The sequence below is a fragment of the Pleurodeles waltl genome, chromosome 6 (genome assembly GCF_031143425.1).
Source record: "Pleurodeles waltl isolate 20211129_DDA chromosome 6, aPleWal1.hap1.20221129, whole genome shotgun sequence".
Taxonomy (NCBI): Eukaryota; Metazoa; Chordata; class Amphibia; order Caudata; family Salamandridae; genus Pleurodeles; species Pleurodeles waltl.
Window position 1 is genome coordinate 599,214,555 of NC_090445.1, and position 72,089 is coordinate 599,286,643.

The 72,089-nt window shown below is 47.7% G+C and overlaps 1 protein-coding gene across 1 annotated transcript; it reads left to right on the forward strand.

Annotated features, from left to right (window-relative positions):
• Window positions 1-2,604: 2,604 nt before the first annotated feature.
• LOC138301997 (promotilin-like) lies at window positions 2,605-14,503 on the forward strand. Its single transcript, XM_069242425.1, has 4 exons — window positions 2,605-2,822; window positions 5,705-5,809; window positions 10,294-10,402; window positions 14,399-14,503. The coding sequence occupies exons 1-4, from the start codon at window positions 2,706-2,708 to the stop codon at window positions 14,404-14,406; spliced, it is 339 nt and encodes a 112-aa protein (XP_069098526.1). The 5' UTR covers window positions 2,605-2,705; the 3' UTR covers window positions 14,407-14,503.
• The last annotated feature ends 57,586 nt before the right edge of the window (window positions 14,504-72,089 follow it).

The window sequence follows — 72,089 nt, forward strand, 5'->3', positions numbered from 1 at the left end:
TGAATTTTAGGTAAAAACTAAATGCAGGGGATTTTCGGAAACTTAACTTTTAAATAAAGATACTTGTCTTGATCAATGAGGCAATTGGTACGCCATGTATCCAACAAATCCCAATAGATGGCCTGATATTCAATAGTGGGATTAGCACGTAATTTCTCATTGTGCTCCCTGTTGGATAGTTGGCGATATGCTAAACAAAGTATATATATTTAAATTTATATATATATATACATGTATATATATATATAAAAATTCTAAGCAACTAATAAACCATAAAAAAAGAAAAAGAAAAACTTACCTTAAAATTAGTTGTTCAGGTAATTGTTATTCAAGCACAATTGTTGTTTAGACAGTAGTTGTTCAGTAAATAGTTGTAGAGACTTTTTAGTTGTTTAGCAGTAGTGGTTCAGGCAAGTAGTCGTTTAGACCTCGTTGTTCAGGATGTTTCCCCTTTAGAATACAGTGGGAGAATTGTGTAAGATGCTAAAAGTCAATAGCCTTCATTTTGAAACAATGAACACATAAAGATTTTTTGATTATACTAATAATGAACATCAGGAATAACCACCATTACATTATAGAAGGAATCAAATGTACAGTGTGGAACAAGTGGGAAATGGAATACGCCTGAATGGTACACTTTCAGTAGTGCATCCAGAGGGAGACACTTACCAGTACTAGGATAGTGCTTGAGTAATTAAATAAAGGAATCCAAGGACCAGTGGGGCTCCTACACACATAGAACAACTTTAACTATTGGAGTAATCTCAACAAAATACATGAAATATAAAGGATTAACAATAAGTGCTTAAGAGCCCCTAGAGGTTTTGAATTTACAAGTTGATAAGTAGACATGAATATTGCACATGTAATATATTTGTGTATATCTAAGCATAAATACCTAAATATAGAACTGATTTTTACTTGGAGCTTAGTTTGTCCTGTTGACATTTGAAATCATGACTTGCGAGCCATGCCTGTAGCCTGCAGATGTTAGATTGTTTTTGGAGTTTTCTATTTTGTTTATTAACCATGATACTTACTGGGTTTTGTTACTTATGAATTTGCATATATTGGTTGAATGAATATGTTCGCAATTGAAACAAATTTGCTACGAAATGTAGAAATGGATTTACTAGTGTGTTTTAGTTCTGCCACATTTCAATGTGAAACAGCATCTTAAACAAGATGGATGCCACCTCTGTCACTCACTTCTGGTTCACCCTTGCACGTATCCTCTCCACAAAGGCTTTGCAGACCACAGTCAAGCTGACATGGAATGGTTTATTTCTACCTTTATAATTGCATTGCTTTCAGGACATTTAACATTTTCAAAGCCCTTCTGCTGTGGTCTCAAGGGTTCAATCAGCAATTGAAAGTCATGTCAAATGTTTCATATTTGTTAGCCCGTCTCGAGTTGAGATTAGCATAGAGGGTATTCAATAATAACATGCAGAATTGGGATAGTGCTTCACTGTTAAGGTAATGACTTGTATTTTAGTCATGTTCTGATTTGCTGAGGAAAATACCTTTGCTCACACCATGATGATTTTCTGGTTTCTCTAATTTTCTTTACAGGATTTATGTATGAGAGCCCCTGATTTTGGGAGTGAACCAGAGACTGTTGAGCTTTCATTGATGCTACTAGCAATGCTGCCTGACTTTGCTGCTCATTTGAGGCTTAATATATTTTTTGATATTTCATAATCTGCGTCACTCAGTATCTGAGAGCTTTCAAAGCATTGACTATGAACCACTTATTTTTAACTTTCCATTGATCTAAAAATCTCAATTGTTGAGTCATTTTAGATTGTTTACTTTGCTGAATGATGTTGAGGAGTTGCCTTGACGTGCAGGAGAACTGCAGAAAGTAAAGAAATTTGAAATGCATACATTTCGGGCTGGGGTTTTTGCTCCCACACAGCAAGCATTCGCAGATCGCACATGTACATACATATATTGACACGAATTATGTACACGGGTATTACACAGGTACATACATTGCAAAACTGCACCTCTCTCTCACACCACTTCATCCATAATACTGCTAAACACTGTTTCCAATAACTGCTCCTCGGTGGTCCTCACACACACGTCATGTAAATATGTTCTACGTGGGAGTAAACCAAGACCATAAACATTCAACCAAACACCCTACACGGTGTATGTATCATGCTACCCATGCAGGCAAGCACTTCAGCGCATTACATGGGGCAGTAAGCGCTACATAAATATTACAGTACAATCCATGTGCATTCGCATTGCACATAACAGACCGACCTCTGGCCTACGTGTGTGCATATAGCAAGCACACACTGAGAAGAACAGCGCGTGCACGTGCACCTGCACTGAATGCTGCTAAATGAACGATTTCCATTTTGAAGAATCCAATAACCCTTAACATTCTGTGGTGATTGAGCTCTAGATGCAATAAAGCGAGGGCTGCTGTCCCAGCTACCTCGAGCCCCAGGTATCCAGGCCACCTATGAGGGAGGGAGCAGAAGAGGGCCTTAGCTAGCAAAGGACAGGGGCAATAAATCACCCACCGAACCTCGGGTATAAAAGGGCTAGAGAGAGAAGGCGAACACAGCAAGGCTGAGGAGACCCACTGGCAGAGAACGGGCATAGAGACAGAGCGAGAGAGGAGAAGGGAAGAGAGAAGGGCAGACACTCAGCGTCCTACTGTCCGGCACTCCAGAGTCGTCATGGTCTCCCAGAAAGTGATGGCTGCCCTGTTAGCAGCCTACGTGGTCGTCATGCTGGCCGAGCAGGCCCAGGGCTTCCTCCCAATCTTCAGCCCCAGCGATGCTAGGAGAATGCAGGTTAGCACAGCGCTTCCAGGCCCAGCGCTGACCAGAAAAAGCGGGCGGCCTGCTACCCGCCTAGGACAGGTCTGCAAACAATGGGTTTAGGGTCTGTGCACAGAGAGTGTGTTAACAGCGGGGGCCGGGAGTTTATGTAGCAAGTATCGCGTTGTTAGTTATCATGTATATTGTACACCACTTGTTGACGAGTTACTCTCCTATGGGCGGCATTATAAAGAGAGATAGAGGGAGTGTTTGAGTGGTTGGGGAAAATATAATGAGGAGGGGAGGTGAGTTGCCTCTGCAAGGGTACCTGTGAGGCCTCTGCTAGAGTTCCGATAATGGGTTTACATTTTATTATAAAACAATTACTTATTTAGAGCTATGGGCGCCATAAGTTAACAGATGTTATAATTACTCAATGTTATGGCAGTCAGTTTAGTGGCCTCAGAAGGATGGATGAGCGAATCAGCCTATCTAGATTCCTACTCGTGATCTGCAGATCATAGTTCCACTCTCTGAGCCATGATCCGGCTGGTACCACATGAGGCCTGGAGACGATCCTATTCGAAACAGCTGACATATACTCACGGTAAGGTAATGGAGAGAGTGTCGGGGTGAACTTGGCCTCTTATGACGAAGAGGGCGCACATTTCACTCTGTGCGATCTGGAGGTGCCGTGAAGGGCCATTAAAGCCCCCCTCCCCAGAATATAAATGGAGTGGAAGTGGGCAGCATGCAACCCCCGCGGTGTGAACCTCGCATAGAAGGTAATCGGACAAAGCGAATAATCCGGGTTTTTCTCTTCAAAGACAGGGTGGTAAATTCATGGCAGCCACTTTTCATTAGGACCAGTAGTAGGGCAGTCAGTAGCAGAACTCAACAACGACTGGGGCAGGATAAGATGAGTGATATCAGGCTTGTAAGTTCGAGCTAAGGTGTCCCTAAAGACAAGGCGCTGACAGACTGCATGGGCTCTAAATTTCTGTTCATCCATCTGTGAGGGGGCTGCATCTTCTCAAGGTGGTGTCTGTTTGCACCGTAGTGTACAACAGCCAAAAATAAGCATAAAATGTGTTCTCCAAAGGATCTTCATGTCTTCTATCTCCAGTAGAAGAATTAACCCACTGGGGCCGACAACTGTTTGTATACCTCGATTAGCAGGGAGTTCTCTACTCCTCTGGGTGTGATGCTCTCAACCCCACACTCAGTACAAGAGCTAACAAATGCCTGTGAAGATCTTAGTTCCTGCACCTAGCAAGCAATGCTGTCTTTCCGCCTGCTTGTAAACTAATGACCTATATTTCTGATTAGTCTGTAATTCACAAAAGAGTTCAGGAATAGGCCAGTGACAGTCAATTCTTTTGCGAATTCCATGTACAATCATTCCGAAACATTTTTGCACGTAAAATATATATTTTGAACATTTAGCACACATAACAGCAGAGCAGCAGTGCCATTGCCTTTTAAATCATAGTTCTGAATTTTCCACAGAAGCAGCTTTTCTCCATGGAGAAAGACCTTTCCTGTATCCTCACCTATTCTGAGGGTGTTCTCTTCCCATCCGCTACTTTAATTTACTCCTGCCCATGACAGGAGTGACCATATGCAAGGTGAGAATGGGTTATGGAAAAGCATGCAACAAGCTATCTTGTTTGCTTATGTACTCACTTTCCAAGGCTTTCCTACCTTGGAAAGTCCTCTCCACATCTCTTGAGAACATTTACTCACCTATGAAGTAGGGTCTCTATATCTCTTTTTATGCGCAAATCCACATTTTGAGAACACTAAATGTGCATTTAATCAGGTAAATCAAGCCTTTTGCATAACAAACTGAACTAGCCGTGCAAATAGCTTTGTGAACTAGCCCTATGCGCTTAGCAAGAAAGGCTCTTTTTCTTCAGATGTGATGCCCACTTTCACTTCTCAGGCTGAACAAGGAAGGCCGTCTTCTCCTGATTGTAATGTTCATCCATTCTCTTCCCAGTAAGGAATGCTAGCTACATACCTCAAGGTTTGGTCCTTATCAGTTGTGTATGTGCCCTGTAAGGACCACTCTCTTTTCCCGTATGGACAGTTACATCTCTTGTCCCCAAAAAGGAAATTTATCTTTCTGTGGGATGGTCGTAGGTCATGTTTACTTATTATTATATATGTGGTTATTTTCAGTTTCATATAGCACAAATCAGACCCGGATGGGCACTAAAGCGCTTTACAATAGTAAGGTGTTGCATGCAAGGGAATGCAATTGAGGTGTTGGTTGGTTGTCAGTGGGCATTTACCAAAGTTTGGGCTATTGAGTGTTCCTGACGATTTTTCGGAGTATGGTTATAGTCTTGAAAAGAGGTAAAGATTTCTTCAATCAAGGTAGCATAAACTGCTTGGCGAGGTGAAGGCAGACTTCTTTCTTGAAAATCGTTTGCGGTGGGAGTAGTTTGTTCCTGTGGCAAGTGGGGTGGAGTTCCATATCTTAGGGGCACTTCCTGGGAAGGTTTGGCATATTGTGCAGGGTTTTCTGAATAAAGGGGTTTCCAGACCTAAAGAGTTGGTGCTTATGAGTAGACATGATTCGCCTGGTTTTGTGGTACAGGTAAATTTGGGTTCCATGCTGAATGGCTTTGTGGATTCTAGCTTGAAGAAGTTTCTGGTTTTGACTGGAAGACAACTGAGTTTGTCCAGTATGGGAGTATTGCAGTCATGTCTGTTGGATTCTGATACCAGTTGTATCAGGACCCATGTGACCAGCAAAGGGAACTTTTTTGATCAAGTGAATGTCTAACGTGTAAGTAAGGGGCACTATATTCATCTGAGTATTATGATCATATTAAGCATATTCTCTTTGTTTACATATGATGGTCCTGACAAAGCTGTGTCTGTCTCTGCACAATGAATCTTTACAGGCGAAGGAAAAAAACAGGGCTATGAAGAAGTCACTGCGATCTGAAGATGGGGAACTTGCAGATATCAGCAGCTATGACAATTTGGAGGAAGATGAAATTATCAAGGTAAATGAGATCTACCGGCCACCTTCCAACTCACTCTAAACATGCCAAACCCAAGGCTTCCCCATGTACCATGATATGAATTGCTGCATGTGTCAGTTTATAACACTTAGGGGCTCATTTACAAGCCCCTTGCTGTACTGTAGAGTCATTTTTTTAACAGCCCAAAAGAGTCCCCTACCCCGCGCTGTATTTAGAAACTGGCCCAATGTCACCATTACACCAGTTTGTAAACCCTTGTGCCACATTACACCTGCACCAGGTATAATATATGCAAGGGAGGCATCACCCCGCTGGGAGGCCGAAAAAAATGGTGCAGTGAAATCAAAGAGATTTAATTGTGCCATTCTAGTGTCATTTTTTGAACTGACACTAGGCTCTTTTCAGTGGGCCACCCGAGCTCTGCTGGTCTAGCTTCAAAAAATTTGACGCTAGTCCAGCAAAGTGCGACAACAGCATCAAACATTTTGACACAGTTGTGCTAACGAGTGCCACGGTGCACTGTATTATAAATACAGTGCTACCAAGGTGTCCTTAGGGGGCACAGGGCTACGCCAGGAAACTGCCACATCAGAGCCAATGTGCCAGTTCCTAAAGGCCCTCAGTGTCTCACTTTAGGGAGCAGTTCTGATTTCACCAAGATCTCAAGCTACCCCAGCCTCTGTCTTCTTATTGGTTCAATTTATCACATGTGTTAAACAATACTTGAATATGAATTTGAACCGTGCAACCATTTAATGTGTTTGGGGGTGACATCCTTCTTCAGCAGCACAGGTGCATTTGGGATCTTCAATGAGCAGACTCAAGTAGCTACTCACATATCAATAAAATATTTGTGAACACTGCTGGAAATCTGTTCTGCACCACCAAATGCCTAGGAGGCTGTACACCATGGGAGTGCTACGGCTTTTGGAAATTCTTCTTAGTCAGCTAAAAATGGTTTATATTTCTTTTAGGATGTTGAACTATATAGAAGCATGGGAAAATTATACCATCTGCAATAAAACACCTACTGAAACTGATAGATGTAGTTGAGCCTCAATAATGGTTGTGCAATCCTCATCTGGACAGAATAACTATTCTGAGGTCAAAAGGAAGTGAAGTCGTTTTTAAGGTTGCTGCAGGGACAACTTCCTGGGGTACAGGGAGATGGGCTCATTGGAAAGAAGTGTCCATGCTTAATACCGTACCACACACACCTGTGTATAAACACACCCCATCAAAGATCTTCTTGCTACACACCAGTGTTGGTGGATTCTCTTTTGAAAAATGCCTCATGTCAGCCTCTTGCACATACTGTATAAACATATGAACTCCAGAACAACCTCAAAAGTGGAATTTTACTCGCATCTAATTTGTGAGAAGAGATGATGGGTAAAGGAAATAAAAGAATCAGACTAGTTCCATGCAGATGTCACTGCACATGTTATAGCTAGAAATATTTGCTTGGTGCATACATTAGTCAATGGGCAATTGAGTCACCCAGAGAGTAGCCACTCAGCCTTCAGGTGGAGCATGTATCATCTCCTAGAAGAACCTGCTGGCGTCAAGACAAGGCATTGAGAGCCTGGGTTTCTCCTATAAAGAGAAAATGTTGTCGATCTTCAGTAATAACAATAATAAGCTCGGTCTCAGATCTCACTATTGCACCAACATGACGGTGGTCCATGTCTCACTTCTTTCTCCCTTCAACACATCATCAGCAGCAGTAGAACAGCGCAGCACCAAAGTATTAAGCATTTCATTCCATAGCCAAAAGTGTCTCTAAATGTGCAAGAGTAGCATCTGTGTTAAAAGTGTGGACCATCATGGCAGTTTGCCACAGATGTTGCCTCTTTTCCACAGATGTTGCACTGAGATCCCTGAGAGGGCGACTTACTGGCATTTACATGGGTTTCTTAAAAATCAGGGCTCTGGTATATTATACATTTCACAATATTAGCTTAGCACACTCAACAATATACTCAATTTCCAATGTTTGTGACTGGAAAAAATGTGACCCCATTAAACTCACAAGCAAATGTGTGCAGTATGAGGAGAGTTGGCAGGGCAAATGGTGCACACAAGATCCTGAAGATCTCAAGTAGGGACTAGTACTTCACCAGGTAAGAGGTAAAACTAGCTGTGCAACTGGAGAAATCCCAAACCTGCACTGTTAATGCAGAGACTTGTCAGAGCATGGCTGGGATACAGTGTCTTGATAGGAAGCATGGGGCCATTCTATGCTTTTGACACTCCCTGGCAAACAAGGTTTCTGTCCAGTATCCAAATATATAGCCATACTTTATGGCAAATACACCTGTGATTACTTTGGTATCTCGCTGTGGAAAGCAAGTTGTCACTTGCTCACCAAATCAGAAGACTAGCTGCATTCCATGAGTTCAATATACTGTCTGTCAAATGTCCTCAGACATTTAGAACAGGCACTATGCTTTGTGTGTAGCAGAGTGAGGGTGAAGTGGAAGGTTAATGATTCTGGCTGGAGACCCTGTACACGTTCGTATTTTCAACCCTTATTATTTCCTGTGTTATCTGTTGATGTTGAACTTGAGGAGGACTCGTGCATGTTGGCCAAGATTTGGTTGTCTTGTTCATGACCGGCATGATGAAGCACTTAAGGATCCTATGAGAACAATCAATACCTAGGACCAGAATACTTTATCATTTGAGTGTCCACCACTGGAAGCTGATTTGAGATCACACAACTGTTCTTCAAAGCCATACGTTTGGGCCCTGTGTGTATTTTCTAAAGATACCTAAAATCAGAGCAGAAATTCATAAGAAGATGAGAAATGTTATTTGTGCAGTCAGATTCCCATGTTAGGAATTTAAAGTCTTCTTACTGTCAGATGGTAAGTCTTCACACACCCTTGTGGAGAGTGGAACCCCTTGATTTTACATTTCAACATGGGTGTACATTCATTAAAATGTCAGGGGTAGGAGAAGTAAAATCATACATCCTTTGACCTCCATGGCACCACAGGAAGTTACATCAAATTACCTTTGACTGAGAACATTTGCAGGGAGTTATGTCACATGGCCTAAACCATGATGACATTGCAATGGTGAAGTCCCACAATAACTGCATGATAACATAATAACACAACCCAGAAAAATGTCTGTTTGAGATACCATCTCTTTTTGATTGATTTGGGTGGTCACATGATTTACCAGGGGTACATCATTTATTTCTCTTTGTATTACATAAATAATTAGGAGTCTGTTTGAGCTGAGGATATAGATCTACAAAGTACACAGCAGCACTGGGAACCTAAATTAATTACAGTGGTTCCCTTATTTCATACTTCAACATTAAATGTATTGATAAATCCTAGAGATACGGGAAATGAGAGTTTGAAAGAGCATCAGAAATATAGGGATTTAAAAAGCAATAGTAATCAGCTCCACCTATAGTAATTGTTATGAACCATATCCTGAATATGAAAATGGCACTGGTTTGAATAATTTCTTATTGTTAATACATTTTGGCTCTGATTATAAGTGGATTATAAGTGGATCAGGTACCCCTGTGAAGACACGTTTGCACAAGGATCAGAATTCTGAATTGTGCTAATTACTGGGTGCAATAATCTCTTCAAATGTCAGCAGGTCAAATCTGCTGGCATTTAGCAGGGGAGGGATTAGTACAGTATTGACCATAAAGTGCAAGTTTTTGTGCAGTAAGAATCAAAATCCTTATTTTACTACCCGAAATCATCAAATAGATGCAATTTATTTCACCCCAAAATGTCCCAACCCAAGGGAGTTATATTTTATCAATCGCAATAAATTTCATTTTACCTCGACAGAATTTGTAATCAGGGCCTTAGATGTATGTGCATTTAGAAGGCATTATCACTTCTGCGAAGCACAGAGGCAAAGATTTCATTCAAAGGTGTCATTATTCATGTTTTCACAATAAGCAACACTGGTAACACCTTGTTTAAAATTTTCAGTTTTTATTTCATTATTTTATTTAATCAGAATAGTGCATTTCACACTGCGGAATTCATTTAATTTACGGAATTGAAGGGTTATGTCACCGTCCCACCTATTTTGCTACCTCCGATGTGAGTGAGGGGACTCAACGGCAGTGCCAGGGTTTGCAAGGAGCAATCGTCCATGCTTTTCACTTTAATTCATTTTCTCTAGTACTGTTGTGTTCCTTTTACAACCTTACATATAGAGTCAGAGAAAGACCCTGGCGGTGACACCTGTTCATAGAAATTACTGAACAAAACACTAAATTAAGAAAATGAATCAATTGGAACAAAGTAATAATGATTCAACCAAATGATAAAAGGTGCCCTTCATGCCACCTTCCTACTGTATGTACGGAGGAACGGTAGATTGCACCATTATGTGTGTATATTGTAATTCTGTTTTTCTGTGCTGCACCCCAAGCTTTACCAATGTCCTTCATGCAGTCCCTTCTTATTTGAAGGCTGCCGCTTGAACCCTGTTTACTTTTTCTGCACCTCCCACAGCTGAAGGCTCCAGTGGAATTTGGGATGAGGCTCAGTGCCAGGCAGATGGAGAAATACCGGGTGGCTCTGGAAGGTCTGCTGCAGGGCATGCTGCCGGAACCCCGGAACGGTAAGGATGTGACTTTGTGACCAGGGGGTTCCAACAACAGACTCATTACCAGGAGTGAGAAGTGCTACTTTCCTTGTCATTTGCAGCTTGACATAAAGTCATGGCATGTGTTCTTGGTGGCATAGATTTGCTGGCAAGGTGCTGAGGGGTGTGTTTTTCGTTTGGCGGCATCGTATTGACAACAGGAGACGAAAGATAGGTGCTTGCTGGCATACTGCTAATAAATTGGAGAAAAAGGATGGGTTTTACGTCGCACACTGTTGATGAAGGTGTTTATGGTTTGTTCATTGGGGACACAGTGTTCAGTCAAACCACAAACCGAATGTATTTGGGGGAGGGGAGGGTACTAACTATCTATTTCAGACAGTTGCTTCTGCGGACCAGATGGAGCAGATAGATGGACAGGGCTCACACTAGCATCAGTGCCTTAAGCCTCATATCCTACAATATGCTTCTGCCCTTGCATAATTCTGGCAACTCGTTCACATGTCTAGATGGGCATGTGGAGGGAGGGAGAGATGCGGGCTACTGGAGGCTCCCCATCTATCTGTTTTCCTACGATATACAGGGAGTGCAGAATTATTAGGCAAATGAGTATTTTGACCACATCATCCTCTTTATGCATGTTGTCTTACTCCAAGCTGTATAGGCTCGAAAGCCTACTACCAATTAAGCATATTAGGTGATGTGCATCTCTGTAATGAGAAGGGGTGTGGTCTAATGACATGTGTATAACTTCACACGCAATCTATCGTCACTTAAAACCTTCTGTGTTTTTTTACTATAAGCAGTTTAGTTCTATTCACACTTTTTATCTTGTGCCTCGAGATACCGCTTTTCTCTTGCTAAATGCGGTTTCGTCACCACATGTTTTCTATGGTACATCTAGATTTTATGTGGTCAGTTTTCAAAATCGGCACAAAACACATGAAAACAAGCAGTAGAGGACGTTATCTGAATCACTCTTGATTTATTTCACTCTTCCCTCTTTCTGCTTTTATACACCTTTAACTACTTGGTTAATTCAATTACTAATAAACGCTTTTACATTTTGTCTTATGTACGAATCTGTAAATCAGGGTCCTTCAGTGGTCACAAAACAAAGACTAGTTAGTGGTTGGAAGCGTTCTGTAAATTCTGCAGTACCATCCACATACACTTTAAGTTAGGGTGTGACAAAACACTTGAAATGACAATAGAATGGTAGGAATTGCTAGAGCAGGGATCTCCATAAAGTTATCGGTTTACAAGTAGGATTTTACCATTCATCTGGAGAGAATTTGCTGCTGTATTACTCTGGGCCAATGGATCTTTGTCATTAGTTGAGATTATACCGTAGCTGCACATCAAGTTAAATTGTTATCACAATGTCAATTGCATTTACAGTCAATGATGAGACCTGGTGTGAGGTTAAACTTTTATTATTAAAATCTTTTTATTATTTCAATCATTAGTGTTTGGTCAGTGATCAAAAGTAAGCAATCAATATATTGCATAAAGCGCATTCCATAAAAGAAAGAATCCCTATTCTAAGAAGAATGATGATAGTTAAATGGTGTCAGTCTCAGTTGCCCATAAGGAGTTCTGTTTAGACAGACATGAAAAAGCGTAAAGCTTAGCATCAAAACTCAGCTGAAATTCAATAAGAAATCAAAGCAGAACCTCCCATAAAGAGAGGTTCAAGAAAATCATTAGTGTCTCAGCATGAGCAGCATAGATTAAGGAAATGGCTGTGGTCATATGGCAAGTGGTAAGTGGAATGAGGTAACCTACTCTAGAAGCACGCGCTATTATAAACATAATAATCTAAGCTATTGTAACATGTTGCTTCTTCTTTCTTCAGTCAGCCAATCAGCTTTCCGATGCCCAAAATGGGAACAAGATCACTCTGTCTTCTCACCAGGAATACAACAGTCCACAGACACCAATGTCGATTGAAACATTTTGATCAAATTCATAGTTTATTCTCAAAAGCTTTCACAACACTCATTTGCCTTTAGAAAACTGCATCTTCATGTTTAAGCTTCTATATTACCCCACTAAAAGACAAGTTTCTTATTTATTAGTTAAAGATGTTCTTTGAGTACGTAGAAATATTTACTGAGTTCGACAAAAAAAAATTATGCAACTATTATTCATTATAAAAAATATGTCTATGGGAAGGTCAGAAAAAATAACATTTCACATTCTTAAGCCAGGTCAGCTTGTCAGTAATTGCTGCTTCAACTACTCAAGCCTAATATGTGTAAATATGGTTGCTTTCTACAAGTTTTTCATTTAAAAGCACTAATTTTCTTTAAAACTTACGTGTTAATTCTGCACATTATTGCATTATTTTTGTCAACATTTAAAACGTGTTTGCAGAATTGAACGGTATATCTTTATGTACAAGTGGTGATAAGTAATTGGTAGTGGTCAGGCAAGCGGTTGTAGGTGGAGGTCTTTTTAGTGCTGTGGTGTTACACAGTGGGTAGGTCCTGGAGGTTGATGAAGGATTGTTGGGACATCATTAAGTGGTGTAAGTGGAGATTCAGGCTGGTAGTGCTGCAAGCCCAAGAAGGTAACAGTAGTAAGTGGAATGTAATTTCACAGGTGATGCAAGTGTGGAAGTGGTAGCGATTTGACAACAGACTGGTGATAGGTGGAGGCACTTGTAGTTTAGGAGTACTGCAGGATTCAGAAGTGTTAAATTGAGAAGTCAATACATGTCGGTGAAGGGTGTGCATTGTTAGGGACCCTGCAATATTGGGTGTGGGTAGGCTTTTAAGGCACTGGTGACAAGTGGAAGACTGTATAGTGTTAGAGATTCTGCAAGGTGGGATATTTTAGGGGTCGTGCATGGATCTGTGGTATGTAGAGGCTGCATGGGGTGGAATGCCCTAGCATTGGAGAAAGGTATATAGTGATAGACAGATGTCTAGTGCTACAGGTGGAGTGTGGGGGGGTGGCGTAAGCAATCCAGAAAGAAATAGTGGTAGTCAGAGGGCTGGGTAGCATTAGGGGCTGCAGGGGGAAGTGAAACAGCTGATAAAATGCATGGCGGCTTATAGAGCAAATGCATGGCGGCTTATAGAGCAAAGGCGTCTTGCCAGATCATATAAATAATATTATGATAGTTGGTTGGGCCATATAAAAATCTTACATTAATATGTTTAAAGAAACTACTGCCAAAAGCATTCAGAGGTAAGCAGCAAATAGTCGGAAGAATGGAACTCTTCTTGCGAGATAGCATTATAATCTTAATAAAAATAATAACAATATAAGAAATAATAATACCAGTATCAATACAATTTAATATTATTTTTGTTAATAAGAATTTTACTTCTACTTTTCTTCATTTAAAGCAGTATTTCACTGAAATCTCAAGGTACTGTCAAAACTGTAAAATTGTAAGTCAAAAATAACTTTTGTGAATGATTGAAATTATAGAATTCTTTGTTTGGGTAGCTTAGGGTTCATGGGCTAGATTTGGCGTTGATTACTATTATTTTCATGCATAATATAGAGTTCAGGATAAGACTTACCCAGCCATATCTGTCAGAAGTTCTATCTTCCTGCCCACAATAGGAGCTATAAATGTACAGGGGCAGACATGGCTGCTTATTCCTCCAGTCAAACTGAACGTAGAACATTTAGCATTGCATCTTGGAGTGCAGTAAGGATCAGTAGAGGATACAGAGGATGGTATGTTAGGGCGTGTCTGCTATTACAAACACTTGGCCTTACCTGTGTAGAATGAGAGGGAATGAGAAGGAAAACCTCAACAAGCAACAGTGCTGTAATCAAACACTGCAAATTGAAGAATCTGAAGCAGTTAAATGAGGATTCTCAACAGACACGAAATGAACAAATCTTTTGGGGAACCAAGATCCTTTCTGGTTAAAAGTTCCCATAAAATATTCCTTGGATCCCTGCAAAACAACCTAGGGCTCTGGTAAAAGAGTTAAGTTAGCACGCATTGATGTGCATCTAATTTCAGTTTTCTCTTCATTTCAGTGGACTGATGCTCAAACACCAAGAAGAAGACGTCCAAGCAGCTTCCCCCTTTCTTTCCTAATCCTGATGCATATCTAAACTTGAGGACACTGCAGAAAACCGGGAAATAAATTTTCTGATGCAACGTGTTGATATTATGTGATCTAATAAAGTAATTCAGAAAGGAGTGGAGGGTAATCTTGATTTACAGTTGTGCTCTTCACTCTAGTGCGAGGGAAACGATGAGTCAAATGAGGTCTATGTGAACCACCGCTGCACATTTTGAGATATTATTTATGTATTCATTCATTGTTTTGGAGTTTTTAAAAGTTACATGTACTTCCTCTCTACTTTGACTCCGATCAAATTCTTAAACATTAGGTGGGCTTGAGAACATAAATAATTCTAACAGTCTCTTAAATTGAAACAATAGTTACAAAGTCTGATCAACTGTACGTGGGCATTCCAGTGCGCAGTCACTGAAAACATGGTCTTGGACATCTAGGAAGGCAGCTCTGCAAGTTAGTTTGTCGTGCAACTCTTCATTCATTCCACAATTAAGAACAAGCACCTGTGTAAGAGGCTTAAAATATTGAATTTGACTTGTGCTTAAATGGGGAAAAAGCAGAAGGGTTTGACAGCTTACCATAATGCTAAATTTACTTTCTCTATTAAACAAGCCTTGACAAAGTCAATTGGAACCACCATTAAGAAGTTTCGGCGTTGTCAATGTTTTTAGCCATGCTGTACAATATCCCAGAAGCTGTGCAGCATTGCTAAATAAATTGACACAGCCACTTTTTTCAAAAATAATTTATTTGAAGAGCGGGTGAGGATGGCAGATGGAGGACATAGTTGGAGGGAGCAATGCATTGGGGAAGAGAAGCAACAGAGAGGAAGTTGGCCAGGGAAGTAGCTCAGAGGGTGGTCAGGACAGAAGCAACACGAAGGGTGGGCTGGGTAGGAGAAGAAACGGGTGATAGGGATTGAGGGAGCAGGTGGGGGAAGCCATCTGGAGGGTTGGGTACGGAAGAAACATAGAGGTCGGAGTGGGAACACAAATCAATGAGTGTAAGGGCAATGGAGAGCAGACAGGGAAGAGGCCCATATACAAAAAAGCAATGGGCAAAGAATACAAGAGCGCATGCAAAATGAAGGAGGCGTGGAGAAGCACACAGGTGAGAGAGAGCAATACAGAGGGCAGGGGGAGAGAAGCACATAAGGGAGACATGTTGGAAACACATGCACTTTTGTAGAGTGCTGAACCAAAAAGAAAAAAAGTGAGGTTTGAACAGTATACAGTGAAAGCAAGGAAGCCAGCCAAGCAAAACAAATGGTAAAGAGGCTTTGCTCCACAAGAGGGGCAAACACAAGATTGACAAGATGGGACGCGAATATGTAGCCGGTCGATCAGTTTGGCAGGAAAGCCAACCAATGGTAAGCAATGATGCAGAGATATGTGGTGGCTGGGTGATAGATGACACACACAAAGCACAGTAAAAACCGTCTAGTCAAAAACATATCTCATAAAGTCCCAGCATTACAGCAGGTGCTTTAGGAGAGAGGGTTATCTACACAAACACCTTGCATTTAGACAAAGTCCAAGATTCCCAAGATATCTCCAAGCAATGCAACGTAGAGGAAATCAAACACAGTTGTATTGCATCTTCTTATGAGTTTTGTTCACACTCAAGTCAATCCCTGTTTCTAAAACTCTAGCCAGTACTTGTGTCGTCATATTTCAAGTTTTCACAGCTTCGTCAGGGCAAGAGTAAATACATAAAATCAAAATATAATAATTATTGATGAAGTATTTTTTCCGCTGTCAGTAAATTATAACCCATTGCCAGTGTTGCAATCCATTGCAGTCCAAACAATCAAGAAAAACTGCATGGAAAGGAGCAGGGGAATTTACAATTGCTGAGGAACCCAAAATTCTAAGAGTGCACAATTTGTCTCAGTATATGCTAGCAGAATTGTATTTTGCAAGGTACAGTGAATCAATCATCATAGTCAACAAGTTGGTCTCCTTATTTGCTGTAAAGCGAAGAGATTCCCATTATTCTTGGATCACTTACCAACATATAATTGTATGAGACTTATGCATGTACCAAAATTAAATTGAGTGTCCGTGAAGACCATTAACCAAAAGCATACTTTCTGTCCGTATGGTGAAATAAACCTTGACCAACCTCAAACTAAAGCACACTCACCAGTTTGGACATAATACGTCATTCAGTGATATATCATATTATCGGCATAGAATAAGTTCTTTCAAGAATCGAAAATGACCAGAGATGTACGTGCACATGTTTTATGATAAGGAGGTACTTTCAGTGCCACATTAGGGCTATCAAATTTACCATTCACATAAAATTAAGGTACGTTTTCTGCCATCATCGATAATTGAGATAAAATGCAAAAGAAGTTCTAAAAAAAAGTGCGAAAAGTCATTATGCAGGCCCACCGTAACTGTTGTCAGGTAATCCAGGCTAGCTTTCCCACTAAATATAAGAACTATACATGGAATCCAAAACAAAATAACTCACCAGAGAATACTCCGACAACATTTACAGCATAACTGCCTCACCTCGCACAAGTTTGTGTACTGGCGTTCCAAAGCAGCCCTATTTTAAAACAGTCTAGATAGTGAAAACAGAAACCAAAAATCCAAAGAGGACTAAGGCAAATCCCTCTTAAGTTCATACCAGATCGAGAAGTAGCCATCTTTGAATGCCAAAGCCCAAGATGTTAACCTGCAAGTCTCAATAAAAACAGTGTTGGATGTTTGTTTCAAATCATATAAAAGACAAAATCAATAGTAAAATACAATCCAGATTTTCCTAGTGTTACGAAGGAAAGTCTTAATTTTATTAAAGACATGGAGGCGAGTATTATGCCTTCTCAACTTGCTTAATTTGAAGTAGCAGCAGTCAAGAGGAAAAAAGAACTACAAGACCTAGTAGGCCAAAAGTCAATGGCCAATGGAAACAGAACAGTAGTTGAGCATAACCACAAATTAGGACACACGGTAACCTATAACACTTGTCCTGACTGCAAACAGTCATCTTATGCAAGAGGTCATGAAGAGAACTAAAATAGCGGTAAAATTAGAAAAATTAAAAAGACAGCGAACAACGGGGTAAACATCTCTTGGGTAACATCCAATAACTGGGGTCCAAAAGGTTTAACATAACCACAAATCAGAATACACAGTAACCTATAACGCTTACCTGACCGCTAACTGTCCTCTTATGCGAGAGGTCATGTAGAGGAATAAAATAACAGTAAAATTAGAAAAATTGATAAGACAGACAACAACGGGGAAAACATCTTTTGGGTAAGGTCCAATAACTGGGGTCCAGAAGGCAGAGTTTCTGAAGAGATAAAGTGGCGCCAGGAAAGTCATGGAGCGGAGGAGTCAACTGTAATCATTGAAACAGAAGATGTAGCAGGCAAATCATGTGACTGTAGATGTTGATGCACTGGTAAGTGTAGGGTGGGAAAAACATTATCAATAAAATCCTCTGTGTTTTTAATAAAATTAAGACTTTCCTTCATAACACTAGGAAAATCTAGATTTTATGGCAAGTCATGGAGACTCCTATTATGCTTGCTCAAAGCATATTTATTACCACCGAAGAAGCAGTATGTACAGGTTTGGAATAAAAGGTATGAAAAGTATAATCGTTCAACCAATCAACAGACCCTAAATGTCCTCCAGATGAGAACCCGCCCAAAACCTTTTAATGCCAGACAAGGACATGACCCATTTAACCCACATAGCCAGGGAAGGAAAAGAGAATGGTTAGTGTGGCTTTTTGAAGGAATTGAGGGTTGAGAATCAGAGGATGATCTGAGATTACTGGTTCATTGTTCATACACTTTCAAACAATTGTCTACCCATAATTGGGAATGATCAGGAAAAAAAACAAAAAAACACAGAAGTTAAACTGCTTTTCGTGCGTTTTCGTATATTGAACAGGACTCCCGTAGGAGTAAAGTGGCGAGAGGAAATACCTAGAGCCTTGACATCAGAAATACACTTAATGGAAATCAGACATAACAACATAGTTAATTTGGCAGACAGCATTTTTAGTGAAAGGGACAGATCATCTGGCCAACAGTTAGGTACGCATCCTGTAAATCTAGATGAACCATTCAATCGTTTTGTAACAAAGAATCCCTTAGATAGATGATGGTCTACATCTTGAAATAACGATAGACTACAAATTGATTGAACTGCTTGCAGTTGATGACTGGCCTCATCATTTTGTTCTTTTCCTGAACTAAAAAGAGAGAACTCAGAAATCCCTTTGGATGGAGGTAGGATTCCTGAATAGCCTTCTTCTGAGGGAGGGAAATTACTTCTTGAGTTACTGTGTTGAGAAAAATGCAGGGGTTCCAGGACTTAAGATTGTAAAGTCATGGAGAACCTTGAACTGAATCCAGCACCCTGGGATCTGCAGTGATGGATTGCCAACTGTGGAATTTTAGCCGACCCCAATTGAACGAGGCAATGAAGGAGGACTTACCTAAATGATTAGGTTAATGGATGCTCCTTTGGCCTCTGCTTCGGAGACCCCTACTCCTCTAGGGATAGAACTTGGGTCTGAAGTCTTTGACATAGTAGGTATAGAAGCCTCTGAAGTATTAACCTCTGGAGTCACAGCCAGCAAAGCGGTTCCTTCCTCTTCTGGCCCTGGCAAAAATCTGATAGGCAAAAACCTTTTTTTTAAAGATTGTTAGGCTTTATCACTGGTGGTTACATATATACTTAAGTCTTTTTTTAAAGAATCCCCAAACAAGAGACCATCAGCCTTGACTCCAGGATACAATGTAGCCAGGTTAGCAGACTTGGGGTCCAATTTTAGAAGGAAGGAGACCCCTCCTTCTGTCGTGTGTAATGAAGGAATTTGTGTTACTTAGAAACAGAACATTCTTTGGATCCACATGCACAGCTCTTTGGCATCGCTAGAGGAATTGTCCAACTGAGCTGATTCCGCTAAATCAAACATACGGGATAATGGATCTACCAAGCCATGTCAACCTTCGCCCTGGGGTTCTATCCAAATTTAGAAAATAATGTTAACATATTGCGATAGATGACTGGGGTAGCAGTAATGTTTAATGGTAAAAATGGTCTGGGGCATTCTGATTTAAGTTTTGCTCTGGTTTGATTAGGTGCAACCTGCTAGAAATCTATTCCCCACATGCTCTGCTGGGTACCACTTAGTGGAGTTTGGGTGAAGTATGAACTTGGGATCGAACATGGGATTTCCCAGAGAACCTAAGTTGGAGGTGGAAGCAAGAGGATCAGATTTTGAGGATGAAATCTTCTTTTTCTTAGATTTGGGCCAAGCCAAAACTCTGATTCATTATTGTCATTATCATTGTCTGTATTGAGATAATAGGAATCATCATTTCATTCTTGAATATTGGAAATTACTGTTTTTGTCGTGGTATTGACTAGGATTGAATCATGTATCCCCTCTGGAGACAGAGGCCTTGGAGGAACTTTGTCCTTGATCGTATGTAAGGAAGTCTCACCAACCATAGGTGCACTACAGAGTTTAATGGTGGACCTTGTTTTCCTTTTGGTAAGGGAATCTTTGGGCACAATAGACACTGATGTAATAAAAATTTTACATTTCCTGCTTTCCCCCGCAGAATGGGCCAAAACATTTTTTTACATTAAATTAATAACTGTGCTTCCAATATTTTTTGTTATTTTTGAAATTGAAGAATCCACTGCCTGCTGTACTGATGAATGAACAAAGTCATCCAAATTATTGAAAAAAAGCAATGCATTGCCCTCATCTTGATCAAAAAAACTGATTCCGCTTGCTCCATTTGTAAGGAAAAATGACAGTGAAGTATGAGGAAAAATAATTGGCAAGAAAAGGATTACATTTTCTTGAAAATGAAAGCAGAGTAAACACTTCCAACTGAGAAGGGGCTTAACTTGAGGAGAATTGAGGGAGGAGTGTCTGAGGGGATAGACCATACCTCATGGGTGGCACTCGAGAGAGCTGAGGAACGAGCAGAGAAAGCCTGACATGCTCTGAGATGAGTAGGCCTAAACTGAGAACCTCTGCGGGCACAAATCAGTGGAAAGATATTTAATTTCAGCACTAACTGTGAGGAAAGAGTGAGAAGGATGCGCTTCAAGGAATGCAACCATTGGACTACACCAACCTTGTGCATAGGTGAGTCCAACGTCACAAATATGCGACTCGCTACAACCAGTCAAAGGATATTAAACATGTGCTGCAGCAAAGCTCACTCTGAAAGGCAACAATACCATTACAATAGAAAGCACGCTATGAATTATATATAAATGACAATATATAGTTACTTACCTTGACTGCAAGCAGAAAGAAAATAGGGTTGTTCACAATCAGGATAAGTGTTTAGGTTATGGTATATCCTGATTGGTGGTTACGTCAAATTACTGTTCTATTCCCATTGGCGATTGTCTCTTGGCCTACTGGTACTTGTAGTTCTTTTTTCCTCTTGGCTGCTACTATTCAAAATAAAGCACGTTAAGAAGGCATAATAGGAGCCATAACATTGAAATTCAAAGAACACAAGTTCATGTCATCCAGATGGGCGGAATTTTGTAGTTAAGCCATGTTAGAGTAGTTACAATGTTTAATCAGAAATCAACAAAGGATCAAGACATATCTTGTCCATTCCAGGACAAACAGAGGGGCAGCCAAGTTTAAGTAAGTACTGAAGGCTCAAAGTATCCTCTCAGTGTAATCAGACTACGAGAGAGAAAGCAATGAGCTCAAAGTATACCAAAACATTATTGCATGAACAGAGGTTGTTAATCAAGTCAGTCATTCCATATGGCTGGTAATTAAAACAGGACATAATATTGGTGATCACTACTCAATCCATGTCTATGTTATATTTGAACCTTGTAACATAGTGACAGATAAGATTATATTAATGTTTCACATCACCATAAATCATTGCTATCAAATTAGGAACACAATTCAAAATAAGCAAATCCAAATCAAATTGTTTAACCACAATAAATTCATCATACCAAAGAGAAAAAATACAGGCCGAAATAAGTCTAAGTTAAGAGCCAAGCCAGTAAACTCCTGATTAGATTTCAATGAACATCAATTGAGCATAGAAAGTAAAAAATAAAAAAAAACTGAAGCACTTCAAAAAGGATATTGAAACTCTGCTGTAGCCCACTGTGCTAGTGACAAGTGTGTGGGTGGCTGTCTTCCTCAAGTCAGAGGGGATCCAATTGAAAATCTTTCAAAGGAGTCAGAGGGTGTGGAAGCATGCCGACGAGACGGCGTTGACTTGGTGGGTAATGAATAGTGAAGAGTCCCGCATGATGCCCAGATCGCATGCGTGGTCATTGGGAGTGGGGGCGTTTTCCAGTGCAGTGGCCACCAGGAGTCATTCCAAGCAGAAGGGGTGGAGCCGAATATGAAGATCTCTGTCTTGTCCAAGTTGGGTTTGAGGTAGTTGGCTTCCATCCAGACAGCGACTGATCTCATCCCTGTTGTTGAAGTTTCTCTTGGCCTTCACAGGATCATCAGACAGGGAGAGGATCAGTTGGGTATCGTCGGCGTAGGAGTCTATGTTTAGCCCATGTTGTTTGATGATCATGGCTAGTGGGGCCAAGTAGATGTTGAAAAGCGTGGGCTGAGTCATGATACTTGGGGCACACAAGCATGTGTCTGGGTTCTGATGTGAACGGCGGTAGTCTGATACTCTGTGTTTTTCCAGTGAGGAAGGACCTGACCCATTCCAGTGCTTTATCTCAGATGCCGGCATCGTGTAGTCTGGCGCAGAGGGTGGTGTGGGAGACAGTGACAAATGCAGCAGAGAGGTTGAGGAGGATGAGTGTGGACATGCCTCCGTGGTCTAGTATGGCGCGTATGTCATCGGTGGCTGCTAGAAGGGCTGTTTCAGTGCTGTGGTTGCTTCTGAATCTGGATTGGGGTGGGTCTAGGATTTGGTGTGTCTCAAGGAATTTGGTGAGTTACTGGTTGACTGCCTTTTCCGTTACTTTGGCTGGGAAAGAGAGAAGAGATATGGGTCTGTAGTTTTTCAGCTCGCTTGGGTTGGCGCTGGGTTTCTTAAGCAGCAGGTTGATCTCAGCATCTCGCCAAAATGGCGGCCCGCAGGTTGAAGAAGGCGGTCACGCCGAAACGCGTTCCTGCTTTGTTTAAATAAACCCCTGAAACCATTGTGGAGTGCTGGAGCCTTAATGATCTGTTAAGGATTCATGTTCTAAGTAAAGACGAGGTGGCGTGCGTCCCATTCCAGCACCATTGGCGATTAGGTGCAGAGAGAGAAACGCTGAACGAAGTGTTTATATATATATATATATATATATATATATATATACAAATTCGAAACAACTAATAAAACCATTAAAAAAAAGAAAAACTTACCTTAAAATTCGGCGTTCAGGCAATTGTTATTCAGGCAAAATCGTTGTTTAGACAGTAGTTGTTCAGTACTTCGTTGTAGAGACTTTTTAGTTGTTTAGCAGTAGTGGTTTAGACAAGTAGTTGTTTATGACCTAGTTGTTCAGGATGTTTCCCCATAAAAAATCCTCACTTGAAGCCTTCAACGGATTGAAGAAATACAAGAATCAGAACCAAACTGTAGAATTCTTCAGGAGCAAAGGGTCAGCATCTTCAAACAAATGGATTGAGAAAACAGCTGAAGCAATACAGCTTTATTGTGATGCAGTCTCTAACCAAACTGAAGCCTTTATATAACAAAAGATCTTGGAAATAAAATGAAATCAAACATCACATGAGAGGAACCATAATGTATTCGTAAAATCTGAAAAAAAACAAAGGAAAAGACAGTCACAAAAGAGAACGCAAATCTGAACTGGAGTAGATCCAGAGGAGCTTTAAAATGCAGCTGCAAACTCCATATATACACTCCAAGACATCATGTGGGTATTGCTGAACACGTGGTCATTGTTGGACCTGGAGGAGGAAACCTGCTGAATATTGATGTATATATGCACATAGGGTGGGAGAGGCCCACATATGGATGATACAAGAAGAGCAGGATACCCAAATCATGTGGGGTAGAATAGGACTGGCAATCTTTTTCACTCTCTACCCCTTCACCTATCTTCCACTTCCTTCTGAGCTAGGGACTAAATTTCACAGATCTGCCCTTATTTAAAGTAAGTTCCCATTGCTTACCTTCCGATCATCCAGTCCATCCTATGTCTTCCATTTGTCCAGCCCCATGATACGCTCCATTGATGCATTTCATAACTACAGGAGAATTAAATTCCAGTAATTGATCGATTTCTAATTTGTTTGTTACAACTATACATGCTGACGAGTGAATCGGTCGTTATCAACAAGACATATACTAGTACCAATAAAAAAGGGTCCTTTTTTCCTGAAGCCATGCGCTCCATTTCCTGGATTACCGTCCGCAATGAATACGAGTTCGGAGTAACCAATCGGTGTGGTGGCTAGTTTATTTAAGTAGTGCTCAGCGACGCAGAATTGGAGACGAAGACGCGTCAGACTCAAGCCATGCCCAGTTGTATCTCGCGGGCTTGACCTGAAAGTACCCGTTACCGTGACCCTGAATGACACCGGAGGGCATGGGCGTCCATGTGTTTTTGGGGGCGGGGACGGGGCGGTGGTGGGCGCTTGTCCTTTCCTGGATTTAGGTACAGCCTGGTGTGCAGGCTCACAGTGCAGACGCTGCCTGCACTAGTGCGGCCGCGGCCCCCGTTAAAATGATGCCTGCTGTGTGAATGAAGATTCTAACCCTTCTCTACTTTATGCACAACACCTAGACCAATCAGGATGTAATCCATCCCGCCAATTAAATATTTGTGATCTCTGAATTGCCCTCATTAGAAGCATCGAAAAGGAGACTGAGGGCTGAAAAATGGACATCTATTTCACAGCCACCTGAGGGTCGCTGAAGAGGCAGGGACCCCATCTGCTGCACTTAGCATGGGAAGGCGTTTTCAAGTTGGCACATTTAGCTATTAAAGCCTGCCCACCATATACCTACCAAACCATTGTGAATATATTAAATGCTGAAAGAACTGGCCAGTACGTGGATACTGGCTGACAACAGCAAAAATATTACAGCTGAGTTTATACAGGGCTGCACATCGGCGAAACTGCAAGTGCAAATCCTAAGGACAGTGTTTTTTATGTAAGAGTGTTCCCTCGAGCTTTCCAGAGCCAGGGTATCCCATAACGAAACTACTGTCTCCAAACCTATCAAATTAAAACCTGTCAAAATGGTCACCAAAAACAACCTCCTTGACCCAAACCGACATCCAAAATGATTCAGAGCCATCCTTACGGGCACTGCAAGGAAGCTCCCCCTTACCCACTTGACTGATCAGAACTGGGTAAGAAATGTGCAACCTGTGGGAAACTAACCCATTTTGCAAAGGTGTGTCCAGTGAAGCTGCCCAGAAAGATGAGTGTTAACGCAGTTATATTGGCACTATCAGACAATGACAATGTGGAGGAAGAAACAGCTCATATTGTATATTTAATAAACCAAAGACAACCCCTGAAGCGCAATCGACCAAGCTGCAAAGTGGTGGCGGGGGCTAGTCAGTGCAAGCTCTCTTCATATTGCTCGAGGCACTGTTGACACAGCAATGCATCAGTAAGTGTGAGCTCTAGTGTCTGAGGCGGTGAAGAGGTGATGTTGACAAAAGAGCACTACCGTTATGAAGTTTTGGACAAGCCCTTCTCTCCGCTGCAGTCTTGAGGGGGCTGTTTGTAGTGACTTTAGGGACGCAGCTTGCATGAGATCTCAAATCAGACAGCAGTCAGAAAATGGAGAGAACGTGGGCAGGAGGCAGGCCTGGGGAACTGAGTCTGCACTCACTAGATTACTGACAATGACAGTCCCCAGACGTGCACTTCTATAAAGTAAGTCTCTGGGCAGTTATATCCACATTTGAGGGAAGGGCAAGGATGGTGGAATTACAGTTTGTGGACTCGGTATTGACTTGATCGTTTACGATTAGCCTTTCATGATGGGCAGCCACACATACACTGTAAATTTCAAAAACATAATTCACATTCACATTTATTCATTATATATAATAATAACGATATATAATAATTAGTCCCATCGTAGTGCGCGCTCTTACACAGCTGGTGCCGGCGTCCGGGATGGACCAACCCCGAAAAATAATTCCCATCAAGATAGAATGCTGCACTCCAGGAGAGTGTCTTGCTATAATTCAATTTATCAAATAGAAAATACAAATGCTGCCGAATACAACCACCGACGCGTTTCAACAAACATGTCTTGCGCCTGGTTATGTGAGTCCATCATTTCTTTCAACTATACATAAATGATGAACACTTTGCCCATTATGAGGCATTGTGGGATCTGAAATTCAAACATATTACTAAAAACATTTCATTAAAAAACACTTAGGCGGTCATTACAACATTGGCGGTAAAAGCCGCTTACCGCTGTGCAGAAAACCACCCACACACCACCGCGGCCGCGGAAATACGCCACAGCCATTATGACCCACAACACGGAATCTGCCAATATTCAGACACCCACATAAGTCTGCAACACCAAACGTCAGTGATAAACTGGCGAAAACAAAACCTCCACCGTCACGCCAACAGAAATACGCCCACACCATCACGACCCACGAATCCTCGCGGCGGTCTTTCAACCGCAGTATTCCATTGGCGTTACACACCGCCGTGCTCAAAATACACACACATCTCTAAAACACAGCCACATTGGACAAATCGAAATACACACACCTGATACACATACACACACCACTCCCACACACCCAATACAATATAAAACACACACCCACATCACCCACAAACCCCTATGACCACAATTACTGAGAGAAGGCCAGAGAGAGAGACCACCATCAACAATACTAGCATCCACAGGCACACAACAACATCACCCACATAACTTCTACGCACCTCACACTACACACCACTACATATCAGCACACTTATCACCCCACACACCACCCCACACATCACCTACACCACCCCATGGCACGGCAAAGACACCCCAGGTTCTCGGAGGAGGAGCTCAGGGTCATGGTGGAGGAAATCGTCCGGGTAGAGCCACAGCTATTCGAAGCACAGGTGCAGCACACCTCCATTGCAAGGAAGATGGAGCTATGGCGAAGAATGGTGGACAGGGTCAACGCAGTGGGACAGCACCCAAGAAATCGGGAGGACATCAGGAAGAGGTGGAACGACCTACGGGGGAAGGTGTGTTCCGTGGTCTCAAGACACCACCTTGCGGTTCAGTGGACTGGCGGCGGACCCCCACCTCCTCCCCCACAACTAACAACATGGGAGGAGCAGGTCTTGGCGATTCTGCTTCCTGAGGGCCTCGCAGGAGTAGGTGGAGGAATGGACTCTGGTAAGTCAAATCTTAACTATTACATCCCCCACCCTACCTGCATGCCAGCACATACCCCCACCCTCACCCTCACCCCATCACTCTAACTCCTTACAAATGTCCCAACATTCACAAACCACACATCCTAACACTAAGCCCTGCATGCAACAACAAAGCATGGACACCCATCACTAAAGCATGGCCACTGCACATACCCATACACCCCCCTAAAGCATCATCACACAAGGTCCCACACAGGAATGCAAGCACTGGGGTACACGGTCACCCACCCATTGCACACCATGGCACACACAGATGTAAAAAACATCCTTTTATACCCCTGCAGGACCCCTACCCAACGTCACCGGACAGGAGGGTCCACACATGTCCACACCACCAACAGAAGAGGCCCCCAGTGATGACAGCACCTCTGTCCAACTGGATCTAGATGACCAGCCCGGCGCATCGGGGACCTCGGGACAGTCGGTTCCCCTCACACTGGCACAGGCCACCACAGAGCTTTCCCCCTCTGGAAATACCAGCACAGCACCCACCCAGTGGGCCCATACCCCCGTTCCAGGACACGTCAATCAGCAGTGTGTCCACCACTACAGGGAACACAGGCTAACCCACCACCCCAACAACAAAAGGGATCTGGGGGCAGTGGTAGTGGGCACACGGTCCAGGGGACGGAGGCCCAGGAACACAGGGGAACTGGGGGGGCTGCTTTGCGACAGGGGAAGGACAGGCCAAGGGAACCCACTTTCCACGAGGCCCTCTCCGACATCATGCAAGCCTACCACCACTCCCAGGAGACGATGGCAAAGGTACTGGCCAAGATTCAGGAGACCCAGCGTCTGCAGGAGGAACAGCATTTGGGGTTCAGGGAGGAACTCAGAGCCATCAATTCCACGCTGGGCACCATCGTAGGGGTGCTGAAGGAAGTACTCAACACCAGGAGGGACACTGTGGCACTACAAGGGGCCCCTGACACTAGCCTGGACGATGAACTGCCCACCACCTCCGCCGGCGCTAGTGGACAGAAGGCACCGCCACAGGACCACCACACCAGCACCCCACCCCCTGCAGAGGGAGAACCACCTCGCAAACGGTCCCTGAGATCCAGGACAAAGACGGAGAACGATGCCAAGACCCCCGCCAAGAAATGAGACCACCTGAATGTCATCCTTCTGTCCCACTTTGTCACCCTGTCCATCCTTAAACTGCCCCAGCTCCACTTCCTATGCCCATTTGGGCAATGCACCTGTGAGACTAATAGACTGGACTCTGCCACGGACATTCCTCCGCCATCCCCCCTCACCATTTTGCTACCCCCTCCAATATTGAGCACTAAAATAAACACCCTTAAAGCACAAAACAATCTGGAGTCAGTCTGTGATTTCGAAATAGTGTATTAGCAATTACTGTGGCAAAAAGCTCTTTCATTTGTAATGTCAACATAACTATGTCACACAGCTCTAGTCCATGAGGAATCAAAGCAGATGTCACACATTGGGACCCACTTCTGTGAAATCGTAAGGGAAAGTGAAAACTCAGTGACCATACACTGGGTGAAAACGACAGACAGCAGAGAGGTAGTAGTGTTTAAGTACATGTAGTAGGCAGGTTTGTATTCTTACCTCTGTCTCACTGGAAATATTGCGGGATCACTGAGTCCCTGTTGTCCATGTCTTCTTCTTCTGCTTCCTCGTCTTCACTGTCCACAGGCTCCACAGCTGCAACAACACCGCCATCTGGACCATCCTCCTGCAGAAAAGGCACCTGTCATCGCAAGCCAAGTTGTGAAGCATGCAGCAGGCCACGATGATCTGGCACACATTCTTTGGTGAGTAGAATAGGGATCCACCTGTCATATGGAGGCACCTGAATCTGGCTTTCAGGAGGCCGAAGGTCCGTTCGATCACCCTCCTAATTTGCCCATAGGCCTCATTGTAGTGTTCCTCTGCCCTTGTCCTGGGATTCCTCACTGGGGTCAGTAGCCATGACAGGTTGGGGTAACCAGAGTCACCTGCAAATGGCGAGGGACAACTGTTAGACACACACTAACCTGTAGGGATATCCCCAGACTAAGACAACCATTCCTACTGTCTTGCTTCCAGGTGCTCACCTAATAGCTGCACACAGTGCCTCTGGAGTTGACCCATCACATAAGGGATGCTGCTATTCCGCAGGATGTAGGCGTCATGCACTGAGCCAGGGAACTTGGCATTCACATGGGAGATGTACTGGTCTGCCAAATATACCATCTGTACATTCATCGAATGATAACTCTTCAAGTTTCTGTACACCTGTTCACTCCTGTGGGGGGGGGACCAAAGCCACATGGGTCCCATCAATGGCACCTATGATGTTGGGGATATGTCCCAGAGCATAGAAATCACCTTTCACTGTAGGCAAATCCTGAGGGAAAACGATGTAGCTCTGCATGTGTTTCAGCAGGGCAGACAACACTCTGGACAACATGTTGGAAAACATAGGCTGGGATATCCCTGATACAATGGCCACTGTTGTTTGAAATGACCCACTTGCAAGGAAATGGAGCACCGACAGCACCTGCACTTGAGGGGGGATTCCTGTGGGATGGCGGATAGCTGACATCAGGTCTGGCTCCAGCGGGGTACACAGTTCCTGGATTGTGGCACGGTCAAACCTGTAGATGATGATCACATGTCTTTCCTCCATTGTCAACAGGTCCACCAATGGTCGGTACACCGGAGGATGCCGCCATCTCTTCACATGTCCCAGCGGACGGTGCCTATGAAGGACAACAGCGAGCACAGAGTCAGACAACTCAGAGGTACGTACCCACAGCTTACACAGAACACGAATTATAATCCAAAAAGTGGCCTGTATGTGTGTTGAGTCTAGGCCTAGGTATGTGTGACGCAGTTAAAAATTAAGCCATGTGGGCCCCTGAAATGGCGGCTGCCTGACCTGTAAAGTGGGACAATAAGATGTGAGGTAACTGCACTGGCGTTGTACACTGTCGCGGTAGGCAGTCGAAGACCGCGGCGCAATGCTGCATTGGTTAACGTGGAACCCTATGGGTCCCAGGAGCCAATGACGATGTACGCCGGTGATGACGGTACGCACCGCCGCGTACGTCACCGCCATTTTCTATCTGTTCAATCACTCGATACCTGATCTTCGACATGTGAGGACCTACACTGCAAGAGCTGCTGTGACCTCGGTCTGGAAGAGACAATGGCTCGAGTGTCTGGGGAAAGGGCCCCTGCCTTCACATCGGAGGAGTTGGAGAAACTCGTGGAAGGGGTCCTCCCCCAGTACACGCTACTCTACGGTCCTCCAGACAAACAGGTAAGTACTCTGGGATCATGCTGTATGGGCTATGCCTGTGTAGAGAGGGGTGGATATAAGAAGGAAGGGGGTCGAGTGCGGCGTGCATTAAACGATGGTGAGTGCATGTGCCACATGCCAAGGGTAGGGATGGGGGCCAATAACTGTGACAGTGCAGTTGGTAATACGTTTCTCTTCCCCCTGTACAAATCATGTAGGTCAGCACCCACCAGAAAAAAGATATTTGGCGTGACCCTGAGGGTCTACCACAGATGGAGCACCCGCTGCCGGAAAAGATGGGAGGACATTCGCCGCTGGAGCAAGAAGACAGCGGAGGCTCAGCTGGGGATGGCCTCCCAACGTGGGAGGGGTGCCCATCGCACCATGAGCCCCCTGATGTTCAGGATCCTGGTGGTGGTGTACCCGGAGTTGGATGGGCGCTTGAGGGCATCACAGCAGCCACAAGGGGGTGAGTACACTCTCATCCTGCTGTTTTAGCACGCAGTGGAGGTGTCTGGGTGGGGGAGGTGGGCTGTGGGTTTCCCTAGGCCAGGGCGACTTTAGTAGGCAAGGTCCCTCCGTAAGGCAGGCCATGTGGAACCCCACCCCACCTCTGTAGAGTGCCAAGTACACCTAGTCATGCCCCTGTGTCATCCATGTGTGCAGATGTCATCCATAGCCTAGTAGGCCATTTACCTGAATTGAAAAGTGGAGCCCAAGAGCGCGGCGTAGTGCAGAGGGCTTCTGTGTCTGTCGTGTCCACCAACGGTAGCGGTAATGCATGCACTCAACATGTCTTTCTTCTGTTGTTCCCCCCCTTTTTGTGGTCTCCCTGTTCTTGTGTGCATTAGCATCATCAGGTGGAGGAGCAGTGGCAACAGAGCACGAGGGAGCTGCATCCCACAGGGCCCTGGAGGGCGAAACTACGGACTCGGAGTTCATCAGTGGGACGGAGGGCAAGGGGAGCTCCACGGCGGGGACAGCAGCTGACACCAGCGACACAGACTTGTCCTCTGATGGGAGCTCCTTTGTGGTGGTGGCAACATCTGTGCCCCCCGCATCTACAGGTACAGCCGCCACCCCCCTACCAGCACCGCCCTCCCAGCAGCCCCTCAGCCTTTGCCCTGTGCCCGCTCACCCAGGAGGGTGGGCATCACCTCGCCCCAGGCACCTCAGGCCCTGCCCCAGTCACCCCTGCTGCCCTCAGTGAGGAGGCCATTGACCTCCTCAGGTCCCTCACTGTTGGGCAGTCTGCCATTCTGAATGCCATCCAGGGTGTAGAAAGGCAGTTGCAACAAACAAATGCATTCGTGGAGGGCATTCATTCTGGTCAGGCGGCCCTTCAGTGAGCTTTTCAGACTCTGGTCTCAGCACTGATGGCAGCCATTGTCCCTGTCTCTAGCCTCTCCCCTCCAACTTCCTCCACCCAGACCCAATCCCCTGTACCCCAGCCTATCCCAAGCACACCTTCAGACCAGCATGCACACACGTCAACACACAAGGGAAGCTCAGGCAGACATAAGCACCACACATCCCACAGGCACTCACCAAGCATCACACACATGCAGACACACCAACATCCACTGCCTCCACTGTGTCCCCCTCCTCCTCGTCTCCCTCCTCCCTCCCAGTCTCGTCTCTACTCACACCTATATGCACTACATCAACAGCCACTACTGCCATCACCAGCACACACACCACCACACCCCGCTCACCTGCAGTCACCACTTCCACTACCATTCACACGTCCCCTGTGTCCTCTCCCAGTGCATCTGTGACGCTCCCTCCCAAGATACACAAACGCAGGCACACACCCACCCAACAGCCATCCACCTCACGACAGCCTACAGCGCATGCACCTTCACCCAAAGTCAGCAAACGAACACCTCCTACAACTACAACCTCTTCCTCCACTCCCAAACCCCCTCCAGCTACCCGTCCCAGTGTCTCCCAAAAACTTTTCCTGTCCAACCTTGACCTCTTTCCCACACCTCCCCCACCCCGTCTGTCTTCTAGGTCCCGAACTAGCACCTCAGCCACAACATCTCCGGGACCAGTGGTGCCTGTAGTCACCGGAATATGGAGTGCACCGGCCACCAGGGCAGCCAGTGTGGCTCGGAGCCACAGCACAGACAGTCCCCCACCTGTGAAGCATCAAAGGTTGGCCAGTGCCCAGCGGGAGAGGGGGAAGACTCCAGCCACCAAAGCTGCTCCCAGGGGTCCCGGTGGGAGTGTGGAGTCAGCTGCGACACCTTCCAAGGTGGGAAAGGGACACAAGAAACCAGGAAAGTCTGGGAAGAGCAGTACGGCGGAGGAGACCGCCATCATCCCCGCTGCCCAGGAGGCCACAGCTGTCATCCCCGCTGCCCAGGAGGCCACCGCCATCATCCCCGCTGGGCCAGAGAGGACCACCAGCACAAGCCCCGCTGGGGTAGAGAGGACCGCCAGCACAAGCCCCGCTGGGCTAGAGAGGACCACCAGCAGCTGAGTCACTGTAAAGGAGCCCACCGCTCCAAGCACCGCTGAACAGGGCACCGCCGCTCCAAGCACCACTGAACAGAACACCGCCGCCTCAAGCACCGCTGAACAGGGCACCGCCGCTCCAAGCACCGCTGAACAGGGCACCGCCGCCTCAAGCACCGCTTAACAGGGCACCGCTGCCTCAAGCACCGGTGAACAGGGCACTGCTGCCTCAAGCACCGCTGAACAGGGCACCGCCGCTCCAAGCACCGCTGAACAGGGCACCGCCGCCTCAAGCACCGCTGAACAAGGCACCGCCGCCTCAAGCACCGCTGGCCCGTAAGCGCCAAGGGCACTGACGCTACTGAGTCCGTCACGGGCAGGATGAAGCACTCTGGGCACAAAGCCCCCTCCAGAACCAGTGGAGACTGCTATCCACTTGAGAGACTGTGGCCTTGCACTCCCCAGGATGGAACAGTGGGCAACCCATCCACTGTAGAGACTTGAGAGACTGTGGCTTTGCACTCCCCAGGATGGAACAGTGGGCAACCCACCCACTGTCGAGACTTGAGAGACTGTGGCCTTGCACTCCCCAGGATTGAACAGTGGGCATGTGGCCCTCTCGTGGATTTGGCGTCGTGCACTCAACCGGCTGAGGTGCCCCCCCTTTCCCTCCCCCTGAGGTGCCTGTTTTCTTGCTCTCTGATGCCCCTGCAGTGTTCTCTCTGTCATGGTCGGGGATCTTGTGTGGGCCTCGCCCATACCGTGTGGGCCCAGTGTTCCACAGACTTAATTGGAGTACTACCTGGACTACTATGCTTGGTGTATATTTTGTTTATGGTGTATATATATTTTTTTTTTTGCCTACTTGATTTTAATATATTACAATGGTTCCACAAATTTCCTTTTGTCTTTGCATTCTTCTGGGGGGGTTGGAGGGTGACTATCATGTATTAATATGTATTAGTGTGTGTGCTGTAGTGGGTGAGGGTGGGGGTGTTGCGTGTGTGTGTCCCTGTTTTTTCCCTCCCCCTCCCCTGTGTCGTAGGTGCAGTACTCACCGTGGTCTTCGCCGCCGTCATTTGTGCTCCTGGTAGAGGAGCAGGAAGACTATCACAGGGAGAATTTGGAGTTCTGGCTCCATGGTGTCCTAGTTCCTCGTGGGGTGTGTAGAGGTGAGCGTTTTCCCTTCGGAATCCTGTTTCCGCCGTGTTTTTATCCGCGGTGAATCCACCCTGGAAAAGGTGGCGGATTGGCCTGTTGTGATACTGTGGGCGGTACTTTGTCTTCCGCCTCTCTGTTGGAGGTGACCGCCAAACTGTTTGTTTGTACCGCCGTGGCGGTCGGAGTGTTAAAGTGGCTGTCTTTGTTGTCGGTTTCCGCCACGGTCGTAATTGCAAATTTTTTACCGCTGGCCTGTTGGCGGTCTTACCGCCGCTTTAACACCGACCGCCAGGGTTGTAATGACCACCTTAATTCCGTGGCATTCAGGGCTCATTTCGGTTTTTATAACTACGGACATGCCGAATATCGACCCCTATCAATGTTGATTATTCTGATCCAGGGTCAAGTTTAAAACCTAGGTATGACTATTGTTTCTCACATTCGCTCAATAATGGGTATATGTATGTTTATGGTATCAATTAGACGTTAGGGGTCTCGTACTAGATTTAATTACTGAAGAGCAACGAGGTACACTAGTTGTACCTAGGGGACATAACAGACATCGACCCTTATCATTAATTATTCCCATCGAGGGGTGAATTTCAAACCTAGGTGCAACCATAATTTCTGACATTCATTCGCTAATTGATATGTATATTTCTATCATATCAATTATATATTTAGGGTTCAGTGTATGTATTGATATGTGTAAACGGTATGTATAGTTCTATCATATCAATTATACATTTAGGGTCCAGTGTCTAATGTAATTATCAAAGTGCCAAATAGCCTAATTGTAGGAAAATGGCCCACTGTTTGCAATAGGCCCCCTCTTTTTGCCTGACATCTGATGCTAACTTGACTGAGTGATTGCTAGAATCCGGCTAACCACACCCAAGCACCTGTGTTCTTTCCCAAAAACTGTACTATTGTTTCCACAACTGGCACATCCCTGGCACACAGATAAGTCCCTTGTAAAAAATGCCAGTGGTACCAAGGGCTCTGTGACCAGTGAGGTCCCTCAGGGCTGCAGCATGTATTGTGCCACCCTAAGGGACCCCTCACCAAATACATGCACCCTGGAACAGCAGCTTGTGTGTGCTGGTGGGGAGAAAAAGATAAAGTCGACATGGCATCCATCTCAGGGTGCCATGCCCATAACCCATTGCCTGTGGCAAAGGTAAGTCACTCCTCTAGCAGGCCTTACAGTCCTAAGGCAGGGTGCACTATACCACAGGTGAGGGCATAGCTGCTTCAGCAATATTACCCTACAGTGTGTAAGTCAATTCTTAGACATTGTAAGTGCAATGTGGCCATATTTAGTACACTGATGCCAGTGTTGGTTTTATTGTAAAATGCACACAGAGGGCATCTTAGAGACGTCCTGTCAACACCAGGGCAGTGCGCGCTCTATTGACGACTAGAATGCAAAAACCCAGCACTCTCAAAACAATGTAATTTATGCATTGTGCTGATATGTTGTTGTTTAACCTTTTGCATTGCGGAGTTCAATCCTGAAGACTTATTTTTAATGTGCTTACAAATGCTGCTCATTTGCAATGCATTGCTACAGGCTTTCAGAGTGTGTTAGGGTGTGGTCCCTTTCCAGGGCCTTCTAGAGACTTTCCCTGCAACATGCCTGGGTGTGGTTGTGGGCTGGGCCAAGACTCTATAAAAAGGAGCCAGCCCAGCTCCAAGGGCTCACTATTCAGAGGTCCCGGTGCAGAGCAGCAGCTATTTCCTGAGCTCCTGTCCTGGTGGCCTATTTGATCTTCCAGACATCTGACTTTCATTCTTCATTTGGAGATCCTTGTTCTGGGCGGTAAGACAGTGGTTGGGCTGTCCTTCCGACGCCGTTATCGAGAACTCTCATGTTCTTGAGCCTAATTCTTTTAGGATTTGACAGAGTACTTTGTGCGTGTGAAATATGCACTTGAGTGTTTGTGACATTTGCAGGGTGACTTGCGAATCGGCAAGACGCGCGATTCGTTTCATGATAATTTAATCTTGTTATTCATTGCATGCTACCATTTCTTGACATTTGCATGGAGGATTATGAATTGGCAAGACGAGCGATTCGTTTTATGGTGTTTTAACTTTGTTGTTCATTGCGCGTTACCATTTCTTGACATTTACATGGTGGCTTAAGAATCGGCAAAAGACGAGCAATTTGTTTCATTGTACTTTGATCTTGTTATTCATTGTGAGCTGTTATTTCTCGTCATTTACATTGTGGTTTACGCATCGGCAAGACGCGCGATTCGTTTAATGATGATTTGACTTTGGTATTCATTGCGTACTAACTTTTCTTGGTATTTTACATGGTGACACTCGAATCGGCAAGACGCACAATTCTCTTCTTGAGTTTAATTCATGTTGTTTATTGTATGCCACTATTCTAAGATATTTATCATGTAATATTCGAGTTGACAAGTTATGTGATTTGTTTTCCTGAATCCATATTGTGTTATTCATGGTGTACAATCCTTTTATGGTGTTTACTATGATAATATATAAATCTACAATATGTGCAATTTGTGTTGAAACCTTTTAAGAGTACACAGAAGATCAGAGTTTCTAGATGCAATATTGTATGGTCCTAGTATGCATTCTCAAAAAAGGATTTATATGACTGAATTAAAATTTAGTCAGAATGTTTTTTCTGATTCTCATGTAAAGGAAAGTACTTGAATAAGAAAGTTTTCATTTAATCCATCTTGATTCCCTTACAGGTATCCTGCCATCTTGAAACTTAGTCATTTTAAACTTAATTCTTAGATTGTTCATGTTTTCAGAATGACTATGCTTAGAATCATAGTCTAATATTGATTTCAGGAGATATAATTTTCATATTGTGTGTTCTAACCTTTTTCTTACTGCAGGTCTCCTTCCCAGCTGTTTCCCTTCCTAATCCCCTCTTCCCCTCTTGAACTCTTAGCCTCTGTGATTTATCTATCAGAGTCTTGGAGCTGTTCAGTGGTGGAGGTGTTAGGAACGTGCGCAGACCCAGAGGATCTGGTGACTCTGACATGTCCCCTGTATTTTACCCAACCCTTTAGTGCAGGACTGACGAGTCTGTGCCAGCCTGCCACTAACAGACAAGTTTCTGACCTCATGGGGTGAGAGCCTTTGTGCTCTCTGAGGCAAAAAACAAAGCTTGCTCTGGGTGGAGGTGCTTCATACCTCCACCCTGCAGGAACTGTAACACTTGGCGGTGAGCCTCAAAGGCTCAGGCCTCCTGTTATAGTGCCCCAGGGTACTCCAGCTAGTGGAGATGCCCTCCCTCCTTGGACAAAGCCCCACTTTTGGCAGCAAGTCTGGTAGGAAAATTAGGTAAAACAGTGAGGAGTAACCACTCCAGCTAGGACCAACCCAAAGGTGTCCAGAGCTGAAGTGATCCCTCTCCCTGCAGAATCCCCCATCTTGGTTTGGAGGACATGGACCAATCGGGTTATGACTATGTCCCCCTCCCCAAAGGGAGTGGACACTGGAAGGGTGTAGTCACTCTCAGGGACAGTAGCCATTGGCTACTGCCTCGTGACTGCTGTAACATCCCTAAATCTAGGATTTAAAGGCTCTCCATAACCTAGCTCATCAGATTTCTGGTGACCTCAAGACAAGAAGAAAGAAGAAGGACTGCTAATCCGACCCCCCAGCAGACAAGAGTCCAGACACCAACTGACTTTGCCCCTGCCCTACCGACCTGTCTGCAGCTTCAGAAGCCCTGCTACAAAAAAGCAACACATCCTGTAGGATCAGAAGACCTCTCCAAACCCATTGAGTCTGTCTGCCAACCAGAGAATCAAGAGCTCCTGAGGACAGTGGCCCTGTCCACAAGAAACGCCAACAAAAGCTCCAGAACCGTGCCGGATCCTCGAGTCCTGCAAACTCTGCACCCGATGCCCACAGTCCGTGTACAGGTGGCCCACCAGTCCAGAACAGGTCCCTAGGTGATTCTGACCTTGTGCCCACCCTGGGTTGACCACTCCTGGCCAACACGACGATGCCTGCAGCCTAAATCCGCAGGACCCTCTGACCGTGAGACAACTAGACGAAGATTCCCGAAACCTCAAGGTACTCCTGCACTGCAGCCCCCTGGCCTTGGGGAATCCTTGTCCAGCCTGTGGTTTTCCAGAACCGACTCCCTGGACTCAGCCTGCAGCATCTTTGTGAACCCCGGGGTGCCCTTATTGAAAAGCATTCGGAGACTGACGCTGTTTTTGCACCCTCACTTGGCCTCCCCGGTGCCGCCGAGTGTGTTTGGTGCTGACCTGTGTGCCCCCCCCCCCAGGTGCTCACCAAAACCATCCAGGTCTGCCTCTGGATTCACGGTTACTTACCTGCTAGCGGATCTGTTTCGAGTACCCCCACTCTCCTTAGGATCCCATTCTAAATCCAACACCAACTTTGACCTCTGCACCCGGCCGGCCCCGTGTTGCTGGTGGTGTATGTTTCGGGTCATCCTGAACCCTGACCTGTGGACATCCTAACCCCCAGAGACTGGAATGGTAAGTCGAGTACTTACAGCAAAACTGCACTAACAATTCCCCCCCCCAGAACTGTGATGATGTCAACATCAGGACAGTGTGCGCTCTACGGGCGACAAAAATGCAAAAACCCAGTCTTTAATGCAAAGGCATAATTCATGCATTATGTTTATATGCAGTTTGTTAACCTTTTGCATTGCAGAGTTTAACCTTGAAAACCACTATTCATGATGTTTGTAATTGTTTGTAATAACTGTTCATTTGCTAGGTATTGCTGCAGGCTTACAGAGTGTGTCAGGGTGTGGTCCATTTCTAGGACCTTCTAGAAGCTTTTCCTGCCCCATGACTGGGTGTGGTTTGTGGGCTGGGCTTGACTCAATATAAGGGAGTCAGCCCAGCTCCACATGCTCACTATTCAGAGGTCCCAGTGCAGAGCAGCAGCAACTTCCTGAGCTCCGGTCCCGGAGGCCTACAATGATATTTCCAGGCCTGCCATCATTATACTGACAATCCTTTAGCAGGGCGGTGAGGCGGAGGTCGTGCTGGGCCCCCGACCCCTGTTTTCAAAGACATTCGACTTTTTGGGCCTAGTTGTGAAATTCCTTGTGTGCGTGATTGTGTTTTCATGACATTTACATATTCTTGTTTGAATCGGCAAGGTGTGCGATTCAGTTCTGGGATATGATTCTTGACATTCAGATCGGCAACAGGGTGCGTGATCATTTCATGATATTTGCATTGTGAATTTCGAATCGGCAAGGTGCGCGATTCATTTCCTGACATTTAACTTTGACATTCAGTTCGGCAACAGTGTGCGCGATCATTTCATGATATTTGCATTGTGTATTTCAAATTGGCAAGTGCGCGATTCATTTCCTGACATAAAAACTCTTGACATTCAGATCGGCAGTGTGTGCAATCATTTCATGACATTAGCACTGTGAAACTTTGAATCGGCAGCAAGGTGCAGGATTCTTTTCTGGCAGTAAACTCTTGATTTTCAGATCGGCTGTGCACGCGATCTTTTCATGGCATTGAATACTTTGGTGTGCAGTGTTTGTTGAGGTGCACACATTTATCCTGAGCTTTTGGTTTTCTCGAAACGATTAATTCAAAGTGTGGCATTCTTTGTGCTAATTAAGGTCCTAGTACATTTCCTGTTGTTTTTTCATGGAATGTTCAGATAGCCTTTGTCCTCCTGTAAAAATGCAATGTTTATCCTGAAACTATTTTGAAGAAGGTTCTTGTATTCTAGACATTATATGATATTTCCTGAAAAGCTCAAATGAAACATTGTATTAACCCATTCTTGATTTTTCCAGGTACCTAGATTTCTTGAGGCCTAGTTATAGTCATGTTCTAAGTTATCCATGATTACAGTATGAGAATTCTTAGACCCATAGTCTATTGAAAGTCAATGTGATTATATTTTGACATTGTGTTGTTTAACCTCTTGCTTCCTACAGGTCTCCTTCCCAGCTGTTCCCTACCTAATCCCATTTTCCCCCACTTGGACTTTCTCAGGCTTTGTGGTATATCTATTAGAGTTTTGGAGCTGTCTAGTGGTGGATATGTTGGGAAAGTGTGCAGGCCCCGAGGATCTAGTCTCCCTGACAGAATAGTGAGCCCATGAATTAATATCCTCCCGGTTTGTGTTTGTTCTCAGCATGGTCACATTGGACGAGCTAGTTAAAGTTATCACGCAGCTCCAAGCAGAAGTAGTATCATCTAAAGACATAGCAGCAAGCTTAGCTGAGAGAGTGAGTCAGTTGCAGGAAAGGGTAGAAAAGAAGGAGCAAAGTCCTTTGGGTGCGGCTTGGCCTAGTCCTCCTTCTCAAGTTTCAGGAGGTAATCCTCTAACGAACATTTTTCAGGCGATCCCCTGAAAGCGCAATCTTTTTTTGGTTCAAGTGGAATTACATTTTACCTGTCGACCAAACACTTTCCCCGATGCCCAATCCAGGGTGGCCTTCTTGTTATTTTACCTGACTGGGGACGCGGACACCTGGCCATCTGGGCAATCCCTCTTGTGCGTAAAAACAGTCCCCTGCTTTACAATTGGAGAAACTTTGTTCGTGAGTTTGAATGAGTGTTTGATCGAAGAACAGTGGCCTTTTCGGCAGATTGAGAACTGTTAGACTTGCGACAAGGTAACCAAGACTTAGGCCCTCATTACAACCCTGGCGGTAAATCCCGCTTACCATCGTGCAGAAGACCGCCAACATACTGCTGCGGGCACGGAATTTCACTACAGGTATTATGACCCACAGCTCGGAATCCTCCACAATACAGACACCCACACAAGTCTGCCACACCAAAGGTCAGTGATAAACTGGCGATAATAAAACCTCCACCGTCACGCCAACAAGAATACGCCCACACTATCACAACCCACGAATCAACGCGGCGGTCTTTCAACCGCGGTAAACCATTGGCAGTACACACTGCTGCGCTCAAAATACACACACATTTCCAAAACCCCACCCCATTGGACTATTCAAAATACACATACCTGATACACATACACACACCACACCCACACACCCAATTCAATATAAAACACACACCCACATTACCCACAAACCCTTACTACCAGAAATTTGAAAGCAGGCCAGAGAGAGACACTACCTAAAACAACACCAGCATCCACAGACACACAACACCATCACTTACACATCCATGCACCACAAACAACACACACCAACACATCCCCTCACACATCACAACAGACAGCACCTCACACATCACCCACACCACATCATGGCACCTCAAAGACACCCAGGTTCTCTGAGGAGGAGCTCAGGGTCATGGTGCAGGAAATCATCTGGGTAGAGCCACAGCTATTCGGATCACAGGTGCAGCAGACATCCATTGCAAGGAAGATGGAGCTATAGCGCAGAATTGTCAACAGGGTAAATGCAGTGGGACAGCATCCAAGAACACAGGATGACATCAGGAAGAGGTGGAACGACTTATGGGGGAAGGTGCATTCCGTGGTATCCAGACACCAGATTGCTATACAGAGGACTGGCGGTGGACCCCCACCTCCTCTCCCACAACTAACAACATGGGAGGAGCAGGTCTTGGCAATACTGCATCCTGAGGGCCTCGCAGGAGTTGCAGGAGGACTGGACTCTGGTAAGGCAAATATTTACTACCTTATCCCCACCTACATGCCATCTCATACTCCCACCTTTACCCTCACACCCCTTACCCCAACAACCCACAGATACCCCACCAACACAACCCACACATCCGAAAACCAAGCCCTGCATGTAACACTCAATCAATCAATCAACAATTTATATAGCGCGCTACTCACCGCAAGGGTCTCAAGGCGCTGGGGAGGCTGGGGGAGGTCCATTACTGCTCGAAAAGCCAGGTCTTGAGTTGCTTCCTGAAGGAGAGATGGTCCTGGGTCTGCCATAGGTGGGTGGGGAGGGAGTTCCGTGTCTTGGCCGCCAGGGAGGAGAAGGATCTTCCTCCGGCGGTGGTTCTGCGAATGCGTGGTACGGCGGCGAGGGCGAGGCTGGTCGATCGCAGCTGGCGGGTGGGCGTGTAGAAGGTGAGGCGGTTGTTGAGGTACTTGGAGCCCAGGTCGTGGAGAGCCTTGAGTGCGTGGGTGAGGAGTCTGAACGTGATTCTCTTGTTGACAGGGAGCCAGTGCAGGTCTCTCAGGTGGGCGGAGATGTGGGCGTGGCGGGGGATGTCCAAGACGAGTCGTGCGGAGGCGTTCTGTATGCGCTGGAGTCTTTTCTGAAGCTTGGCTGTGGTTCCTGCGTAGAGGGCGTTCCCGTAGTCCAGTCGGCTGGTGACGAGCGCCTGGGTGACCGTTTTCCTGGTTTCGGTGGGGATCCAACGAAAGATCTTTCGGAGCATGCGCAGGGTGTTGAAACAGGATGACGAGACGGCGTTGACTTGTTTGGTCATCGAGAGGGAGGAGTCCAGGATGAAGCCCAGGTTTCGTGCGTGGTCCGTTGGCTTGGGGGTGGTGCCCAGGGCAGGGGCCCACCAGGAGTCGTCCCAGGCGGAGGGAGATGATTCCAGGATGAGGACTTCCTTCTTGTCTGAGTTCAGTTTCAGACGGCTGTTCTTCATCCACTCGGCGACGTCTTTCATTCCTTCGTGTAGGCTGGCTCTGGCAGTGGCGGGGTCGTTAGTGAGGGAGAGGATCAGCTGGGTGTTGTCGGCGTAGGAAATTATGTTCAGGTTGTGTTGGCGTGCGATGGCCGAGAGGGGGCTCATGTAGACGTTGAAGAGGGTGGGGCTGAGCGAGGATCCTTGAGGTACGCCGCAGATGACTTCGGTGGCTGCGGACCGGAACGGGGGGAGGCGGACTCTCTGGGTTCTTCCGTCGAGGAACGAGATGATCCATTCCAATGCCTTTTCTTGGATTCCGGTGTTGCTGAGGCGCTGTATCAGTGTGCGGTGGCAGACTGTGTCGGACGCTGCAGAGAGGTCCAGGAGGATGAGGGCAGCTGTTTCCCCGTTGTCGAGCAGGGATCTGATGTCGTCGGTGGCTGCGATGAGGGCGGTCTCGGTGCTGTGGTTGGCTCGGAAACTGGACTGTGAGGGGCCGAGGGATCCGTTGGTGTCGAGGAAGGCGGCGAGCTGTTTGTTGACGTCTTCTCGATGACTTTGGCAGGAAAAGGGAGGAGCGAGATGGGGCGGAAGTTCTTGAGGTCGGTGGGGTCCGCTGTCGGTTTCTTCAGGAGGGCGTTGAGCTCGGCGTGCTTCCAGCTCTCCGGGAAGGTGGCGGTGGTGAAGGAGATGTTGATGATGTCTCGGAGTTGGGGTGCGATGATGGAGTCGGCCTTGTTGAAGACGTGGTGGGGGCAGGGGTCGGCAGGGGATCCGGAGTGGATGGTGTTCATCGTGCGGGTGGTGTCTTCGGTGCTGACTGGGGTCCAGTTGCAGAGGGTGGTGGTGGGGGGCGTTGGTTCGGTGGTTGGGTGCGTGGTCTGTGCGCCGAAGCTGTTGTGTATGTCAGCGATCTTGTGGTGGAAGAATGAGGCGAGTGAATCGCAGAGGTCTTGCGAGGGTGTGATGTCGTTGTTTCCGGCGCTGGGGTTGGAGAGCTCTTTGATGATGCTGAAGAGTTCCTTGCTGTTGTGGGTGTTGTTGTCCAGTCATTCTTTGAATGTTGTTCTTTTGGTGGTGCGGATCAGTTGGTGGTGTATGCGGGTGGCGTTCTTGAGGGCTGTCATGTTTTCTGTAGTCTGGTCGTGGCACCAGGCTTTCTCGAGGGTGCGGCAGTTTTTCTTGGATGTTTTGAGTTCGTTGGTGAACCACAAGGCTTTCTTGCTGCCGGGTCTGCTGGGTGGGTTCCTCAGAGGTGTGAGATCGTCGGCGCAATTGGTGAGCCACTTTGTGAAGTTGCGGGCTGCTTCGTTGGGGTCCGTTGCGGTAGCGGGAGGGTTTTGGCTGAGGGAGGTGGTGAGCTGGTCGGCAGTGATCTTGCTCCAGCTCCTGCGGGGGGCCTGTTGCGGGTGGTGGTGGGTCGTGGTTCTCTTGAAGTTGAAGTGGACGCAGCTGTGATCAGTCCAATGAAGTCCGGTGGAGTGGCTGAAGGAGATGTGCTTGCTGGAGGAGAAGACGGGGTCAAGCGTATGGCCGGCGTAGTGGGTGGGGGTGTTCACCAGTTGCTTGAGTCCGAGGTTGGTGAGGTCGTCCAGCAGGGTGGTGGTGTTGCTGTCAGTGTTGTTCTCCAGGTGGAAGTTGAGGTCCCCTAGGAGGATGTAGTCAGAGGAGGTGAGGGCGTGCGGGCTGATGAAGTCTGCGATGGCTTCGCTGAATTGTGTGCGTGGTCCCGGGGGTCTGTAGATGAGAGTGCCTCTGAGGGTGGTCTTGGGGTCGGTGTGTATCTGGAAGTGAAGGTGCTCGGCGGCGGTGAGGGTGTCATCGGAGTTGGTCGTGATGCGGATGGTGTTCCTGTGGACGATGGCGATGCCTCCTCCGGTCTTGTTGACGCGGTCCCTCCGGGTGATCTTGTATCCGTCCGGGACGGCTATGGCGATGTCGGGGGCTGAGGAGGCGTTCATCCAGGTTTCCGTGAGGAAGGCGACGTCTGGTGATGTTGTGTCGAGCAAATTCCAGAGTTCGACGGCGTGTCTGTGGACGGAGCGGGTGTTGAGCAGGATGCACTTGAGGTGGTTGTTGCTGGTGCTTGGCCTTTCAGGTGCGGTGCAGGTCCGGAGGCAGGTGAAATTGCAGGCTTGGCTGGTGAAGGGTCCGTGGGTGCGCCTCGGGGTGGCTCAGTAGCAGGCGGGGTTCACGTCGGGTTTGAGTGCGTTGAGGGTGGCGGCGTCGTAAGTCCGTCGTGTGGGCTGGCAACGTCGGGGGCCAGGCAGAGCACTAGCAGGGAACGCTAGCGCGGTGGGGGAGCGGACCTGGCCTGAGAACAGGTCAAGGTTCGCACCCTCGCCGCGCAGCGGCCTGCATTAAGAAGGGTGGAGGGAGGGAGGAGCAGCAGCTGGGAGGCGGGTGGCGAATGGGAGAGGATGGGGGCGGGGCCACAGGGGAGGCAGCGGCGGGAAAGGAGAGCGGGGGGCGGGCGGGGTAAGAAGGGCACTGAAAGAAACCAACAGCAAGAGCAAAACGGGCAAGCTAAAGGCAGAAAGCTAAAGGCAGAAAGAGATTAAAACGAGCAGAGGCTAAAGGCAAGAAACAATGAATACAATAAGAGCAAAACAGGCAGGCTAAAGGCAGAAAAAGAAACAAGCAGAGGCTAAAGGCAGAGTACAATTAAGGGCAGCAGACAAGCAGGAGGAGGGAAATCGGGAGAGAGAAAGACGGACAGAGAAAGAGGTCAGATTTAATACTTACCGCCCACCACTGGGCCACAAGGGATGAGGCACAGGCGGGAGCCTGCGGGTGGAGGAGGGCCTCGAACTTCGATCAGCAACAGCAGCGAGCAGGCAGCAGGCAGAGCACTAGCAGGGAACGCTAGCGCGGTGGGGGAGCGGACCTGGCCTGAGAACGCCAATGCATGGACACCCATCACCATAGCATGTCCAGTACAGAGACTCACTCATGCCCCAAAATCACCAATCACACAAGGACCAAGCCAATAATGCAAGCAGTGGAGTAGAGGGTCACTCACCCATTGCACACGATGGCACACACAGATACAAGAACTATGCATTTACACCCCAACAGGACCCCTAACCAACGTCACTGGACAGGAGGTAGCAGACATATCCAGTCCCCCACAGAAGAGGCACACAGTGATAACAGCAGCTCTACACGCCTGGATCAAGATGACCAGTCGGTGCATCCGGGACCTCGGGACAGTCGGTTCCCCTGCCACTGTCACAAGTCACCACAGAGCCCCCCCCCCTCAGTAAACACCAGCACAGCACCCACCCAGCGAGCCCATCCCTCTGTGCCCAGGACACGTCAATCAGCAGTGTGTTCACCACAACAGGGAACTCAGGCAAACCCACTAACACAGGACGATCAGGGATCTGGGGGCAGTGGCAGTGGGCACACGGTTCAGGGGACAGAGGCACAGGGAAGCTGGGAGGACTGCTGTGCGGCAGAGGGAGAACAGGCCCAGGGAACCCACTCTCCACAAGGCACTCTCCAACATCATGGGAGCTTACCATCATTCCCAGGAGACCATGGCAACGGTACTGGCCAAGTTTCAGGAGACCCAGTGGCTGCAGGAGGAACACTACCTTGGGATCAGAGAGGACTTGAAGTCCATAAACACCACTCTGGTCACCATTGCAGGGGTGCTGGCAGACCTTCTCAACACCAAGAGGGACACAGTGGCACAACAAGGGGCCCCTAACACTAGCCTGGACGATGAACAGCCATCCACTTCCGCTGGCGCTAGTGGACAGGAGGCACCGCCACAGGAACAACAGGACACCAGCTCCACACCCCCTGCAGATGGAGAACCACCCGCAAACGGTCCCTGAGAGCCAGGAACAAGACGGAGAACATTGCCAAGACCCCCGCCAGGAAATGAGATCCCCCTGAATGTCACCCTTCTGTCCCACTATGTCACCCTGTCCATCCTTAAACTGCCATTGCTCCACTTCTTATCCCCCTTCGGACGATGCACCTGTGAAACAAATAAACTGGACTCTGCCATGGACATTCCTCCACCATCACCCCAGCCCATTTTACAACCCCCTCCACTTATTTGCACAGGAATAAACACACTTCTATCACAAAACAATCTGGAGTCAGTCTGTGCTTCCACAAATGTGTAATTGCAATAAACATGGAATATAGCAGTGTCAATTTACTTGTTCACATACCAATTTAACACAGCTGTAGGCCAGCAGTAAACATAGCAGAGGGCACAAAGTGGGACCCAGATCTGTGAAATGGAAAGTCAAAGTGACAAGTCAGGGTCCATACACTGAATGAAAATGACAGACGTATGCTAGCTCCAACAATAGTATGAGATGTGGGAAGCAGTGACATCTTCTTACCTGTGTCTCACTGGAAGTATTGCATGATGATGTTGTTTTGGTTGTCGATATCCTCTTCTTCTGCCTCCTCTTCTTCACTGTCCACAGGCTCCACAGCTGCCACAAGACCAACATCTGGCTCATCCTCCTGCAGAAAAGGCACCTGGCGTCGCAAAGCCAGGTTGTGCACCATCCAGCAGGCCACGATTATCTGGCACACCTTCTTCGGTGAGTAGTATGGGGTGCCACCTGTCAGATGGAGGCACCAGAATCTGGCCTTCAGGAGGCCGAAGGTGCGTTCGATCACCCTCCTAGTTCGCCCATGTGCCTCATTGTAGCGTTCCTCTGCTCTTCTTCCTCGTCTTCACTGTCCACAGGCTCCACAGCTGCCACAACACCGCCATCTGGACCATCCTCCTGCAGAAAAGGCACCTGTCGACGCAAAGCCAAGTTGTGAAGCATACAGCAGGCCACGATGATCTGGCACACCTTCTTTGGTGAGTAGAATAGGTATCCACCTGTCATATGGAGGCACTGGAACCTGGCATTCAGGAGGACGAAGGTCCGCTCGATCACCCTCCTTGTTCGCCCATGGGCCTCATTGTAGCGTTCCTCTGCCCTTGTCCTGGGATTCCTCACTGGGGTCAGTAGCCATGACAGGTTGGGGTAACCAGAGTCACCTGCAAATGTCGAGACACAATTGTTAGACACACACTAACCCTTAGGGACAGCCCCCATAACCAGACACCTATGTCAACTGTATTGGGACCTTGGCCTCGCCTCGCCTATTAGCCACACACAGTGCCTCTGGAGTTGCCCGATCACATAAGGGATGCTGCTATTTTTAAAAATGTAAGTGTCATGCACAGAGCCAGGATTGACATGGGAGATGCACAAACACACCATCTGCACTTTCATCAAATGGTAGCTCTTCCGGTTTCTATACACCTGTTCATTCCTGTGGGGGGGTACAAATGCCACATGTGTCCCATCAATGGCACCAATGATGTTTCACTGTGGGCAAATCCTCCACCTGAGGGAACACGATGTAGCTGCGCATGTGTTTCAGCAGGACAGAAAACACTCTGGACAACACGTTAGAGAACATTGGCTGGGACATCCCTGATGCCATGGCCACTGTTGTTTGAAAATACCCACTGGCCAGGAAATGGAGTACAGAGAGAACCTGCACTAGAGGGGGGATTCCTGTGGGATGGCGGATAGATGAAATCAGGTTTGGCTCCAACTGGGCACACAGTTCTTGGATTGTTGTACGATCAAGTCTGTATGTGACTAGGATGTGTCTCTCTTCCATTGTCGACAAGTCCACCAGGGGTCTGTACACCGGGGGATGGCGCCATCTCATCACCTGCCCCAGCGGCCGTGCCCTATGGAGGAGAACAGCAAGCAGAGAGTCATCCAACACTGAGGTATCACAATATGTTATTTGCAGAAACGTTAGTAATCCGCAATGTGCCGGTATCTCTCTATATTCCCGGCCTAAATAGGTGTGAAGCAGATAACATCCATCCCATGTGGCCTCCTGAAATGGCGGCTGCCTGACCTGTAAGGTGGGACAAGGGGATATGAGGTTACTGCGTTGGCGTTGTACACAGTCGAGGTGGGCGGTCGAAGACCGCGGCGCAATAATGCATTGGTTAGCATTAGGCCCTATGGGTCCCAGGAGCCATTGACGATGTACGCCGGCGGTGACGGTACGCACCGCCGCAGAAGTGACCGCCATTTTCTGTCTGTTCCCTCACTTGATACTTGATCTTCAACAGGAGAGGACCTACACTGCAAGTGCTGCTGTGACCTGTGTCTGGAAGCAACAATGGCTACAGTGTCGGTGGAAAGGGCCACTGCCTTCACTTCGGAGGAGTTGGAGAAACTAGTGGATGGGAACCTCCCCCAGTACACGCAACTGTACGGTCCTCCAGACAAACAGGTGAGTACACTGTGAGCATGCTGCATGGGCAATGCCTGTTTTGAGTGGTGTGGATGGAAGATACATGGGGGGGCGCTGAGGCCTACATGTGCGGATGGTGAGTGCATGTGCGTTAGGGCATGGGTGGGAACTGGTGGGCAATGAGTATGATGGTCTGGGCGGGTAAAGAATTTCCTTTCCCCCTGTACCATTCCTTTAGGTCAGCGCCCACCAGAAGAAGGGTATTTGGCGTGCCATCGCCAAGGACGTCCGGACGCTGGGGGTCTACCACAGACGGAGCACCCACTGCTGTAAAAGATGGGAGGACCTGCGCCGCTGGAGCAAGAAGACAGCGGAGGCCCAGCTGGGGATGGCCTCCCAACGTGGGAGGGGAGCCCGTTGCACCTTGACCCCCTGATGTTCCAGATCCTGGCTGTGGCCTATCCGGAGTTGGATGGGCGCTTGAGGGCATCACAGCAGCCACAAGGAGGTGAGTACACTCTCATTCAGCTGACTCTGCGCCCATTACGAGGTGTCTGGGTGGGGGAGGTGGGCAGTGGGTTCCCCTAGGCCAGGGCGAATTTGGTAGGCAAGGTCCCTTGTGAGGCAGGCTATGTGGCACCTCAACCCCACCAGTGGTAAGAGCCATCTACACCTAGTCAGGCTCCTGTGACTTCCAGGTGTGCAGCAATTGGTCTTAGGCCTCGTACACCATGGTCAGCTGAATTTTCTAGGAACTGTCAGTGCATGGCGTAGTGCAGAGGGCTGCTCCATGTGTGTTGTGTCTGCCAACTGTAGTGGTGTTGCATGCACTGAACATGTCTTTCTTCTGTCTCCCCCCATTTTTGTGGTCTCTCTATTCTTGAGTGCAATAGCATCATCAGGCAGAGGAGCATTGGCACCGGAGCAGGAGGGAACTGCAACCCACTTGGCCCTGAAGGGTGAAGCTACGGAGGGCGAGGGGAGCTCCATGGCGGGGACAGGAGCAGACAGCATTGACAGCAACTCCTCCTCTGATGGGAGCTCCCTTGCGGTGGCGGGCACCTCTGTGCCCACTGCATCAACAGGTACAGCCGCCACCCCCCCTTCCAGCACTGCCCTCCCAGCAGCCCCTCAGCGTGTGTCCCGTGCCCGCTCACCCAGGAGGGTGGGCATCTCCTTTGCCCCAGGCACCTCAGGCCCTGCCCCAGTGAGCCCTTCTGCCCTCAGTGAGGAGGGTATTGACCTCCTGAGATCCCTCACTGTTGGTCAATCTACCGTTGTGAATGCCATCCAGGGTGTAGAGAGGCATTTGCAACAAACAAATGCATACCTGGAGGGCATTCATTCTGGGCAGGCAGCCCAACAGAGAGCATTTCAGGCTCTGGCCTCAGCACTGATGGCAGCCATTGTCCCTGTGTCCAGCCTCCCCCCTCCAACTTCCTCCACCCAGACCCAATCCCCTGTACCTCAGCCTATCCCAAGCACACCATCAGACCAGCATGCACACTCATCAACACACAAGAGTGGACATGGCAAACATAAGCACCACACATCCCACAGGCACTCACACAAGCACCATCCCCATGCAGACACAGCAATATCCACTGCCTCCACTGTGTCCCCCTCCTCCACATCGTCCTCCTCCCTCCCTGTCTCGTCTCCACTCACACCTGCATGCACTACATCCTCAGCCACTACCTCCATCACCAGCACGCCCATCACCACAGACCGCTAACGTGCAATCACCACCCCCACTACCATTCACACATCCCTTGTGTCCTCTCCCAGTGTGTCTGTGAGCCCTCATCCCAAAGTACACAAACGCAGGCACACACCCACCCAACAGCCATCCACCTCACAACAGCCTCCGGCCCATGCACCTTCACCCAAATTCAGCAGACATACACCACCTACAACCACTACCTCTTCCTCCATTCCAAACCCCCTCCATCTTCCTGTCCCAGTGTGTCTAAAAAACTTTTCCTGGCAACCCTTGACCTCTTCCCTTCACCTCCCCCACCGTCCTTTCCCTAGGGCCAGGCTTTCCAGGTCCCAGCCCAGCACCTCAGCCACCAAATCCCCAGGCACAGTGGCGCCAGGAACTGCAGGGTCATCGGGTGCGCCACCCATCAGGGCTGCCAGTGTGCCATGTAGCGAGGGCAAGGACATTCCGCCACCTGCCAAGGTGAAAAATGTGCCCACATCCCGGAGGGAGAAGCCGAAACTAGCAGCCACCAAGGGCTCAGCAAAAACAAAAGGGGATAGTGGCAAGACAACTGCGGCACCATCAAAGGTGGGGAAGGGACAAAAGCAGAAGGGCAGGTCAGGAGAGGGCATGGTGGCACCGACTGAGGGACCAGTGTCACACCTTATGTCCACGACCACACCAACCTGTATGGCGGCGAACACCGCAAGCTGCCCCGCCACCACAACCGCCACCTGCACAGCCACCGGCGCGTCTACAACCTCAGCGACAGTCCCCAGCCTCTTCCCCAATGGGCAGCCGTCCGAGGCTGCAGGAGACATCCTGCTTTGTCCCTCAGCAGGTGCTGACCCATGCACCGCCGCCAGCACCGCTGCCACAGACACCGCCGCAAGCACCGCCGCCACAGACACCACCACAAGCACCGCCACCGACCCACGTCATCCTCGGACACTGGCACCACCGCTGACATGGCTACCATCCCCAGTGGTCAGTCGTCTGAGACTGCAGGAGAGTTCCTGGACCCTCGACAGCTTCCATGAGGCATGACTTTGATCACTGTTTGCACCTGCAGGTGGAAGGCGAAGCCGCAGCAGTGTGGGGTATGTCTCTGCCTCCATGGCGTATCATGCTACCTGAACCTCGCCAATCTCGTGGCACTCACACCCAGGTGAGGGAATTGTACCAGTCACACTGCACGTGGAGCACTCTGGGCACCATGCCCCCTCCAGAGCCAGTGGAGAGATACATCCACTACCTCTGTCCTTGGCGGAATGAAGCACTCTGGGTACCAGGCCCCCTCCACAACCAGTAGAGTATCACATCCACTACCTCAGTCCTTGGCAGGATGAAGCACTCTGAGCACCAGGCCCCCTCCAAACCAGTGGAGAGATACATCCACTACCTCTGTCCTTGGCAGGATGAAGCACTCTGGGCACAAGGCCCCCTCCAGAATCAGTGGAGTATCACATCCACTACCTCAGTCCATGGCAGGATGAAGCACTCTGGGCATCATGCCCCCACCAGAACCAGTGGAGAGATACATCCACTAAAGAGACTGTGGCCTTGCACTCCCCAGGATAGAGCAGTGGGCAAACCACCCACTGGAGAGACTTGAGAGACTGTGGCTTTGCACTCCCCAGGATAAAGCAGTGGGCAACCCACCCACTGGAGAGACTGTGGCTTTGCACTCCCCAGGATAGAGCAGTGGGCAACCCACCCACTGGAGAGACTTGAGAGACTGTGGCGTTGCACTCCCCAGGATAAAGCAGTGGGCAACCCACCCACTGAAGAGACTTGAGAGACTGTGGCTTTGCACTCCCCAGGATACAGCAGTGGGCATGGAGCCTCCTTGTGAAGCAGTGGCATTGTGCATTCATCAGGTTGAGGTGCCTCCCTCCCCCTGAGGTGCCTATGTATTTTCGACCTGATGCCCCAGCAGTGTTCTCTCCGTTTCGAGTCAGGTATCATGTGTGGGCTTCGCCCATGCATTTTGGGCCCAGTGGTCTACGGACAATGATTGATACACTATCCGGACTTGTGTAGTTGGCGTACATATTTGTATATACAGAATTTTGACTTTTGACGAATGGATTATTCATGATTACAATCGTTATAATCATTTCCTTTTGTCCTTGCGTTTTTCCAGGGAGTGGGGGGCTGTATATGTAATGTTGAAGCATGTATTTGTGTGTATGTTGTGTGTGAGGGTGAGGGTGGGGGTGTGGCGTGTTGCGTGTGTGTATGTCACTCTCTTTCCTCCTCCTCTCCTGTGTGTTGTAGGTGCAGTACTCACCGTAGTCGCGTCGCCGCCGTTCGTACTCGTGGTAGAAGAGGAGGTAAACCAACATAGGTAACACCTCAAGTTCAGACTCCATGACGTCCTGGTTCCTCGTTGGGAGTCGATAGGTGAGTGTTTTCCCTTCTGTGTACTGTTTCCGCTGTGCATTTGATAGCATTGGTTCTGCCCCGGAAAAGGTGTTGGATAGGCCTGTCACAATACAGTGGGCGGTACTTTGTCTTCCGCCCGTCTGTTGGCAGTTACCGTTGCGGTGTTTGTTTCTACCGCCGTGGCGGTCGGAGTGTTAAAGTGTTTGCCTATTTTGGCGGTTTCCGCCACGGTCGTAATCCCATTTTTTTTTTTCGCCGGCCTGTTTGCGGTATTACCGCCGCTTTAACACCGACCGCCAGGGTTGTAATGAGGGCCTTAGTTTCCTACTTAACTAGTTTTAATCGGCTGGTAGCAGAGACATCCTGGCCTGAAGAAAAGCAAGCAGCCTTGTTCTATAACGGACTCAAGGATGAGCTAAAGGACATTCTTGCCCAAATAGATCCTCAGCCTACAGAGTGTCAAGATCTGATAAACCTTGTTTTGAGTCTAGATCATTGTCTTGCAGAACGACGGGGAACGCGCAAAAAGACTGAGAAACATTCCTGGCGTGTTCACGGACATAGAGAATCAAGAACTCAGAAAGAGAGTATCCTAGAACCCATGGAAATCAGAACTATCAGGAGACCTTTGACCAAAGACGAAAAGAACCTACGCAGAAAGAACGGACAATGTCTTTATTGTGAGCGCAAGGGTCACTTCGCCAAAGTTGTCCAATCAAACCAAAGAGCAAACAAGGTCCTATCCAGAAAATTGCAGCCAATGTACAAGTCGAGCCGGAAAAACTAGATCACCCAAGATGTAAGGAAGGGTCACTCTTGGGTGTCACCATAGACCCTTCACAGTCTAGACACCTCAAGTTGGGCATTGAAATTCAAGTAAAGAAAAATAACTATTTCAAGAAGGCCCTAGTAGATTCTGGGGCTACCGGGAATTTTGTTGATGCCCAATTGGTTTGCGCATGGGGGATCCCATGCACCAATAAGAAGACTCCAGAAATAATACAAGCAGTAGATGGAAAACTCTTGACTGGGGGCCGAGTAACTCTTTAGACTGTCCCCTTGTCGGTGATCTGTGATAGGGGAGATCAAAGAACCAAACATGAAGAGAAGCTCATCTTTGATGTTATTCATTCTCCTCAGTATGGAATTATCCTTGGCTTACCCTGGTTAACTAATCACAATCCTGAGATTAACTGGGCAGAACGGAAAGACGTGTTCTCTTCCGCCTTATGTAATGAGAAATGTCTCCAGATGTCTCGAGTCGCCAAACATTGCAACTCTCACATAGCCACTGCGCCGGAGAAAGAAAGAAAGTTGCCCTGGCAATATTCATCCTATGAAGACGAGTTCGATGAAAGGGAAGCAGAAACCTTGCCTCCTCACAGACCTTATGACTGTCAAATTGATCTAACTCCTAGTGCGATACTCCCTAGTTGTCGTGTGTTCGCCTTGTCGGAACATGAAAATCAACACCTACGAAAGTACTTAGATCAATTTCTAGAGAATGGCTTCGTCCGCCCTTCCAAGTCTCCTGCAGCTTCTCCTTTGTTTTTTGTCCCCAAGGTTTATGGGGATCTTCGAACCTGTATTGACTGCAGGGGTTTGAACAAGATCACAGTCAAGAACAGATATCCCTTGCCTCTGATTCCTGTCTTTTTGGATCAAGTGAAGAAAGCAAAAATCTACACTAAGCTCGATCTACGAGGTGATTACCATTTAGTCAGAATGAGAGAAGGTGACGAATGGAAAACTGCGTTCAAGACAAGATATGGTCTCTTTGAATACACCACCATGCCCTTTGGACTGTGTAATGCTCCAGCAGCATTTCAATTTTTCCTGAATGACGTCCTTAGAGAGTATCTAGATATATTTGCAATAGTCTATATCGATGATATTTTAATCTACTCTGACAATGAAGCTGAACATGTACAACATGTCAAGAAGATTCTCACAGCTCTTTGAAAGCATCATCTATATTGCAAACTAACCAAGTGTGAATTTCATGTTACCACAGTTGAGTTTTTAGGGGTCATCCTTACCCCTCAAGGTATGGTCATGACAGAAAAGAAAGTACAAGCAGTATCTGATTGGCCCACTCCAAAGAGTATTCGAGATGGGTTTTGCAAACTTTTATTGCAGGTTTATAAACCATTTCTCTCAGACAGTGGTGCCACTCACCAAGTTATGGAGAAAGAAAGAAAAAATTGTGTCGTCTCCAGAAGCTGACAGAGCCTTTTCAACTTTGAAAGAAGCTTTTTCCACTGCCCCAGTCTTGACTAACCCTGATGTGGAGCGTCCATTCATAGTTGAAGCAGATGCCTCAGATGTGGCAATTGGTGCAGTATTGTCTCAAAGAAGTAAAGACACTGGTCAACTTCATCCTGTGGCTTATATGTCTCGTAAACTGAACGAAGCCGAACGGAACTATGTAATTGCTGAGAAAGAGCTTCTGGCAATCTGTGATGCTTTTAAAGAGTGGAAACCTCATTTGTTAGGCGCCAAGTACACTATCACAATACACACAGATCATCGCAATCTCCAGTTCATGAGTTCAGCTAGACTTTTGACTCCTCAGCAATTACGCTGGATGCAGTTTTTTGCCGAGTTCGATTTTGTAGTAACTTTTCGTCCTGGTAAAGACAATCTCAAAGCAGACGCCTTGTCCTTCCAAGAGTCTACCACCTTACCCACAGTCCAGCCTTCCAGAGCTATCATTGCTCCAGACAAGGTCCTCTGCATCATAAGGACTGAAGACTTCTTTGAAGAAATCCACAATTCCTTCACCATTGAAAAATGGCAGACATGGGCTCAAGCAGATACCAAAAGATCAATCAAGTAAGGCCTACCTTTCCATGACGCACGTTTTTTCGTGCCCACTACCAAGCTTTGCATGTTAGTATTTCATTGGTTGCATGTTATACCTACCGCAGGTCATCCAGGTACTCCTAAAACTCTTGAATTAATCCAACGCTACTTTTGGTAGACTACTCTGACAAAAGATGTCAAACAAATGGTCACTAACTGCAAAGTCTGTGCTCGTATCAAGACAAGTCATTCAAAACCGAAAGGTTTGTTGCATCCGCTCCCAACCCCACTTTGACCTTGGGAACACATCTCGTTAGACTTCATTACAGGTCTACCAGTTGTTCAACAGCACTCAGTCATCCTTGTGGTGGTAGATATGGTGGTAGATAGTCTCACGAAATATGGACATTTCATTGCTTGCAAGAAATTGCCCACCTCCAGTGAACTGGCAACCATGCTTCTAAATAGAGTGGTCCGTTATCACGGGCTGCTGAGAATGATTCTCTCCGATCGAGGATCACAATTTGCCTCCAATTTCTGTAAAACGTGGTGAAAAACACTTCAAGTTACATTCACACTATCTAGTAGCCATCATCCTCAAACAGATGGTCAAACTGAGAGCCTGAATCAGACATTGAAACAATACCTGCGTGCTTACGCTGAGAAAGCACTTAATTCTTGGACATCAATGCTCTGGTTAGCTGAACTTGCCTACAATAACTCGTTTCACACCTTCACTGGTGTCACACCCTTTTTTGGCTTGTTTGGCTCCCAACTGATAACTTGCCTATCACGATTCCACACGAAAGTTCTCTTACACCAGCTGTGTCGGAAACTATTCAACAACTCCATCAAACCCAGAAATTGATTCAACAGCATCTAGAAAAGGCCAAACAAAAATACAAAAAGCACTACGACAAGAAACATTGTGAAGGACCTCAGTATCAACCAGGTAATAAAGTGCGGCTTTCTACACAACATATTGACTTCAAGAAAAAGCACATGTTTAATCCCAAATTCATAGGTCCTTACACTGTCCTCCAGCAAATCAATCCAGTGACCTATAAACTGCAGTTACCCAGGTCATTACATACTCATCCAGTGTTCCATACTTCCCTCCTAAAAAAAGCAGTCCAGAAGGTTCGCTCCCAACCAGCTGCAGTTCTAGTACAGTGGGAATTGGAATACGAAGTTAAACCGGTGCTGGATTCCAAACTTAGAGGTTGTAATCTTTGGTATCTGGGGCCAGATGTAGGTAGTGTTTTGCATGGCGCAAACTGCGAAAATCGCAGTTTGCGCCATGCAAAACGTGCATCGCAATGCTCATTCACATTTTGCGAGTCGGTACCGACTCGCAAAATGTGAATGCGACTCGCAAATAGGAAGGGGTGTCCCCTTCCTATTTGCAACTCGCACCGCAATGCTAAATTGCTTTGTGACCATGAATGCGGTCACAAAGCAATTCGCAGTTACCACCAGTGTCACAATGGTGGTAAACCATTCGCAAAAGGGAAGGGGTCCCCATGGGACCCCTTCCCCTTTGTGAATGTTGCCATAAATGTTTTTTCAGAGCAGGCAGTGGTCCAATGGACCACTGCTTGCTCTGAAAAAACAAAAACAAATTGTTTCGTTATTTTTTTCTATTGCAACTCGTTTTCCTTTAAGGAAAACGGGCTGCAATAAAAAAAAAACAGCTTTATTTAAAAAGCAGTCACAGACATGGAGGTCTGCTGTCTCCAGCAGGCCACCATCCCTGTGAGTGCAGTTCATCGCAATGGGGTTGCAAAAAGTGACCCACCTCATTAATATTAATGAGGTGGGTCTTTGAAACCCCATTGCGATTCGCAGACGGTGTTTGAGACACTGTTCTGCATCAGTATTTGTGATTCGGAAATTGCGAGTCGCACCGACTCGCAATTTCCGAATCGCAAATTCTGAACCAATCATTCTCTTGGAAAGGTTACGGACCTGAAAGCAACTCATGGGTCTCCGCATCTGACATTCATGCTCCACGACTAGTAAGACATTTTCATAGTCTCAACCCAGTCAAACCAGGCCCTAGAGCGCGCTTGGGAGTACTATCAACAACAGGACAGTGCGTGCTCTATGGGCGACAAAAATGCAAAAACCCAGTCTTTATGCAAAGGCATATTACATGCATTATGTTTATATGCAGTTTGTTAACCTTTTGCATTGCAGAGCTTAACCTTGAAAACCACTATTAATGATGTTTGTAATAACTGTTCATTTGCAAGGTATTGCTGCAGGCTTACCGAGTGTATCAGGGTGTGGTCCCTTTCTCGGACCTTCTAGAAGCTTTCCCAGCCCCATGACTGGGTGTGGTTTGTGGGCTGGGTTTGACTCTATATAAGGGAGTCAGCCCAGCTCCACATGCTCACTATTCAGAGGTCCCGTGCAGAGCAGCAACAACTTCCTGAGCTCAGGTCCTGGAGGCCTACAATGATATTTCCAGGCCTGCCCTCATTATATTGACGATCCTTTAGCAGGGCCGTAAGGCGGAGGTCGTGCTGGGCCCCCAACCCCCGTTTTCAAAGACATTCGAGTTTTTGGGCCTAGTTGTGAAACTCCTTGTGTGCGTGATTGTATTTTCATGACATTTACATATTTTTTTTTTAATCGGCAAGGTGCGCGATTCAATTCTGTGATATGATTCTTGACATTCAGACCGGCAACAGGGTGCGCGATCATGTCATGATATTTGCATTGTGTGTTTCAAATCGGCAAGGTGCGCGATTCATTTCCTGACATAAAAACTCTTGACATTCAGATCGGCAGTGTGCACGATCATTTCATGACATTAGCATTGTGAAACTTCGAATCGGCAGCAAGGTGCGCAATTCTTTTCTGGCAGTAAACTCTTGGTTTTCAGATCGGCTGTGCACGCAATCTTTTCATGGCATTGAATACTTTGGTGTGCAGTGTTTGTTGAGGTGCACACATTTATCATGAGCTTTTGGTTTTCTCGAAACGCTTAATTCAAAGTGCGGCATTCTTTGTGCTAATTAAGCTCCTATTACATTTCCTGTTGTTTTTTCATGGAATGTTCAGATAGCCTTTGTCCTCCTGTAAAAATGCTAAGTTTATCCTGAAACTATTTTGAAGAAGGTTCTTGTATTCTAGACAGTATATGATATTTCCTGAAAAGCTCAAATGAAACATTGTATTAACCCATTCTTGATTTTTCCAGGTACCTAGATTTCTTGAGGCCTAGCTATAGTCATGTTCTAAGTTATCCATGATTACAGTATAAGAATTCTTAGACCCATAGTCTATTGAAAGTCAATGTGATTATATTTTGACATTGTGTTGTTTAACCTCTTGCTTCCTACAGGTCTCCTTCCCAGCTGTTCCCTACCTAATCCCCTTTTCCCCCACTTGGACTCTCTCAGGCTCTGTGGTATGTCTATTGGAGTATTGGAGATGTCTAGTGGTGGACATGTTGGGAATGTGCGCAGGCCTCAACGATCTGGTCTCCCTGACAGATGAAAACTGCAGGGTCAGCTTTTAAAGTGAAAAGTGCCTGTAAACCGTTTTCTTTGCCGAATCTAAACAAAGTGGTGTTGATACATATGCTTGATACTTATTTGTTAATGTACTTACCTGCAACAAGATCCTTTTGGTTCCAGAAATAAAGTCACAAAATACATTTTTGCTATATAAAAACAATTGGCCTAGTCATTTAGTGTGTGCTTCATTTATTGACTGTGTATGAACAACAAATACTTTGCACTACCCCTGATAAGCGTAACTGCTCAACCACACTATCACAAAAGAAAAGGTTAATATTATTTACTTTAGCCTCTGTTAAGCCTCTAGGGAATCCCTGGACTCTCTGCACACTATGTCCCTCATTACAACATTGGCGGTAAAAGCCGCTTACCGCCGTGCAGAAGACCGCCAACACACTGCCGCGGCCGCGGAATGCCGCCACAGCTATTATGACCCACATTTCGGAATCCGCCAAAATTCAGACACCCACACAAGTCTGCCACACCAAAGGTCAGTGATAAACTGTCGAAAACAAAACCTCCACCGTCACGCCAACAGAAAAACACCCACACTATCACGACACACGAATCCACGCGGCGGTCTTTCAACCGCGGTATTCCATTGGCGGTACACACCGCTGCGCTCAAAATGCACACACTTTTACAAAACACAGCCACATTAGACAATACGAAATACACACACCTGATATACATACACACATCACTCCCACACACCCATTACAATATAAAACACCCACCCACATCACCCACAAACCCCTACTACCAAATATTCAGAAAGAAGGCAAGAGAGAGACAGCACCAGCAAGAACAACAGCATCCACAGGGACACAACACCATCACCCACAGAACTTCCACGCACTTCACACAACACCCCACTACATATCAACACACTTATCACCACATACTCCACCCCACACATCACCTACACCACCCCATGGCACGGCAAAGACTCCCCAGGTTCTCGGAGGAGGAGCTCAGGGTCATGGTGGAGGAAATCGTCCGGGTACAGCCACAGCTATTCGGATCACAGGTGCAGCACACCTCAATTGCAAGGAAGATGGAGCTATGGCGAAGAATAGTGGACAGGGTCAATGCAGTGGGACAGCACCCAAGAAATCGGGAGGACATCAGGAATGACCTACGGGGAAAGGTGCGTTCCGTGGTCTCCAGACACCACCAGGCGGTTCAGCGGACTGGCGGTGGGCCCCCACCCCCTCACCCACAACTAACAACATGGGAGGAGCAGGTCTTGGCGATTCTGCATCCTGAGGGCCTCGCAAGAGTAGGTGGAGGAATGGACTCTGGTAAGACAAATCTTAACTATTACATCCCCCACCCTACCTACATGCCATCACATACCCCCACCGTCACCCCCAGCACTCCAACTCCTCACATATGTCCCAACATCACAAACCACCCATCCCAACACCAAGCCCTGCATGCAACAACAAAGCATGGATACCCATCACTAAAGCATGCCCACTGCCCATACCCATACAACCCCCTAAACCATCATCACACAAGGTCCCACACAGGAATGCAAGCACTGGTGTACACTGTCACCCTCCCATTGCACACCACGCCACACACAGATGTAATAACCATCCTTTTATACCCCTGCAGGACCCCTACCCAACGTCACCGAACAGGAGGGTCCAGAAATGTCCACACCACCAACAGAAGAGGCCCACAGTGATGACAGCAGCTCTGTCCAACTGGATCTAGATGACCAGCCCGGCCCATCTGGGACCTCTGGACAGTCGGTTACCCTCACCCAGTCACAGGCCACCACAGACTTTCTCCCCTCTGGAAACACCAGCACAGCACCCACCCAGCGGGCCCATACCTCCGTCCCCAGGACACGTCAATCAGCTGTGTGTCCACCACTACAGGGAACCCAGGCTAACCCACCACCCCAACAACAACAGGGACCTGGGGCACTGGCAGTGGGCACACGGTCCAGGGGAGGGAGGCCCAGGAACACAGGGGAACTGGGAGGGCTGCTGTGTGACAGGGGGCGGACAGGCCAAGGGAACCCACTCTCCACAAGGCCCTCTCCTCCATCATGGGAGCCTACCACCACTCCCAGGAGACGATGGCAATGGTACTGGCCAAGTTTCAGGAGACCCAGCGCCTGCAGGAGGAACAGTATATGGGCTTCAGGGAGGAACTCAGAACCATCAGCTCCACTCTGGGCACCATCGTAGGGGTGCTGAAGGAACTTGTGAACCCCAGGAGGGACACTGTGGCACTACAAGAGGCCCCTGACACTAGCATGGACGTTGAACTGCCCACCACCTCCGCCGGTGCTAGTGGACAGGACGCCCCGCCACAGGACCACCACACCAGCACCCCACCCCCTGCAGAGGGAGAACCACCCCTCAAACGGTCCCTTAGATCAAGGAAAAAGACAGAGCACGATGCCAAGACCCCCGCCAAGAAATGAGACCACCCTGATTGTCATCCTACTGTCCCACTTTGTCACCCTGTCCATACTTAAACTGCCCCAGCACCACTTCCTATGCCCATATGGGCAATGCACCTGTGAGACTAATAGACTGGACTCTGGCATGGACATTCCTCTGCCATCACCCCTCACCATTTCACTAACCCCTCCAATATTGAGCACTTAAAGCACAAAACAATCTGGAGTCTGTCTGTGATTTCGAAATAGTGTATTAGCAATTACAGTGACAAAATGCTCTTTCAATTGTAATGTCAACATACCTATGTCACACAGCTCTAGTCCATGAGGAATCTAAGCAGATGTCACACAGTGGGACCCACATCTGTGAAATCGTAAGGGAAAGTGACAACTCAGTTACCATACACTGGGTGAAAACGACAGACAGTAGAGAGGTAGTAGTGTTAAAGCACATATAGTAGGCAGGTCTGTACTCTTACCTGTGTCTCACTGGAAATATTGCTGGATCACTGAGTCCCTGTTGTTCATGTCTTCTTCCTCTTCTTCCTCGTCTTCACTGTCCACAGGCTCCACAGCTGCCACAACACCGCCATCTGGACCATCCTCCTGCAGAAAAGGCACCTGTTGACGCAAAGCCAAGTTGTGAAGCATACAGCAGGCCACGATGATCTGGCACACCTTCTTTGGTGAGTAGAATAGGTATCCACCTGTCATATGGAGGCACTGGAACCTGGCCTTCAGGAGGATGAAGGTCCGCTCGATCACCCTCCTTGTTCGCCCATGGGCCTCATTGTAGCGTTCCTCTGCCCTTGTCCTGGGATTCCTCACTGGGGTCAGTAGCCACGACAGGTTGGGGTAACCAGAGTCACCTGCAAATGGCGAGGGACAACTGTTAGACACGCACTAACCTGGAGGGATATCCCCAGACAACCATTCCCACTGTCTTGCTTCCAGGTGCTCACCTAATAGCCACACATGGTGCCTCTTGAGTTGACCCATCACATAAGGGATGCTGCTATTCCGCAGGATGTAGGCGTCATGCACAGAGCCAGGGAACATGGCATTCACATGGGAGATGTACTGGTCTGCCAAACACACCATCTGCACATTCATTGAATGATAACTCTTCCGGTTTCTGTACACCTGTTCACTCCTGTGGGGGGGGGGCCAAAGCCAGATGGGTCCCATCAATGGCACCTATGATGTTGGGGATGTGTCCCAGGGCATAGAAATCACCTTTCACTGTAGGCAAATCCTCCACCTGAGGAAAAACGATGTAGCTTCGCATGTGTTTCAGAAGGGCAGACAACACTCTGGACAATACGTTGGAAAACATAGGCTGGGACATCCCTGATGCTATGACCTCTGTTGTTTGAAAAGACCCACTTGCAAGGAAATGGAGCACTGACAGCACCTGCACTTGAGGGGGATTCCTGTGGGATAACGGATTGCTGACATCAGGTCTGGCTCCAACTGGGTACACAGTTCATGGATTGTGGCACGGTCAAGCCTGTATGTGATAATCACATGTCGCTCCTCCATTGTCGACAGGTCCACCAACGGTCGGTATACCGGAGGATGCCGCCATCTCCTCACATGTCCCAGCGGACGGGGCCTATGAAGGACAACAGCGAGCACAGAGTCAAACCACTCAGAGGTACGTACCCAGAGTTTACACAGAACACCATTCATACACAAAAGGTGGCCTGTATGTGTGTTGAGTCTAGGCCAGTGGTTCCCAAACTTTTTCGATCACCGGCTCCTTTGACCTATTGGCCGTGTTGGCCACGGCTCCCCATTATGTTACTTTTTTTTGGCGGGTGGGAGAACGTAATCCCAGCCTGTACCTGTACCTACACTATTTACAGTTTGACTTCTTTATTCTCTCGTTCAGGTTCCTGAAAACCATTTATTGGAAACTATTTTTGTTCTTTTGTCATAGGGATATTATTAATGGTACTTTGGCGCCCTCCGCTGGTCACAATAATTAATGCAGGGGGTTTTGTTTCTAATACCACGGTGAAAAGCTACAGATTAAAAGCACCTCCGAGTGGTTTCCAGACTGTGTGCGGCGCCCCTGGCTAATTTTGACGGCGCACCAAGGAGCCGCGGCGCACAGTTTGGGAACCACTGGTCTAGGCCTAGGTATGTGTGACGCAGTTGAAAATGAAGCCATGTGGGCCCCTGAAATGACGGCTGCCTGACCTCTAAAGTGGGACAATGGGATTTGAGGTAACTGCGCTGGTGTTGTACACCGTTGCGGTCGAAGACCGCGGCGCAATGCTGCATTGGTTAACATTGGACCCTATGGGTCCCAGGAGCCAATGACAATGTACGCTGGCGGTGACGGTACGCACCGCCACGGACGTGACTGCCATTTTCTATCTGTTCAATCACTCGATACCTGATCTTCGACAGGCGAGGACCTACACTGCAAGTTCTGCTGTGACCTCGGTCTGGAAGAGACAATGGCTCGAGTGTCTGGGGAAAGGGCCCCTGCCTTCACATCGGAGGAGTTGGAGAAACTCGTGGATGGGGTCCTCCCCCAGTACACGCTACTCTACGGTCCTCCAGACAAACAGGCAAGTACACAGGGAGCATGTTGTATGGGCTATGCCTGTGTGGAGAGGGCTGGATGTAAGAAGGAAGGTGGGAGAGCGCTGCGTGCATGAAAGACGGTGAATGCATATGCCACATGGCAAGGGTAGGGATGGGGGCCAATCGGTTTGACGGTGCAGTTGGTAATTACTTACTCTTCCCCCTGTACATTTCATGTAAGTCACACCCACCAGAAAAAACATATTTGTCGTGCCATCGCCAAGGACGTCCAGACCCTGGGGGTCTACCACAGACAGAGCACCCACTGCCAGAAAAGATAGGAGGACATTCGCCGCTGGAGCAAGAAGACGGCAGAGGCTCAGCTCGGATGGCCTCCCAACGTGGGAGGGGTGCCCGTCGCACCATGACCCCCCTGATGTTCAGGATCCTGGCGGTGGCCTACCCGGAGTTGGATGGGCGCTTGAGGGCATCACAGCAGCCATAAGGGGGTGAGTACACTCTCATTCTGCTGACTTTGCGCGCAGTGGAGGTGTCTGGGTGGGGGAGGTGGGCTGTGAGTTTCCCTAGGCCAGGGCGAGTTCCGTAGGCAAGGCCCCTCCGTAAGGCAGGCCATGTGGCACCCCACCCCACCTCTGTAGAGTGACAACTACACCTAGTCATGCCCCTGTGTCATCTATGTGTGCAGATGTCGTCCATAGCCTTGTAGGCCATTTCCCAGGAATTGAACAGTGGAGCCCAAGAGTACGGCGTAGTGCAGGGGGCTTCTGTGTCTGTCGTGTCTGCCAACGGTAGCGGTAATGCATGCACTCAACATGTCTTTCTTCTGTCGTTCCCCCCCTTTTTGTGGTCTCCCTGTTCTTGTGTGCATTAGCATCATCAGGCAGAGGAACAGTGGCACCGGAGCACCAGGGGGCTGCATCCCACATGGCCATGTAGGGCCACACTACGGACTTGGACTTCACCAGTGGGACGGAGGGCGAGGTGAGCTCCACGTCGGGGACAGGAGCTGACACCAGTGACACGGACTCGTCCTCTGATAGGAGCTCCCTTGTGGTGGCGGCAACATCTGTGCCACCCCCGTCTACAGGTACAGCCGCCACCCCCCCTTCCAGCACCGCCCTCCCAGCAGCGCCTCAGCCTTCGCCTAGTGCCCTCTCACCCAGGAGGGTGGGCATCACCTTCGCCCCAGGCACCTCAGGCCCTGCCCCAGTCACCCCTGCTGCCCTCAGTGAGGAGGCCATTGACCTCCTCAGGTCCCTCACTGTTGGGCAGTCTACCATTTTGAATGCCATCCAGGATGTAGAAAGGCAGTTGCAACAAACAAATGCATTCCTGGAGGGCATTCATTCTGGTCAGGCGGCCCTTCAATGAGCTTTTCAGACTCTGGCCTCAGCATTGATGGCAGCCATTGTCCCTGTGTCTAGCCTCCCCCCTCCAACTTCCTCCACCCCGACCCAATCTCCTGTACCTAAGCCTATCCCAAGCACACCTACAGACCAGCATACACACACATCAACACACAAGGGAAGCTCAGGCAAAAATAAGCACCACACATCCCACAGTCACTCACGCAAGCATCACACACATGCAGACACACCAACATCCACTGCCTCCACTGTGTCCCCCTTCTCCTCGTCTCCCTCCTCCCTCACAGTCTCGTCTACACTCACACCTGCATGCACTACCTCTACAGCCACCACGTCCCTCTCCAGCACACCACCACCACACCCCACTCACGTGCAGTCACCACCCCCCTACCATTCACACGTCCCCTGTGTCCTCTACCAGTGTGTCTGTGACACCCCCTCCCAAGATACACAAACGCAGGCACACACCCACCCAACAGCCATCCACCTCACGACAGCCTCCAGCGCATGCACCTTCACCCAAAGCCAGCAGACGTACTCCTCCTACAACCACCACTTCTTCCTCCACTCCCAAACCCCCTCCAGCTACCCGTCCCAGTGTGTCCAAAAAACTTTTCCTGTCCAACCTTGACCTCTTTCCCACACCTCCCCCACCCCGTCCGTCTCCTAGGTCCCGAACTAGCACCTCAGCCACAACATTTCCGGGACCAGTGGTGCCTGTAGTCACCGGAATCTGGAGTGCACTGGCCACCAGGGCAGCCAGTGTGGCACGGAGCCACAGCACAGACAGTCCCCCACCTGTGAAGCATCAGAAGTTGGCCAGTGCCCGGCAGGAGAGGGGGAAGACTCCAGCCACCAAAGCTGCTCCCAGGGTTCCCCGGTGGGAATGTGGAGCCAGCTGTGACACCTTCCAAGGTGGGGAAGGGCCACAAGAAATCCGGCAAGTCTGGGAAGAGCAGCACGGCGGAGAAGACCGCCATCATCCCCGCTGCCCAGGAGGCCACCTCCAGCACAAGCCCAGCTGCCCAGGACAGGACCGCCAGCACAAGCCCAGCTGCCCTGGTAAGGCCCGCCAGCACAAGCCCAGCTGCCCAGGAGGGGCCCGCCAGCACCAGCCCACCTGCCCAGGAGGCCACCCCCAGCACAAGCCCAGCTGCCCAGGACAGGATTGCCAGCACAAGCCCAACTGCCCAGAAGGGGCCCACCAGTACCAGCCCACCTGCCCAGGAGGCCACCGCCAGCACAAGCCCCGCTGGGCCATGAAGGACCGCCAGCAAAAGCCCCGCTGGGCCATGAAGGACCGCCAGCAGCTGAGTCCCTGCAATGGAGACGACCGCCTCAAGCACCGCTGAACAGGGCACCGCCATCTCAAGCACCGCTGCACAGGGCACCGCCGTCTCAAGCACCGCTGAACAGGGCACCGCCGTCTCAAGCACCGCTGAACAGGGCACCACCATCTCAAGCACCGCTGGCCCATGAGCGGCAAGGGCACTGACGCAACTGAGTCCGTCACGGGGTGAATGATGCACTCTGGGCACAAAGCCCCCTCCAGAACCAGTGGAGAGATCCATCCACTACCTCTGTCCTTAGCAGGATGAAGCACTCTGGGCACCATGCCCCCTCCAGAACCATTGGAGACTGTCATCCACTACCTCTGTCCTTTGCAGGATGAAGCACTCTGGGCACCATGCCCCCTCCAGAACCAGTGGCGACTGTCATCCACTACCTCTGTCCTTGGCAGGATGAAGCACTCTGGGCACCATGCCCCCTCCAGAACCAGTGGAGAGATCCATCCACTACCTCTGTCCTTAGTAGGATGAAGTACTCTGGGCACCATGCCCCCTCCAGAACCAGTGGAGACTGTTATCCACTTGGGAGACTGTGGCTTTGCACTCCCCAGGATATGGCAGTGGGAAAACCACCCACTGTAGAGACTTGAGAGACTGTGGCTTTGCACTCCCCAGGATTGAACAGTGGGCAAACCACCCACTGTAGAGACTTGTGAGACTGTGGCTTTGCACTCCCCAGGATTGAACAGTGGGCAAAACACCAACTGTAGAGACTTGAGAGACTGTGGCTTTGCCCTCCCCAGGACTGAACAGTGGGCAACCCACCCACTGTAGAGACTTGATAGACTGTGGCCTTGCACTCCCCAGGATGGAACAGTGGGCATGTGGCCCCCTCGTGGATTAGACGTTGTGCACTCAAGCGGCTGAGGTGCCCCTCCTTTCCCTCCCGCTGAGGTGCCTGTTTAGTTGCTCTCTGATGCCCCTGCCGTATTCTCTCCGTCATGGTCGGGATCTTGTGTGGGCCTCGCCCATACCGTGTGGTCCCAGTGTTCCACGGGCTTTCTTAGAGCACTACCTAGACTACTATGCTTGGTATATATTTTGTACATGGTGTATATATATATATTTCTGCCTACTTGCTTTTAATATATTACAATGGTTACACTCATTTTCTATTGTCTTTGCATTCTTCCAGGGGGTTTGGGGGGGGGTGTAACTGCGATGTATTGATTTGCATTAGTGTGTGTGTTGTAGTGGGTGAGGGTGGGGGTGTTGCGTGTGTATGTCCCTGTTTTTTCCCTCCCCCTCCCCTGTGTCGTAGGTGCAGTACTCACCATGGTCTTCGCCGCCGGCGTTCGTGCTCCTGGTAGAGGAGCAGGAAGACTATTGCAGGTAGAATTTGGAGTTCCGGATCCATGGCGTCCTCGTGGGGTTTGTAGAGGTGAGCGTTTTTCCTTTGGGATTCCTGTTTCCACCGTGTTTTTATCCGGGGTGAATCTGCCCCAGAAAAGGTGGCGGATTGGCCTGTCATAATAGTGTGGGCGGTACATTGTCTCCTGCCTGTCTGTTGGCGGTGACCGCCGCGCTGTTTGTTTGTACCGCCGCGGCGGTCGGAGTGTTAAAGTGGCTGTCTTTGTTGGCGGTTTCCGCCACGGTCGTAATTGCAATTTGTTTACCGCGGGCCTGTTGCCGGTCTTACCGCCGCTTTAACACCGACCGCCAGGGTTGTAATGACCACCTATATCTCATTTTGATATAGTATATACATAGCCAGCTTCCTACACTAATGCACAGGAAAATATCAAACCCTACACCCCTATGTGTCATACAGAGCATACAATACATCCTCAATATATCTAATTACTTGTCTTAAATCTCTTACTGTTCCCCTTGCCGTAATGTACCATAAGGAGATACATCAAACTGGCTAGTGTAGATTATGAGATAGCTGTTACCGTCTACTTCAGATATACCTATGTTCCAGTAAATAGCCATAGTGGCACTACCCATGTTGTACATAGGGAGGGGGTTATCGGTCTGTCCCAATATGTCTGATAATTACTCAGTTGCAATCACAGGCCCCTCCTATGATCTAGCACATTTCTTCTAACTTCTAGAATACAAGCAGGCAAATAAAGAATATCAAAACTGTCACTTCATGTAAATCGTAGATGAGAAGAGAGTCTGGTAAGAACAAAAGGATACCCACTGCACAACTGTCAGAAGAAGAAACAAGAAGCCAGTTAGAAAATATAACAGATGAGAACCTGATAATCAATTTGTTTAAATATACTTTAAACAAATATGAAATCAGTGTGCTGAATAAATGCCCAAACCTCTGCCCATAGAAACACTATGACAATGTGGAAACGATAATTGATCTGTACAAATGTGTACATAAGTTGAAATTGGTGGTCCCGCACCTGTAGCCATTAATGGCCCAGGGGACGGCCACCCCCCAAGGCTGACTCCCTATCTCCTGAGGTGCCCACCCTCAGGAGATAGCAGTTTGCTGTTGCTTGGAATGAGCATTGATGGCTTCTGCCAAGGAAAAGCAAACTGTACCTCTGTTCTAAATGTGAAGCAGCAGAAAAACTGCCCTGCCCGCAGTCAAACTAATTAGGTAGCAGTTACTAATTACCCAGAACAAAGCACTTCAGTTGGGTAAATATTTTGTGCTAAACTGTGGCCTATTCTTAGATAAATAAGCAGGTTACAATGCATTCTAGCACTGATGCTCTTTCAGTGAAATAAAACCTCAACAGGAAGCACTTACAAATATAACCAAAGCAGGTGCCCCAATTGAAGCTCCACTTCTGTTAAGTACAAACCATTGAACCTTTTTGAGATTTGACAGGGGGAAGCATTTGGCCCTGCGGACTACTCCCACTGCGCACGGCCAAAGGCCTTTGCGTGTCACAGGGTTGGGTGCTCTGCGGCCAGGCCCTGAGGCCAGCTCCTGCTGCACATGCTGTGCGTGGCACAGGGTTGGGTGCTTATAGAGGGCTGTCCACAGGACCCGGCTGCAGGCCAGGTTTGGCCGTGCACTGGGGTGGTTGGATTAATGTAAAGTAAATAAATATTAACATTAAAAAAACATAGAAATTCACAGAAAAACAAAGGTTACAGGGACGTTTATTTAGAAGTAAAAAAGACATAAAAATTCACTGATAAAAACCAAAGGTTAGAGGGACGTTATAGTTAGGCTTTGAATTTACATGCGCAAAGCCCTAGAAATTCAGCTGTTAGAGTTATTTCAAGTAACTGTAACTTACACCCGAAGGTAACTATAACTCATGCCCTTGCGATGCACTGTTAATTACCCCAGACATTACATCACTGATGACATCTTCTATGACATAATTGATAATATCACTGTAACATTTGTAGTAAAATTAAAATCAGTACCTAACTATAATGTCCCTTTAACCTTTGTTTTTTGTAAGTGAATTTCTATGTTTTTTTTTAATTCTATTTCCTAACTATAATGTCCCTGTAGCCTTTGTTTGTTTCAGTGAATTTCTATGTTTTTTTTTAATGTACAGTAATTTTATTTACTTTATGTTAATCCAATTACTGCCACACACGGCCTTTAGCTGCTCGCGGTGGATGTTGGCCACAGGGCCTGGTCTGTGGCCAGGCCCTTCGGCCAATCCCCTATAACCACCCACACATGAGCAAGCACAGCCTCCGGCCCTGTGGCCAACCCCTTAGAATCACCCAATGCCACTCTATGCATGGCCTTTGCCCATGTGTGGCAGGGTTTGGCCACAGGGCCAGGCATGCTACCAGACCCTGCAGCATACTCCACAGCACAGTGGGCGGTATGATCATGAGCTCTTTGTTTGCTAGCGATATGATCATATTCCTGTGCATCAAAAACACTTCTTCAAAATTGGTGGAAGAAATGCTCATGTGGTCCTTTTATTAAGCTGCCCATCTTCCTGAGAAATTGAGGGAAGACATTGCATATCATTAATGTCAGTGAGTGCATGAATGTCTGAGTGGGTTTCTGAGTGGGTGCATCAGTGCCTGAGTGTGTCTGAGTGGGTGCATGAGTGGGTCTATAAGTGGGTGTATGAGTGTCTGAGTGGGTCTCTGAGTGGGTGCATGAGTTTCTGAGTAGATCTGTGAGTGGGTATGTGACTGTCTTAGTGGATCTGTGACTGTGTGCATGAGTTTCTGATTGCGTCTGTGAATGCATGCTTGAATATCTCAGTGAGTTTATGACTGGGTGCATGAGTGTCTGAGTGGGTCTGTGAGTGGGTGCGTGAACATCTGAGTGGGTCTCTGAATGTATGCATTAGTGTCTGAGTGGGTCTGTAAGTAGTGGTATGAGTGTGTCTGTGAGTGGGTCGGTTACTGTCTGAGTGGGTTTGTGAGTGGGAGTGTGACTGTCTGGCTGGGTGTGTGATTGGTTGACTCTATAACTGTCTCTGTAGGTCTCTGTTAGAAATGGGGTCTTTGGTTGACAGTCAGGTTACTCCCTGTTCAAGCAAGGACCCTCACTCTAGTCAGGGTAAAAGAGAATCACCCCCAGCTAACCCCTCCTTACCCCCTTGGTAGCTTGGCAGAGCAGTAGACTTAACTTCAGAGTGCTAGGTGTAAAGTAATTGTACCAACACATACAGTAAGTTAATGAAAACACTACAAAATGACACAACACAGGTTTAGAAAAATAGAGAATATTTATCTAAACAAAACAAGACCAAAACGGCAAACATCCACAATACACACGTCAAGTTATCAATTAAAAAGCAAAAAGAGTCTTTATGTAGTTTAAACACACACCAACACTGTTAGCCTGAAAATGTACCTTGGGTGCGTAAAAAATTACCCCGCACTGGTGATGGTGCGTCAAAAAGGCCTTGCGATGCATCGATTTCACTCACGAGTGAGACCTTGTGTTGTTTCTCCTTTCGTCGGGTCGGGTGGCATTGTTTCTTCTCTCCGCAGGAGAGCGATGCATCGATCCGGTCAGCACTCTCGGGACGGGGCAGGCCTTGCGTTGTTTTTACACGCCCAGCAGTGTTTATGTCGGAAATCCAGCCGCACGATGATCTGAAAACCACGCAGCATGGGTTGCGAGCTCCCAGCCTCCATCAGCTATGCTGTGCGTCATTTCTCCAGCTCCGTGCGTCGATTCTTCGGTCGCGTTGCAGGCGAGAGTTGATTTTCAGCCGTAAAGCCAGTGGCGCGTCGTTTCTTCAGCCGCAGATCGGTGTTGTGTCGATCTTTTCCCCGCACAGCGTTCTGTGCTTGGATTTCTTCCTCTTAGGCTGCCAGCTTCTCCTTTCAGGGTCCCAGGAACTGGATAGGCACCACAGGACAGAGTAGGAGTCTCTCCAGAGACTCCAGGTGCTGGCAGAGAGAAGTCTTTGCTGTCCCTCAGATTTCAAACAACAGGAGGCAAGCTCTAAATCAAGCCCTTGGAGATTTCTTCACAAGATGAAAGGCACACAAGGTCCAGTCTTT

Excerpts from the sequence above, each read along its gene's own strand:
- LOC138301997 (XM_069242425.1), top strand. The coding sequence starts at position 2,706 with ATGGTCTCCCAGAAAGTGATGGCTGCCCTGTTAGCAGCCTACGTGGTC. Across the intron at positions 2,823-5,704 it reads GCGATGCTAGGAGAATGCAG|GCGAAGGAAAAAAACAGGGC; the intron begins GTTAGCACAGCG and ends GAATCTTTACAG. Across the intron at positions 5,810-10,293 it reads AGGAAGATGAAATTATCAAG|CTGAAGGCTCCAGTGGAATT; the intron begins GTAAATGAGATC and ends CACCTCCCACAG.